Raw genomic sequence first — 72089 nt, forward strand, 5'->3', positions numbered from 1 at the left:
CACAATTCGGTGGCTGTTTGTCCCAAAGTTTCTGGCGACACCCTGAGATATAAATTGCTCTAGTCTGATCCCATCACGTTCAGGTCCTTCGCAGGGGTCAATCTGTGGGCCAGTCTTTGAGGTTTGTTTTGACAAAAGGAGGTCTAAGTCTCTCTGATAAACTAGCTGGCCTACGAGTTAGCTGCTGTTCTCATGTACCTATAGCCTATTAATTGCTGACCACCAAAATAGCCACAAATATCCATTGTTATGGGAAGTACTGTTAGGCTTGAACTTCCCCATGATGTTTTGATTCAATTCATTATTTCGGGCAAAGCTTTGAAGCTTGTTCTTATGATAGGCCTCTCCCACTGAACAGAATCTCTGAGCCACTGCTCAGGGGCAGGAAGCAAGAACAGCTGTCACCAGCAAGAGCCCCCTAAACTCAGGAAACTCTTAGAAGCTTCTGCTTAACTATCAATTTTATCTTTCAGAAACTTACTAATGAGTTGCTGGAACAAAAGAAACATTTTGAGGATGACCCCAGGAGGATGCCTACACAGATGAATTACCTCAGCCTCCTCATAATGTTAAAATATCCACCCTGGCAGGAGTATCAGCTTCATTAGCATAACATACATGTACATACAGGCATGTTTTTTGAGTGTACTTGTGCAACTTTATGCCTGCCCATTATATGTGATGATGAGGCCTCCCCCTCTCAGTATTCATCCCAAACCCTAATAGAAAGAGCCTACCTAGTCCTGTTGGGGGACTCACAGCTTTTGAAATTATTCCCCATGGTCTCCTTATATGCTGCAGATAAAGGTGACTCTGTGAGGCAACTCCACCTAGTGTAGTCTATGTTTGTAACTCACCAAGGAGCTGACCACCACTCTCAGAGTAGCACCCTTGGTTTGTGATTGGAGGGCTGTGTGGGGGAAGTAACTTCTGGTGCTTTCAGATTATCTTACCCAATATGGTACCTCCACCCTATGAGTGAGCTGTGGTAAGGGCAATCAAAACCATAGTATTTTTGACCTTCCACACCTGTGGTAAGCCTCTGGTTTATGAGTCAGGTCTGGGTGGAGAAAAGGAGCTCCTGGCCCATTGGCCTCATTCACTTGGAATTTAGCTTCTACAACATGTAGCTGGGGGAATGAAAAATGCTGGCTCACCACCCATCCCAGAGAAATACCATAGCCCTTAACTGGGAGCTGGATGGAAAGGGAGTCCCATTTTCTTGGCCACATCGTCTCCAAGTGGAGTTTCCATTAGTCTGAGCTATATGTGTGTGGGTGGGAGATGAATTGTGACTCAAGTACTACTGGATGCTCTTACCAGGGTTGAGTAGATTTTCCTGAATCAATGTTTCTTCATTTGTTGTATATGCTTTGAACAATTTCCAGAAAATAAATTTGCACTGTTAAGAAAAATCAACAAGTAATGATTATTTTTTAGGGGAACTGGTCCACAGAGCTCATGCTATAATTCTGGGGTACTGGAATTATATCAGATCTCTTTACCTTAAATATCTGTCTTTGTAATTATTTAGTTTTTCAATATATTCATGCAGTCCTTCAGCAGCTACTTGGTGACAATCTTTGAGCATGGCTTCGAATGAAGGAACAAATGTGGCAGAACAAATGCTGATATCTGAATCTAAGCATATATAATGTTTCCATAAAATAACAAATAAATGGTCTTTATGAAACTAAATGTTGTCTTATTAATATATTTCCACAGGGCGCCTGGGTGGCTCAGTCGGTTAAGCAGCTGCCTTCGGCTCAGGTCATGATCCCAGAGTCCTGGGATCGAGTCCCGCATCGGGCTCCCTGCTCTGCGGGGAGCCTGCTTCTCCCTCTCCCTCTGCCTACTTGTGTTCTCTATCTCTCTGTCAAATAAATAAATAAAATCTTAAAAATATATATATATATATATTTCCACAGGAATCACTGCCAAAATAAAGAAAAAATAAATGCATAGGAAGCATAGCATAGAGGTTAAGAATAGAAGGATTGAAACAAGAGTCTTTGCTTTTGAATCCTAAGTCTGGCCCTTAATGGCAACTTAGTTAACCTCCCTTTGTCTCTGTTACCATATCAATACAACAAAAACAGTAACAGTACCTACCTTACAGGGCTTTTGTGAATTAATATAGAAAACACAGAATAGTCACTGGCATAGAGTAATTTCTATATAAATATTTGCAATTTATTTTTAATAATAATGAAGACTACATGATGGAATTCAATCTGTGTGTACAAAATTACTCTATAAGTATTTCTTTTCAGTACCAATTCATTACAGTAAATCTACCGTGGCTGTTAAGGCAATTAAAAATGTGATTGTTAAAGACAAGAGTTCTTTGTAAGCTCAAAAAGCAAGTAATTGCAAAGAAAAGCTAACTTGAGACATTGCTACTGAAGTCGAATATCTTCTATGGTCTATGAAAAGACATTAAATTAACCTAAGTTTTTCTAAATCTTAGATATTACATTTTAACTTTAAAAAATCAGTTATATTTTCCAAAATGCATTTAGCATCTACAATATCCATTCTATCATATTGTACTTTATTAAACAACTTTTCATCCAAGAAACAATTTAATTGAAAAAAATCAAGCCATGCCTATTCCTATCATGTGAATCTGTATAGTTCCTAATCATCACAATGGAGATTAATTATGTGTCTACAGAGGGGAAATCCCATCCTACCAGATTCTTTGGGAAGAATAAATCTGACATCAACTTACTATTAGAAGGATTTTAGAAATGCAATCTGGAAACTGCTGTGTTTTAGGCTTATGTCACAAATTGCACATCCAGAGTAGGTGAGATCTCTCCTTTAGGTGTCACATAAAAATCTGGGGATGTAATGAAGCTAAATAAAGCAAAGAACAACAGTCTTGTCGAATGCATCTGCTTCTAGACTGATTTGAAAGGTTTGACAATAAGGTATAGAGGTATTGTCTTTTTGCAGTATTAGCCTCCCTCTGTTGATTATACTTTCTTCCCTTTGTGAGTTCTCTCAAATGAATCTACCGTTCTAATTAGGGGTAGGTGAACCACTGTTCCACTGTCCTTTGCTTTATTAAACTTTACAACTTCAAATGCCTTCTTTTGAGACTATTCATTAGATTAATATATTTTCCTCTTTCATAACGAAATTAAAGACATCATAAGGAAGTGGAAGGATAAGTGGATTTTGGACTAAGTATATATGTTGTTTAAAATATTTACTGTGGGGGTGCATGGGTGGCTCAGTCGTTAAGCGTCTGCCTTCAGCTCAGGTCATGATCCCAGGGTTCTGGGATCGAGCCCCACGACGGGCTCCCTGCTCAGCGGGAAGCCTGTTTCTCCCTCTCCCACTCCCCCTGCTTCTCTTCCTGCTCTCGCTACCTCTCTCTTTGTCAAATAAATACGTAAAATCTTTAGAAAAAAAATCTTTACTGTGTCCTGACAGTTTTTGGTTGATAATACGTGTGCCTTCATTAAGAGCTAACCAGGAAAGATAAGATCATATTAGAATAAAAATCACTTCAGAAAGAAAATCTTGATGTGATGAGCACTTGGTGTTATATGTAGGTGAAGAATCTAATCTAAATTCTACTTCTGAAACCAGTATTACTCTATATGTTAACTAACTAGAGATAAAATAAAAAATTGAAAAAAAAAAAGGGAAGAAGGTTTTGAGTTGAACATAAAATCTTCTGACAACCAAAAAGTATAAGGCGTTTGAAATCAGAATTTGCCATTCACCAACTCAGTGCAAGTGAAAACAGGTTTAAATGGAACACGGGCCCTATATCGTGAAAAGGAACCTAGAGACAAAGGGCCAAGGATTACCCACAAAATACATGATAGACTGTTTCTGATGTTTTGGTCCTTGTTTTACCTGGTAGTTTTCTTTTCTCTATTAATGCTTACAGTTTAAATTAACTAACTTCTTTTATCAAGGATTAAGTAAATATTTGATGTAATGGTCTAAATATAAGCATAATTAAAAAAAAAAAAACAGTATTCTTGATTTCTGCTCCTAAAGCTGATCCTGTCTAAATATCTTGCCACTCTTACTTCTCAGAAAAAGGCATGTGAAGTGGATACATGTTTTTCAAGAGGCTTAATATGGAGGAAGAAGAACTAGCCTCTATAGAGAAACTTCAAATGGTGATGAAAAGTCCCCCAACAAAGTAGAAAACGGACTTGTAAAATATGTAAAGAATTTTCACTGTGTGGGGCATCTGGATGGCTCAGTCGGTTAAGCGTCTGAGTCTTGATTTCGGCTCAGGTCATGATCTCAGGTTCCTGAGATCAGGCCCTGCATCCGGGCTCTGCACTCAGCAGGGAGTCTGCATGGGATTCTCTCTCCTCCTGTTCACCATGCCTTCTCTAAAATAATACAAAAAAATCTTTAAAAAAAGAATTTTCCCTGTGTGGATAAATAGGTGAGTGATTTATAGCATCCATTGCTCTCTTAGGACAGAAGAGTTTGGCCTAAGAATCAATCTGGGTTATTGGTGCCCGACTGTCTGCCAGTGCCATGGAATCACATTAGTTCGAGACGACACCGAAGAGTTATCCTGATTTTATACCTGAAAAGATGTAGAAAGAAATATTTACTGTGTGTTTAGATGATTTTTCTAGTTCTCTTTTTGAGTTCTGTTGTACCTCCTTTTATTAAGAAACATTTGATTTCTCCCATAACAATGTTTACTGTGAAAAAGATCTTAGAAATCTTACCTTTCCATAGATTTCTTTCTTGTCTCTTAGCTTTATCAATGGTAATAACAACTGTTTTTCCTAAAACATACACACACACAGCAAAAGCTGTTCTGGCTCTGTGAAACCATTTAAATTTTACCATTTGCAATTTTAAAAGCATTATTTTTACAAAATATGTCCAGGAAATTGACAGATGCCAGAGAAACTTTTGTATGTTCTCTGCATGGAAATAGAATATGAAATTCCTTCAACTAACTAAATATTTATTTTTTACCCTAAATAAAAAAGTAGTTTGAAATTGCATTCAGCTTCCCTGTAATTAGGGCCTATCTGTTTATTCAGAAATCAATTTTTTCCTCTCCTTCTCCAACATAACATGTCTTGTTTGCAGCCAACACAATTAGATTTCACTAAAAAGTGGCTATCATGGAATTCTCTAGGCTGTTCATCAGCACAGACAGATTTCATTATATAACCCAGTGTTTTGTAAAAATCAATATCCTACTTGAAATTTGCCTGAATATCATGTTATTATGACATCGCCAACTGAATTTTATAGCCTAAAATACTGTTACACATAGCAAATCTAAAAAAAAATAATGTATGGTCCTTTTCGTCTTCTGTGTGTGTGCACGTATGAGTGTGTGTGTGCCTGTATTCTTTCCTTCTCTAGGTTTCTGTACTAGTACATTCATAAAATTATGCAACGTATGGACAAAGAAAGTGTTTCCCAAAACTAAAATATTTTCCCCATAGGAAGGGAGGCAAAGAAGGTGTCTTTGACAGATGTTCCACCCACATACTGTACGGTACTTCCCTTATCATTCTTTTCATCATGAATCCTATCACATGAAAGCCATCATTACAGCTCTGGACATTTAATTTTGAGAACCGGTAAACTGTTGTAAATATTAGTAACTTGTGAAATAAGCTTAACATAATGAGGCAATTAATTTTCTTTTTTGCAAGTTCATTACATGCTGGTAAATTGTCTTCAAATCTATTTATGGAAGAGTAACCAGGCATCTCTCTGAAACAAAATCATTGGGCACAATAGATGTAGGCTTGATTTAAAAATATCCCTACATGAAAAAAAACAAACAAACTTGGTTTTACAGCTTTCCATGACTTCATGTGAATCATCCGACCATTTGTGCATGGAACTTCTCTGTCTCTATGAGTGTTTCTTAAATTCTCTATGGTGTTTCAACCAAATGTGTATTTAGGGCCTCTTGGAGCAAATTACGTGGGAGGAAGTTACACTTTTATGTGGACTTATCAACAGTTTTCAGTACCTTCCTCACCTCTAAGGGACAAAATAAACAACCGACTCATATGAGAACCTATGGCATTGCCCATGCTCTCTCAAGTGGGGAGGTATATGAGAGACTGTTAGAAATTCCAAGGAGGGGAAAAAAATGTCTAGAAAATGAAAACTACATCATAGGCTTCCTTTGGTAAAGGGGCAGAAGTAACACACTATACAGTTTCTCTGCCACCCATCACCACCATCAAAAACACACACACACACATTTGGGATGTACTATTTTAGATCACCTAGTCCAGTACTTTCTAAAATGATAGGGAAGAATCAAAGTCCTAGAGAGGCAACGATGACTTGTCAAAGGGCATCAACTTAATTAATGTTCCAGAAAACTTTTATCCCCAAATTATTTAGCCTATTATATTTGAACTAGAAGTAATATTTAAATTCACGTTGAAGCTAGCATCTTTGCCGGTTCAACTGATGTGTTTTTTTGGTTTCCGTTTCTTCCTATCTCCTAGTCATGATATTTTATTTAGAGCGAATGCTGAAAACAATGTCATACTGAGATGAAAACTTGTTTTAATTTAACCTTAAACTAATTTCTGAGGAATAAAAGAAATAATCAGTAAATAACTAGTCAATGAAATGGTTAATTTAATTACCTACCGCTATTTTTAACATTTATTGTGAAAAAGTATATTTTTAAAGGGATTGCTTCTCTTTAGCCTTCTGGTTTCCTTGGACTGGGAACTTCTCTAAATATACTCTTGGCTAGATTCTGCTCTTTCACTCAGTCTTTCTCTGGAGAGATCAGGCAAGAGCTAGCATTTATAGCTCTGCTTTGCTCTTTTTCTTTTGGAAACAAGCCTGCCTCAGAAGACAAATATATTCTTCCCTTCCATGTTCTAAGTCTTATTGGCAGGTCCTTCCTTGTGGGGACTCTTGTTATTGATAAATCTGTGGGCAGTGTTGGCAAATGTGTGTGTTCTGGTAGCTGGCTTCATTGACTTTTACTCTGGACTATGTTCTTCCATCTGGCTATTCTAAAAAAGGGGGGTATGGGGGGCAGATGTTACTTTGACTCTCATCCGCTTTAATTTTTTGGTATTATCTTTCAATATACACAAGAAAGTAGTTGTCTTTGAAGCTTCTCTGAGGACTCAGCAGAAATATGAAGAGACATTTCAGAGTTAAGATAAACATATTCTGAAATTGAGCATTATGGAAGACATAAACCAAGGCATACAGGCAAGAGTTACAGCATTTGACTGTTTAGCCTTAGGTACATTATTTATCCTTTGAACCCCAGTTGTGTCAATAATAAAATAGAAATAACACTACTTACTTCACAGAGTCAGGAGAATGGGATTTGATAACCTTCTATGGCCGGGGCATAGTAGGCACACAACAAATGCTAGGTCTTACTAATGACATGCAAAAGCACATCTGAATTCTCTGGCATTGAAAATTAACTTATTTACCAGACAAAAGTCCACATGAATGTTATCTCAAATTCCTAATCTACAGGTGTAGTATATAGAATTAGCAAAGTTCGGGCTCTCTGGCCAATTCATCTAAGTATAGAAACACTATCTTGAAGGAACATGGCATTCTTTGGGAGTCCATCAGTATAAGAGAGAATCTTAAAATTTGCAGAAACAAAACAGATTGGAACATCTGGTCCATGGAACTTCACAAGACATCTGGAAGGATAAAATTTCATTCCAGATGTGTAAACATGCAGATACATGTTTTATCCTCTTACTTTGTTTTTACTATCTTTTCCTAAGAAATTATACAGGAAAAATATGTGGTGTATGCCATCATCAGTGTGCAGCTTGATGACTTCTTGTTAGAACTCCATATATGTGATGAAACTTACCACTGGAGGAAACCTCTTCAGCTTTCTATCCATTAAAAACAAAGTCCGTATAGTAGTTTTATTTTTTAGTAGTTTTAGTAGGTTTTTTTAAAGATTTTATTTATTCATTTGACAGAGAGAAAGATAGTGAGCGAGAGAGAGAGAGCACAAGCAGAGGGAGCGGCAGAGGGAGAGGGAGAAGCAGACTCCCCGCAGAGCAGGGAACCCTACCCGGGGCTCGATCCCAGGACCCCAGGATCATGACCTGAGCCGAAGGCAGATGCTTAACTGACTGAACCACCCAGGTACCCCTAGTTTTAGTAGTTTTTTGAGGAACGGCGATACTATTTTCCATAGTTGCTGCAGCAACTGACATTCCTACCAACAGTATGTAAGAGGCTTTTCTTCTTCTCCACATCTCTCCAATATTTTTCATCCTTTGTTGTTGTTGTTGTCTGATAAGAGCTAATCTAATAGGTGTGAGGCAATATTTCATTGTGGTTTTGGTTTGCATTTCCCTGATAATTAGTGACATTGATTATCCTTTCATATACCTCTTGACCATTTGTATGTCTTCTGTGGAAAAATATCTATTCAGTTCCTTTGTCCACTTTTCAATTGAGTTATTTGGTTTTATGCTATTGAATTGTAGGAATTCCTTATATATTTTGAATATCAATTCTTTAACAGATTTACGGCTTGTAAATACTTTCTTCCATTACATAGGTTGTCTTTTCCTTTCGTTTCTCTTTTTCTCTGCCGTATAGAGGAAAATAGCTTAACTTAATTTTTTAGCTTAACTTAATTCCATTCATCTGTCTTTGCTTTTGTTGCCTATACTTTTGGTGTAATAGCCAAGAAATCATTGCCAAGGCCAATGTCAAGAAGCTTTTTCCCTAAGAGCTTTCTTCTAGGAGTTTTATGGTTTTGGGTCTCACATCTAAGTCTTTAATCCATTTTATTTATTTATTTATTTATTTATTTATTTATTTATTTATTTATTCATTCATTTATTTTAAAGATTTTATTTATTTATTTGAAAGAGAGACAGAGATAGCAAGAGAGAGAGCATGAACAGAGAGGAGAGGGAGAAGCAGGTGGGAGCCAGACGTGGGGCTTGATCCCAGGATCCCAGGGTCATGACCTGAGCCGAAGGCAGATGCTTAACTGGCTGAGCCATCCAGGCACCTGTCTTTAATCCATTTAAATTGTTTTTTCTGTATGATGTAAGATAAATGACAAATTTTATTTATTTATTTATTGCATATGGATAACCAGTTTCCCCAACACCATTTATTGAAAAGACATTCCTTTCCCCATTGTGTAGTCTTGGAACCCTTGTCGAAGATCAGTTGACCATATGCGTGTGGGTTTATTTCTAGACTCTCTATTCTGTTCCATTGGTTTATGTGTGTTTTTATGTCAGAACCATATTATATTTAAAGAAATTGAAATCCAGTTCTTAAAGAGTTATCTGCACTCCCATGTTCATTGCATCATTATTCACAATAGCCAAGACATGGAAGCCATCTAAATGTCCTTCAAGGGATGAATGGATAAAGAACATGTAGTATTTACATCAATAAGATATTATCCAGCCTTAAAAAAGAAAAACAAATCATGGCATTATGCAACAACCTGGATGAACCTGGAGAATATTATATATGCTAACTGAAATAAGCCAGTCCCCAAAAAACAAACACTGTATAATTCCACTTGTATTATGAAACTAAAAGAGTCAAACTCATAGAAGCAGAGTGTAGAATGGTAGTTGCTGGAGTTTGGGGGTGGAGAAATGGGGAGGTATAGCCAAATGGTACAAAGTTTCAGTTATATAAGACAAGTAAGTGTTAGAGATCTACTGTGCAACATAATGCCTATAGTTAACAATACTGTAATGTATACTTAAACATTTGTGAAGAAAGTAATCTCTTGTTACTATTACAAAAATAAATAATAATAATGATAATAATAAATAAGAGGGTGAGAAAAAACTTTTAGAAGTGATAGGTTTATGGCATAGACTGTGGTGATGATTTCATGGGTATGCAACTATCTTCAAATTCTAAGTTATCATTAATTATATACAGTTTTTTATATGTGATAAATACATACACTTTTGTATTAAGAGTCCTCCAGATCTACAAATAATGGAAACATACTTCTGTCTAGTTGTTAGCTTTGCTTGTATCTATATCATTCTTTCTTGAAACAGTTTTTTTTAACAAATTTTTTAGTTATAATTCAAATACCATATATTGGACCCATTTGTAGTGTACAATTCAATGGTTTTGAGCATATTCAAATATGTCATTTCAGGCAATATTTTGCATACATTAATTATGTAGACATGTAAAGCATATACTTACTTGGCATCTGGTTATTGGTAACATCAGTCATCCTATGGAAGACCCAATTTTGTTTATGATTTTTGTGTATGCACGCTATACTAATGATTTGTGAAACAATATACCAAGGCTTGCCCAAAAATGTGTTGTTGCTTTCATGAAGAAAATATAAAGGACAAGTTGTATAGTTAAGTTCAAATAGCCAAACCTAAATCAGTTCTTATATACATAGTTAACTAAATAGTCATTCAATGAAATGTTTAAATGTTCTTTCACTGTTCTTAGAGATTTTCTTCATAAGGTAACAGTGAGTACTAGAATGGTCAGAAGAAAAACAGTTTTTACTGAGGCTACATTTATCACCATATAATAGATCAAACTGAGAAGTTTATACTGTCAGGTTGTTAGTACAAAAGGCTCATAACATTTTGAGGAAATGAACAACAGAAATGAAAAGAAAATATAAAGTCAGGAAAGTGATCTATCATTTAAAGCCTGTAACAAATGGAACTCAAAGTTGCCTAGAATGCATGCAAAGGAGTTTGAACCCATTCAGTCATAAAATATCAAGTAAAAAGTATGGCCCACTCTTTACAACTTTATGCAGTATTCAAAGGATGTATTTTTTTCTTAGAACTTCTTGGGTTAATAGTTAAATGAAAGAGAAGGTATGTAACTGAGAAAGTGAAAGAAGACAGGAATTAAAAAGAAAATATATCAAAAGAAGATTTAGTAAAATTAACAAAATAAATTGTTTATATTTATATATTTATTTATAAATTATTTATTTTGAATGTTCAGTATTCAAAATGAAGTTTTCATAAAATTAAGAGATGAGTTTCAGGGCTCCCCCCCCCCTTTCTTCAATGCTAGATCAGTTTTTAAAGATAATATAATAATGAGATATTTTAAATGTTTCAATATTTTAATAGCAATACAAAGATAACAAAATAGATAATTTGGATTATTAGTAAGATACAAAATCACCAAAAGAATATCTACTCCTTACAGCATTTAAAATTTCTACTTAAACATAATTATATTGGAAATTATTTAGAAGAATAGACAGATAGATAGATATAGATATAGATATAGGAATATCTATAATTTTTCTTTTAACTTTCTTAAAAGTTAAATAATTTTCTTTTCCCAAAACACATTTGTAATAGTTTTCTGAAGTAACTTATCCAATTTCTATGAGTAGTAATAGGAGTTTCAGTCTACTATTCCATACATTCAAAATCAAATTCTGTTCTTACAAGTCCATCTAAAATACATAAAAACACTAAATAACTTCAATCAGTACAGTGTCCTTCTGCCCTTGACAGATCATCGCAGCTTATACAATTGGATTTTCTCATTCAAGGTATCTAATGAATGTGCATATTTTACTCCTGGCTATTAAAAAGCCATGTGTCCATAATTGGAGAAAAAAATTTAAATACATTGTAACGTATTTTTTAGAAATTTAAATTATTTTCTAACTTTTGAGTATAAGTTATTTCCTTCTAGTCTGCTCTTTGTACATATTCCATATATGTACATTAGTTACCATTATGAATTTACAAATAACCAATATTTATAACAGAAACATAGGTACAACATTAAATTTCTATCCAGCAGTTCTGTTCTTACAAGAATATCTCTTCTTGTGGGGTTTTACCCCTTTCTTCATCTTATATACGTATACATTTCTTCACTTTATACACCTTAAAACAACCTATTTGTGCTAAGAACCAAAGCCAATACCTTGGTGACAAAGACCACCTTATTAGGGAAATGAGCAGGTTTTATCTATGTATAAAATATATTTTAAATATATTAATATATAAATAAACTATATTAATAATAAATTAGGCAAGATACCACTTACATAGTTTGAATTAAGCATTTTCTTCGAATAAAATATTGAATTATTTTAGTTACTTAGCTAAAATGCAAACCAGGGAAGATAAACTTTGCACAAGAACATTTGTCAGTATATTTCAACAGTATTCACACGTTGTTTTTAGAATGGGGAGAATTGAAGGAAATCAGAAATATCAGCCCGGAGATTTTTACAGTAAATCAGGTGAACTTCAAATTAAGCTATTTCTGTAGGGCTTGAAAAAGATATGAAGAGAAAGATTGCAAGGATAAAATTAATGGAGCTTGTTCAGTGCTTTTATGTGAGTAATGGGTCTTAGGTGATAGATTGGGTCCCAGTTTAAACAGTGTCAAATACCTCTAGTGATTGATTGGTATACAAAACAGGTCATTAAATTTGACCATCCTAAATCATTAGTGACTAATGTAAGAGCAGTTTCAGTTCAATGAGAGATGAAAAGCAAAATACTTAGAAGAAATTAGATGAAATGAGTTGGAATATTCTTTTTTTTTTTTTTAAGATTTATTTATTTATTTGGGAGAGCAAGAATGAGAGAGTACATGAGAGGGGGGAGGGTTAGAGGTAGAAGCAGGCTCCTCGCTGAGCAGGGAGCCGGATGCGGGACTTGATCCAGGGACTCCAGGATCATGACCTGAGCCAAAGGCAGTCGCTTAACCAACTGAGCCACCCAGGCGCCCAAGGAATATTCTTTATAAATAACTGATTTTAAAAAATATGAAGGTAAAACATATTTTTTTAAAGATTTTTGATTTATTTATTTTTGTGAGAGAGAGAGAACGAGTGTGCACAAGTGGGGGGAGGGGCAGAGGGAGAAGCAGACTCCCTGCTGAGCAGAGAGCCCAACGTGGGACTCCATCTCAGGACCCTGGGATCATGACCTGAGCCAAAGGCAGACATTTAACCAACTAAGCCACCCAGGCGCTCAAAGATAGAGCATATTTGAAGGAAAGTAAAGAAAGATAGGTATAACGTTAAATTTCTATCCAGCAATTCCCATTTGGGAGAAATAAGATTTCTTGAGGGGTATGGGAGGCTGCTTCCTATTTTACATATTTCTTATTAATAAGTATTGGTTATCATGCATTCTTAGTAGTATTCAAAATTAATATTGTTATAAGACAATGCTTGTAACTTTAAAACATATGAAAAGAACCACTACTCACTTTCTATTTTATTTTTGTCCTCCTAATTATCTGTGTTTTACCAATTTGGCAGACTTTCAGTAAGGGGAAAAACTCTAACTTGTTACCTAAAGCTATTTGACTATCCAGGCATTTGCCTGTCATTTTGTTATGTGAGGGCAGGGGGAAATTATAATAAGAAATAAATATGGATGGTTATTTTATCTATCACCCTGTATGCAATCAAAATATTGTGCCAGATTGGTTTTTAATAGTAAAAAGAAATGCTCAAAAATGAAATGATCTCATTGTTTACCTTCACTCATTTTGGGCAATGTTCATATAAGTTAATTTTTTTTTTTGACATTTGAAATTTTTATTTCCAGCCCAGAAATATTAAGGCTTACAGCTTGAGAAAGGAAACACATGCTTTAAAATATGATGAAATATAAGGCTATTCCAGGGAATATGCTTGAGTAACTTAATATAACTCTAACAAGACTTAAGAGTAGAGATAACCCAAAGGATTCATCTTAAATTCTTAAGTGGAGATCCTAAAAAGAGAGCCAGGATTTGGATATCTGATTGAGTTTGGGGAAGAGATCAATTATTCTTATACCTTAATTCTGAATATACTCTAAACAAGCATATTTTCCATAAAAACTTTATAAAGTTATTTTTTCTACATATACATGTAGGTACTTTACAGAGTGTTATTTACATAGACATGGAATTTAGTGGAGATATAATTCCAAAGTGATTTTCAAACTGTATAGTCATGGAATTTAGTGGAAATATAAGTCCAGAGTGATTTTCAAACTATGAGATTAAGTATATTATCAATATAATTGACCACAATTTAAAAACAGTAGGATTATTGGCCCTAACAAGGCCTAATATTTCATTTAAAGCTTAATCAATATTTTCTTTTTTTTAATTTTCTCTTATCTACACTTATTTTTATAGCTATAAAGGAAAAACTGGAAAATGCATCAATTACACATTTTTTAATTGAAAAGCATGCTCTATCTTACTCTAGGGGCAATAAACATATTTTATCTGCCTCATATCTGTTTTGTATCTTAACATAACAAGAAAGAAGGATACCCTGAAAGAAGCAGGTGTTTACATAGTGAGTTTTACCTGATCTCTTATTTTTCTTAAGTTTAAAATGATAGATTTTCATTAATGTTATCCACTCTCCTTCTATTTTCAATATGAAGGCAGAAACCTGTTGGTATAATGAAACAAGGCAAGTATTTGGTATATAAGGCTTAAGAATATTTAATATAATTTTTTATCCATTTTATATTTTAGGTATAAACATATATTTATTAAGTAAAAATGCATAGGTTAAAGTTAAGAACCCTTCGAAAACAAAAATGTAACCTAAAAATTGTCACTGATAATAAAAAAAATGATGATGAAAGATTTTATTTCCAAAAAAACCAGTTGATTTAATTATTTACCATGAAGAAGTAGTTAATAAAAACAGGCAAACATCTTTTTTTCTTTTTACCAAAAACATGTCAATACATCCTTATGTCTTTGTGAAATGCTGATCCGTTTTTCCCCAGAGTAGATGTGACCATTTCCTTCAAACATTTTCTAAAATGCTTGTGCAAATGTAATTTTGTCCAGCCTGGTATTTGGATTTGTATTTTTCTTGATATGATTTACCATGAACTTATTCCTCCCAAACCTCATCCTGTTTGTATTGTTCCCATCTCTACCTTGAACCTATGTAGAATAGAAAGACACAGGCAATATAACTCCTGTGATCTGTCCCCCAGAAATAGCTGTACTAGGATCCAAAGACACACAAATGTTTCATCAAACATGCTCAGGGACAATTCAGGCAAATATGAAGACAACAAAAGGATGAATTTTATAGAAATAAAAAGGGTCTCAGATAGAAATTTTATGATATAGTTTCAAACATGAAGAATGTTTCATATCAGAGTAGATGGTTTCCATTCTAACCATAATTTGTACTGATAATGTTTTAAAAATCAAAGATTATAGTAAAGCATGTTATATATGCTCTTTTCAACATTGGAATTTCAATGGAGATAGCATTTCAAAAATCAAAGAAACCGAAAAGCTAGTAATATATAGAAAAATCTAGAAAACAAAAAATATTACATATTATTTGCCAAAATATCAAGTGCTTCCTGGGTGTACTTATCAAGTGCAAAGTGAGCATTCCACAACCAGCATTAAACTCTGATCTTATTACTTAAAGAGTAATAAAAGGACTCCTCTCCATATTTTCCTCTCGATATTAATGTGACAGTCTTCTGAATGTGGCTATAATGGCAAGATCTTCAGATCTTCAGAGTCCACAATTCTAATGTACTATTTTTTAAAGCACAGGAAGGGGCTCAACAATAGGTCAGAGCTATTGAAGTCTGCTAACGTGGAGAGTGGAGGAGTTCTTGTACCAAAGTCCAATCACATCCACAAAATTACAATTTTGCTTTTAGCAGGACATTTGTATGTGACACAACAAAAATCTCCTAAAGGTTATATAGAAAAATAAATGCTCCTGAGTCACTAAGTCACTTGTTGAAAAAAGTTCAAAGAAAGGACACTTGCCATGATAGAGAACACAACTTGCTACAGAGCCATATTTAATACAAATTAAAAACAAAGAAGCAAAAAATACAATGTGCTACTGATGTAAGGTGAAACACGTAGGTTAATATAACGCAGTAGAGGGGTCAGAAACAGATCAGAGTACAAATGGAAGCTTGACATAAAATCAAACCAAAATCTCTGAGCGAAAATTTTAATGGATGGTTTAGGAAATTATGTCACTTCATGGAGAAAAATAAATGTTATCCCTGTCTTCCTTCCTATGTTAGGGTGACCCCCAGATGGTTGAAAGATATAAGCAATACATATAAAATTCTAAACCTAAAGAAATCTAATGAAAAGTATATAAGAAAATACCTTTGTGATATTGGGACAAGGAAAAACCTTTTGGAAGATAAAAATGTCATAAGAAATATTGACCTAAACATTAAAAAAGAACACCAGGGATAAAGTTTACAAATAGGCAATGAGGAAGCAGAAGGACGTGGATTCACACCTCTAGATGGAAAATGACCTCAATAAGACCAAGTGTCTCAAATATTGAATAAAGCTTAAATTCTACCTATTCATTCATTATTTTTACAATTGTAATTGAGGCATAATTGATATATTTCAAGAACTGCACATATTTAATGTGAACAATTTGATGGACTTGGGCATATGCAAATACCTGTGATATCATCACCATAATCAAAGTAATGAACATATACAACACCTTTCAAAGTTTTTTAGTATCCCTTTGTTTTGTGTGTTAGTAACACTTAATATGTGATATACCCTCTTGAGTTTTAAGTGCACGATACAGTATTAACTATAAGAACTTTGTTGTACAACGCACCTCTAGAAATTATTCATCTACGTAACTGAAACTTCATGCCCACTAAACAACAATTCTTCATTTCTCAGACCTCCCAGCCCCTGGCAGTCACTATTCCATTTTCTTCCCCTATGAGTTTGACAATTTTAGATATATCATGTACGTAGAATTATGCAGCATGCATAATTCTCAGCATGCAGTCTCAGAAATGAGCCATTCTGAGACTGGCTCATTTCACGTAGTATAATGTTCGCAGCTTCGTCTGTATTGTCACATATGGCAGAATTTCTCTTTTTTAAGGCTGAATAATATTCCAATATATACCATATGTTTCCCATCCACTCATCTATCAACGGACACTTGGTCCATATTATGGCTATTTTGAATAACACTGTAATGGACATGGAGGGCAGATATTTCTTTGAGATACTGATTTATTTTTGGTATATAACCAGAAGTTGGATTTTTGGAACAAATGATTGTTCTATTTTTAATTTTTTGAGCAACTTCCTTACTGTTTACCATAGCTCCTGCCACCTAAAGAATGTAAACAATAGTAATGAAAATAATGAGGCAAAAAGATTACACTCACCCAAAATAAATAACCCTTACTTAAAAACATCCATTCACATAAAGTTGTCAGTTGCTTACATCACTTTGTCATTCAAAATAAAATAGCTGAGAGTATTGCCCATGATATGAGAGGCTCAAAAGCAAGATGGCAAGGGGCGCCTGAGTGGCTCAGTCCATTAAGCATCCAACTCTTGGTTTCAGCTCAGGTTATGATCTCAAGGTCATGAGATGAGCCCTGCATTGGGCGTAGAGCCTGCTTAAGATTCTCTTTTTCTCCCCCTGACCCTCGCACCACTCCTCCCCCTGCTCTAAAAAAAAAAAAAAAAAAAAAAAAGCAAGATGGCAAAATGTCTGTCTCTCTTTTTTAAGGGGAAATCATGACGTATATCATATATGTGGTTTTATATGGTTACCTAGGCACCTTCTTTTGCTGCTGGTAAGGCATTAGTATCAAGAGGGTTATCTGTCTTAAAAGCTAATTATGTTTTACCTGGAGGTTTTATAATCGTTATGCTTCTAGACATTACTTTTGTTGAAATTAGTATTTAAAGGGGCGCCTGGGTGGCTCAGATCGTTAAGCGTCTGCCTTCGGCTCAGGTCATGATCCCAGGGTCCTGGGATCGAGCCCCACATCGGGCTCCCCGCTCTGTGGGAAGTCTGCTTCTCCCTCTGTGCCTCTCTCTCTCTCTCTCATGAATAAATAAATAACATCTTTAAAAAAAAAGAAATTAGTATTTAAAAATCTGGAACAACACGATTCTACTGCACCATTGTTCTTGCTTAAGTTAAATAAACTAAGTCACAGAAAGTTTTAAAATATGATTTACTCATATATTCACAGTTCATTTCACATGAGAATCAGTTTTCTTAAACCTTTCACAGAAAAAAAATCAAATCAAATAATCTTTAAAACGGAAGACCATCTGGACTCAAAGTCTATAATATAGAAGCCATGTGCAAATAATGAATTTTTGCTTAATTACCATATGTGGGATATTCAAAAGTAATGCATGAGTGTATTAGTTTCCAGAAGCTGCCACTATGCTTTCTGTACCAAAATTTAATATATTCTCCTTGAACATCAAAATACCCAGCCAATTGGTTATATGCAGTCAAGGCAAGTTCTCCAACAGAGTTCTGTTGCCTTTAGACAGCTGTTTAATCGAGTGTGAAGCAATGATAAGTCCCTGCCCACGGTGTTACAAAATTCTCTGTCCATAAAAATAAAAATCCACTTGCCCAGAAGCATCCACTTTCATTCAAGTTATACACAATTTCTTTATCAAAGTGTGCAGTTCTTCATAAAACATCTTCATTTTTCTCAATAATTTGTCAGGTTTTTTTGTTTTGTTTTTTGTTTGTTTTGTTTTGTTCATTTTGTCCTTCCAACAGTGGTTCTCCTTTTTGGGATCATTTCTGGGTCATTCTCAAACTTATCAACATAGAGCAGAGTTGCTACACTGAGGAAGGGATCATGTTTTGAGGTATGTGAAAACATGAGAGAATTTTGGTTCTTGGAGAATGTTACTTTGTTTCTTTATCTCCTCTCTTCTGCATTAGCAATCTTTCCTCTCTGCTTCATCATCCCTCTGAGCTCTACTCATTTCTCCCTTTGGTTCACTGAATACTTTTGTGTCTTACTCTTCACCACCAGTTGAATCATCCCTGACAATTTCACATACACTTGATAAATCTACCCAAAGCCAGGATGCTTGCTGTTTACTCACCTAATTTTTGCCAGTGACCTTAACCTTCACTATGCTTGAGCTGTTTATTCCACGTATCTTGTCAATATTGAGCACTGTGAGCCTTCTGAAATACTAACTTCGAAGTTATTATATCCTGACCATATATGCCTGTCACTCAGGAATACCCACAATATTTAATATTTGATCTCATAGGGACCTTTCAGCTGTGATCTTTCTGCTTTTTTTTTTCTCCTCTTTTCTGCATTCACTTCATTATCTTTCACCCTCGATTTCACTGTATACTATTTTTTCTCTTGATACTATTCTCAAATTCGTTTTTATTCTAACTTACCATTGAATTGACTAGGAAAATTCCAATTTTGGGTGATCAAATTATCTGATTTATCTACATCTATTTTTGATAGCGCAACTATAACTTCATGGTTTCCAACTGGCTTTCAACAATGAGATCCACTGATACTCCTATTGGACTTAGTCAATTCTCTCTATAGTTTTCTATGGTAACAGCTGTGAATTTCCTCTACTTTCCCCAAAACTTTTAAAGGCAAGTAAGTATATTTTTACGTGCATTCATCCTTTTTTTTTTCTTTTAAAGATTTTATCTATTTATTTGTCAAAGAAAGAGAATACAGAAGCAGGGGTGCAGCAGAGGGAGAGGGAGAAGCAGGCTCTCTGCTGAGGCCGGGAGCCTAATGTGGGGCTTGATCCCAGGACCCTGGGATCACCACCTGAGCCAAAGGCAGATGTTTAACCAAGTGAGCCACCCAGGCATCCCTGCATTCATCCTTTGTTTCCCCGAGGCTACAATGGAATGAAAGGTCCTTCTTTTTTCCCTAAGGCTAAATCTCTTAATTGTGTTCTGGAATTCATCCTTTCATGCCTACTCAGAAACATCACTCTATTAATTACTGCCTTTCAAATTTGAGACTTCTCTGACCCTAAATATATCTTCAGAGTAATGATTCCTGCTACTAACTTCACAAATGCATCTTTTTATTTTTCTGATATAATTAATAAATTATTTTTTAAATTTCAAAGTACTTCACTAATTAACTCATGAGGGACATTTAAATTCTAACAACAGAAGGTCTATAAAAAAACTTAACCTATCAATTTAAAATATATTCTTGTTTTCTCTTTCCAACGTCTTAAGAGTCTTTTTTTCTGATTTTATGTCTACAAAACAATAAACATATTTTAAAACTGAAAAGTCTAAAGAGGATTCTAAACAAAACTGTTTTCATGATGATGGAAATTAATGATGCTATATGCTTAAGGATCTATTTTCCTCTCTGAATACTTTTCCAAGGCCCAACGCCTATTCAAGGAAAAATTGCTTTCTGAAGTATCCTTTAATGGTATTGCAACAGCCTGTCATGTAGTGACTTGAACACATTTTAAAAGAAACAGAAAACAAAACTATGTGAGATATGTTTGTTTGAACAGCTTGCCACCTAAAATTTGTCATACCATCTCTTTTTATGGGTGACACATCTAAGATTCCTTTAATAAATACAATAATTTGCTTCTTTTCTACGTACTAGTTTATTGAGAAATGCTTCTTTCCTTTAAAAGGCCAGAGAGTTTCAGTTCTATTTTCTTTTTTTTTTTTAATTTTATTTATTTATTTGACAGAGAGAGAGAGATAGTGAGAGCAGGAACACAAGCAGGGGGAGTGGGAGAGGGAGAAGCAGGCTTCCCGCTGAGCAGGGAGCCAGATGCGAGGCTCGATCCCAGGACTCTGGGATCATGACCTGAGCCGAAGGCAGACGTTTAACGACTGAGCCACCCAGGTGCCCCTCTATTTTCTTTTTTTTAAGAAAAAGATGAGCAATGCTGTTGAAATCAATCTTTAGCAATGTGTGGTGTTACAGATGCAGCATAAAAACTGCCCTCTGGCTGGCTTATCTTTGTCATACTTTGAAAATTCCTTCTTAAGTTTAAATGAAATACTTTGTGAGAGAAGAGGAATGGTTTATCAATTGATAAAACAAATACGAAGGATTTTCTCTAGGAATCTGAATAAAACATGAGTTCACTGAAAAGTAAACCTAAAGCATTTAATAGCTTAGACACTTTTAGTGGATTATGACTTGATTTATTGATAACTTGAACAAATAAGTGAACGGGGAAGCACAACTTTTAAGTTACATTTTTAAATGACTCAATTATGTTTACACTAAGGACAAAAGTTTCTGTTTGTTCCTTCTGGTGGGGCAAGCAGGGAGACACTGAGAGAAGGAAAGGATGAACAGGTGGCCACATCATGCTTTCGGTTGTTGCTTTGTTCTTTGAACATGCTTTGTACCCCTGAGGATTTACAATGTCCGTTTTCCATGCACAAACCTCCAAGAGAGAATGAGCATGTGCTAGATGAAGATCTTCTTTCCTTTTCAGCAGAAAGATATAAAACACACACACATAAGAAAGCGTGAAAATATTAGATAATAAAGACCCAGGCTGTGGCTTTTACCAAGGAGGTGTGATAATCCAATGCAGGAATAAATCATGAAGGGAGGTTTTCTTCTGCAGTGGAGGCTCTTTGACATTCTAATTATCTCAGCAGTAATTTCTTCATGTTAAATTTAGGATAATCAATCTATTCTTGTGCTACAGAAACTAGGACATTCCCAGCAACTCATGGGCAATTGTAAGTATTTTGGTAGAGGTCCTATGTATTTCTTTCTATCCACACAAAGTAATGATATATTACATAGCCATAGCCACTTGGAACTGAAACAGTTTATGAATTTGTGTTTTGGTGAGTGGAATCACTCAAACATGTCTATTGAGACTCTTGTGTTCATTGGGATTCAACCAATAATTCTCTGTATTTTTTTTTTTTTATCAGCACTGATAGAAGTGGATGGTCTGTCATGGAATGATTTACAAGATGAAGTAGTTGGGTAAAGAAGATTGGATGTAGAAATTGATAATGATGACAGATATGTTATATGGAAAAAAACAATTCGAAAATATATCATTGGAGCAAAAAGCTGAAAATGTTATCATTACTTCAATAAGAAATACTACTAATAAGAATTATATAATAATAAATATAATAATATAGCATAGTAAGCCTAGATACTGAGGAAAATCAACTAGAGTGCAGAAAGACATAAGCCTTGATTTAGAAGGCTGAGGTTTGAGAACAACCCTGAAAGAGTGTGCTCACTTGGGAGAAGGAGGGCAGGGATTTCATAGAGAATTAGCAGAAGGAGTCAGCTGAACTTCAGCTGCTTTGGAAATTTTTGCTCAAAAATGGTCTCTTAAAATACTCTTAAGACTTAACAACCCTTGGTTTGCAATTTGAATTTAGCAAGAAGTCAGGGGAGGAACACCCTTGAGGGAGATGAGATCATATGAGTGAAACAGTAGAAAATTTTCAGTTGTCCAGGTTCTCTTATGTTATTAAACATTTTAATAACATATGCTTATGTGTTTAGAAGTGTCGTATCTATAACAATGTTTACATTTCTGTTGGCTTTGCCCTGTATCCCTATCTCCATTTCGACCTGTACCTGGCCTCAAATTCTATTCCTTCTCTACATCTCCTTCCTCCCCTATATCCATCCTCATCTCCTTCTACATCTCAACTTCTCTCTAAAATAAGAAGTATAACAATCCAGGGCACCTGGGTGGCTCAGTCGTTAAGCGTCTGCCTTTGGCTCAGGTCATGATCCCGGGGTCCTGGGATCGAGGCCCGTATCGGGTTCCCTGCTCCACGGGAAGCCTGCTTCTCCCTCTCCCACTCCCCCGGCTTGTGTTCCCTCTCTCACTATCTCTCTGTCAAATAAATAAATTAAAAAAAAAAAAGAAGTATAACAATCCAATTACTATTTGAAATCAAGATTAGGTACTATGTTGAATGAAGAATGGGAAACCACTTGAAAAGTCCCTTAAGTAAGACCTTTTTCTTTGTGAACATGACACACTGCTTAACTTGGAACAATGGTAGGATTTTATTAATTTTGATCATATAAAATATGCAGTTCCTTTTAGTTATAAAATAAGTAAGTCCTGGAAATGTTATGTACAACATGCTATCATGAATAGTACTGTATTGTTTATTTGAAACTTTTTTTGTGCTGAGAGAGCACATCTTCAAAGTTCTTATCACAAAAAAAAAGTTTGTAACTTTGTATGGTGATGGATGTTAACTAGACTTAATGTGGTGAACATTTCACAATATATACAAATGTCTAATCATTATCTTGGGGCACCTGAAACTAATGTGTTACAAGTCAATTATATCTCAATTAAAAAGAATAAAAATAAAATATGTAGTTCTTCATATAGAAAAATTAATTCTACATAATTCAGTTTTCCTTGACATCTCAAAGTTCTAAAAATATTTAACGGTCATGATCTCCCTTCATATAATTTTTTTTTAATTTCTAAAACTTTTTTTTAAAAATTACAAATGTAAGCCTTAAAAACATTTTTTGTAAAAATTCTGATGAAACCCATTGTGCATTAGGTAAGGAAAAGGACAAGGTTCACTCAGTTTTTCATTCTTGTGAAGGGAATAACTAGTAAATCAATAAATTACTAGTTACTGAGGATAGTGAGTGTACTTTTCCTACATATGACAAGAGACCCAGCTAAGATTTATATGCCATCTCTCTGACTCCAGAGCCCCAGATATTAATTTTGCCTCCCTTCCCTCCTCCCACATAGTTAGCATTTATCTTCTTGTGCCTCATATGCAATCCGTGTCCTTTACAATTGACATTAGTTTGGTTTGGTTGGTTGGTTTGCTTGTTTCCAATGGAAAGGAACCATGCGCTAGCAGTTAAGTCTACATTAAAGTAATATGGCTGCCAGAGGCCAACTCATCTATTTTTCCATCAAGTAAACATGTTTGTGGACTCCTGGCAACTTGTAGAAAAGAGATTAAATTTACCATACAACCCCCTAATCATATATCTGCAGCTTTGGGACTGCTTTATTTTTGCTCTGACCTGTCCACAGTCCATTTTAGTGATCTATTTGTGTCAAGAAGGCAGTGCATAGGAACTTCAGTATTTTTACCGCCACCCCACATGCATGTTGGGTTGCCTAAAATACTTTATACTAGCTTAAACATGTTGACTCATCCTCTTGAGACTCGCGTAGTGTGATATATTTTTAAAAGAAGGACTCAAAGAAAAGAAGGCACGTTATTTTTTAAAGTTTTATACTTTTAAGAAAAGAGCTTTAGTTCTTAAAATATAATTATGCTGTGAACATCATTGATTTGTTTAGGAAAAAAAGATATTTGATGTTTGCTTCCTATGAAAAGATGCATTTTCAAAACATCCTACCAAATGAAATTTTGAGCTACTAAATAAAAACTCTGGATCAAGCATGTTGTCATTACTGTGAAAATTCCTGTGGTTCTCATGGCTAACCTTTGGCATCCAAAGTTATGGAAACTCTGAAGTCCTTCTAATTTTGGAAAATATGGGTGGGATATTTTCGTCTAGTTGTGCCAAGCAAGATTCTTGTCTTTATCAAAGCTAAAGCCTCAAAATATGTTGCTGCCATTTTGAAAGAAGCAGCAGAGACAAGAACTTACAACCCAGTGCAAGTAATGTTATGTTAGATTTACTATTTATAAGGGAAGAAATAGTTTATTATTTTAGCTACTTAATTAAGTTGAAAACCCAAATATTAAGAGCTAATCCTCCATACAGTAGTTCATACATCATCTGCCAAGGAGTTGAGGTTAAGAAACTTTCTCAGTCACATCTCGTATTTGATCCGGGGACCAACTTAAGTGATAGTCTGTAGCAAATGTAATTATCATACCTTACCTTTTAATGAGATTAAGACCTATTGGAATAGGACTGGGGTATACGGTGGAGTCTGAAAATGACCACCAATTATTCCAATCCTTGCATGCAGCCCTCCTTGGAATATGACTTTGCTCTTCCCTCATGAAGAGATAAAGTTTTTTTTTACCCCTTGAATCTGGGCTTGGCCAAGTGACTTCCTTTAGTTAATGGGACAGGAAAAAAAATGTGATACAGCGACTTGAAAAGTGATTGCATATTACACCTTTCACTCCTTTCAGGAGCCTGAAAGCCAGACACCATGTGAATAAACCCAAGTTAGCCGGTTGGAGACCAAGCAACTGAGTAGAGAAAGCCTGAAGAGTACCAGCTGGTGGCCAACTCCCTGCTGACTTGGCAACTTGATGGTATTCTTTCCATTGTGAAGGAGAGATATACTGTGTCCCTATAAATAGATTTCTGCTTTTAAAGTCTATGTGTCAAGATTATCTAATTATTTTCACCTCACATGTATGAAGAAGAAAGTCAGAATTCATTCAAAGCACCTAGAAGAACTAACTACATTTTGTCATGAGAAGACAGGGGCAGACTCCTGCATATACACAGTACAGATCAAGCAGAAGCTTTCAAGGAGTGCCTGAGGAATACCTGACTGTTTGCAATTGATAGGACCTCATTTGTCCTGGGATTATTCGCATTCTTTTTTAAATAACTCATCATGCTTTTTAAAAGGCTTATTATTATATATTCCAAGAATATTGTGCATTATATTTATATTAAAATTTATATATCGGTTACATGTTTCATAAAGCCAACAGAGATTGGATATCCAAATGTTTTATTATTCTGTGAACACAAAAGAAGACAGGAGGCTACTAATATTTTTACAGGCTACCTTTATGCAAATCTGTGTTTTGGGAAGTACCAAAATGGCTATACTCAGTTGCTTCTCATCCTAGTAAAGTTGTATTTAGAAAACATAATGGTATTTAAAGAAATGAATATGTTATAAAGATGAAAGATGAGCAATATAATTTTTAAAGAAGTTTAAAAATAACTGAGATAAAAATGTATTTCAAAAGTGTTTGGTCATCACTGATATGAGGAATTCTTAATCTCAGGAAACAAACTGAGGGTTGGTGGAGTGGTGGGGGGTGGGACGGATGGGGTGGCTGAGTGATGGACATTGGGGAGGGTATGTGCTGTGGTGAGCGCTGTGAATCATGTAAGACTGTTGGAATCACAGACCTGTACCTCTGAAACAAATAATGCATTATATGTTAAAAAAAAAAAAAAAGAAGGTAGCAGGAGGGGAAGAATGAAGGGGGGAAAATCGGAGGGGTAGACGAACCATGAGAGACGATGGACTCTGAAAAACAAACTGAGGGTTCTAGAGGGGAGGGGGGTGGGAGGATGGGTTAGCCTGGTGATGGGTATTAAAAGGGCACGTACTGCATGGAGCACTGGGTGTTATACGCAAACAATGAATCATGGAACACTACATCAAAAACTAATGATGTAATGTATGGTGATTAACATAACATAATTTAAAAAAATAAAGAAAGAGAACTTGGTGCTCAACTAAAAAAAAAGTGTTTGGTCATATACAAAATAATGCTATATGAATGAAATTTTCTGTAGACCCTGTGATTTTCTTCTTGTATGTATAATTTTCTTTTTTTAATTATTAAGGATTAATAGTAAAGGAAGACAAAGTTTTTTTTTAATTTTTTAAAGATTTTAATTTATTTGACAGAGAGAGAGATAGCGAGAGCAGGAACACAAGCAGGGGGAGTGGGAGAGGGAGAAGCAGGCTTCCTGCCGAGCAGGGAGCCCGATGTGGGACTCGATCCCAGGACCCTGGGATTATGACCTGAGCCGAAGGCAGACACTTAACGACTGAGCCACCCAGGCACCTGGAAGGCAAAGTTTTTAGATCAAGAAAACATGGTTATAACTCTACTCGACCTTTAAGTCTCCTTATTTTTCCTTTCTTAAATATGGATTATACTAGATTTTAATATTAATATAAAAATTTGACTTTTATGCAGTAATCTCAACAAATAGCCTATAATGTATCATGAGTACTAAATCTAAGCTAATTCACTGTACTTCTTAAATATAAACTGTCTCAACTATTAAGGTTGAATAATATGTTAAATGATTGATAATAAAAATATACTTTTTACTTATAAAATATAATTGGTAATCAGTCATATGTACATTAGTAGAAATGTGGTAAAGAAGTGAAGAAGAGTATTCAGAATAACTCAGATAACGACCCTTATATTTTAGAAACAGGAGCTATTTAGACTCAGGTTCTGGTTGGGAATGAGAATTGCTCATCCTGTGCATCAGGATCATAGCCTGTCTTGGTTCATCTCCCAAAGTACTTGAGACATTTCACCTTCTATCCAGCAGTCACCATAAAATTGCCCACTTTAGAGAGACCAAGAAAAACTATGATCCTTCATTGATTTTTGGCAAATTTATTGAGCCTATAGTAATTATTACATTAGTTGATATATTTCCGGGAAAAATCCAGACAAAAGGCAATTAATCAAGACATTGTCTACCTGAATCTCTAGTTATCATCTGATAACATTTTTTAATTTAAGATGAGGAGAATTACAGTTATATAATGATGAAGATGATAATGAGGAGGAGGATATTATAGATAAGTTGAATACTTTAATATAGAATACATCATAATTTGAACAGGTTTTGACTCATTACTTAGTGTTTGCTGTTTGTGCAGAGCTTCTTTACTAAGAGAATTACCAGAAAAAAAGATTATAGGAGAAATATTTAATCTAGTTACTATAATGAGCTCTTTAAACCGCTTTGGTAGTACATTATTCTGGACAATATCATACAATTTAATTTTTGTCTTTTTTGTTATATAAAAAAAATCTCTAAAAATAATTCTATTAAGTAAAACTTTGTTAAAAATCTGGATTGTGTACCAGGATTAAAACTGACTTTCTGTATTATGCACTTCAAGGCCATCCTTATAATATTGATACTTAATTAAACCAGACAGGAAATATTTTCAATGAGACCATTTTGGGGGGAATTTTTATTTAAACATTTTAAGGCATATACTCCTAAGATGATGCGATGAGGTCATTTCATCTCTGTGGCATTCTTCCCAAAGTTCATAGCCCAATCTTATTTTTAGAGAAAAACAAATTGATGGACATTCTGCAAAATACCTGACCAGCACTCCTCCAATTGTCCAGGTCATAAGAAACAAGGAAAGACTGAGCAACTGTCACAGACCAGAGGAGACTAAGAAGATATGACACTAAATGAAATGTGATATCCTGGATTAGATCCTGGAATATATATATATATATATATACACACACATAGGAAGACATCAGTGGAAAAATTAGTGAAATCCAAATAAAGTATGCACTTATTTAATAATAATATATCAATGCGAATTTTTAATTGTGACCAATGTGCCATGTACTGTAAGATGACAACATGTAGGGGAAACAACGTGAGGGGGAGACGGGGAACTTTGTACACTTTGTTTGAAAACTTTCTCTAAATCTGAAATTCCAAAATAAAAAAGTTTCCTAAAAAATTCTATAGGCCATTGTTTTTGACGCACATATAAAAGTTTTCTGTTTAAGTGTGCATTTGGCTGTCCAACATGGAAGTTAAAACATCTGTTGCAATACAAAATAGGATGATGGTGGAGAATCCTAATTTTGCTCATGAAGCAGGAAATGGCTACACTTTCAACTTGTGACTTCAGGGCCATTTAGAATGTGTGTCAAAGGCTGCAGGTTGTACTCAAGCAGGCATTCTTCCTTGTATATAATAGTTGGCCTGGTATTTAGCTGGGATCATGGCTTCTCAGAATAAGGAAATGCATACTTCAGGTTCCCTTGCAATAGGAATTGTTAGGAATGTAAGTGGTATTGGTGTATATGATTTCCAACATGTCCTTAAAAGTAAGGGTACGTTCTCTTTTGTCGTCCTCTCTTTTCTGTTGGCTGGATTGTAGACTGGAGAACGAGAGCTCAGGAAGTTACATTGGACCATGATGTGGAAGCTACATGTTAAAAATGGCTGGTAAAAAAAAAAAAAAAAAGGTCTTCAGCTCCTTGAGACTGTCAGAAACCATCCCGGTCCTAATCTTCCAAACTGCAGATTTGATTTTTGTATGAGTGAAATAAATTTCTGTCTTGTGTAAGTATTGTAATTTGGATTTTCTGCTTCTCACAACTGAAATTAATTACAAATAATATGAACTGCACTTTATTTTCTTTAAATATAATATTTTGGGAATATTTAATATTTACAAATCTTAACGCTTTCTGGAAAATGCGACTGCGTGACTTCTAACATGTTCTTAAAATATTTTAATCATAAGCATTAAAAATACTTTTCTCATTTGGTTTTATGAAAATCTCTTACTAATATTTTATTCTAATGCAAACTTGAAATACATTTTGTTTAGACTTTTCTAACCACATTCTATACCATCTGTCTCTTGCATGTACAAACACACATACATTACATACCAAATGTCCAAATCTATTTGCCTAACCTCCTGCTGTACTTTCTTTTGTATAAATAAGAATAACATTTTCTTGAATATAAAGTACTAATCAAAAGATTCATAAGCTTGGCAAATTAGGGCTGGCCCTAGTTGATTTCCACTCATTGCTTGAGATATTTATCTTTATAACAACATCTTGAGCAGCATCTTATTTGTTCTACACATGATTTTATATGAAAATCTTAAGCTGATGTTGGAAATAATTTCAAAAGTGAATTTCTGTCTTTTCATTTCAGGCCCGAATGAAGTTATGGAAATCTTCTGAGGACTCTGGCCAATTAATGTTCCATTGGCCACTTTTCCCCACATTTTTCATTTCTGTTCTACATCATATGCTCCGGGAGTCATATAGAACTCCTATTTTGTCCTCTCTGGAAGAGTGCATACAGGGAGAAACATCAGTACTTCTCTCTTTCTATTTCCACAACTACATACATGAAGGGACTTCATGTGTACAAGGATCCCTCATGGATGAACCCAGGGTTATGTATGGTGCTTCTCCACTCCTTTCTCTCTGGAAAATATATCAGCACATGAATGAGAATGGTACATGTTAGAGAGAGAGAATTTTTAATCTGCTCTAATTTATTTTTTAAGTAATTTTTTTGTATGCTTAGGTATTGTAAATATTAATGACAGCAAATTTCTTGTGACATAACTATGATTTGTAATACCTTGGGTGAAAATTGCTGGTATGTGGTACCTGACTGTCCTCTCTATAAATGAAGGTGCGCTTTAAAGGTGATCATTGACTCCAGGAGCACAGGGGTCTTAGGGCAGGTGGGGGAAAAATAAAGGTGATCATTGACAAGATCTCTTTATTTCAGGCAGATGTTAAAACCATCTAATTAAATTTTATCAATTCATACCACTGCACAGATATATGCATGGCACTGGGCAAGACCGTTCCTTCTTTCCTCTCTTCCTCTCTTCCTTCCTTCCTTCCTCTCTTCCTTCCTTCCTTCCTCTTCCTTCCTTCCTTCTTCTTCCTTCCTTCCTTCTTTTCTTTCTTGCTTCCTTCCTTCTTTTCTTTCTTCCTTCCTTCCTTCCTTCCTTCCTTCCTTCCTTCCTTCCTTCCTTCCTTTCTTTCTTTCTTTCTTTCTTTCTTTCTTTCTTTCTTTCTTTCTTTCTTTCTTTCTTTCTTTCTTTCCTCTTTCTTTCCCTCCTCCCTCCTTCCTTCCTTCCTTCCTTCCTTCCTTCTTTCCTTCCTTCCTTCCTTTCTTCCTTCTTTCCTTCTTATATTCTTTTGTCTATAGTCCTTCTTTCCTTCCTATATTCTTTACTTTAAAAATAAATATTGAAAGCCCACTGGGCTCCCTATTCTGTTCCATTGATCTATTTGTCTTTTCTTTTACCAATACCATACTTTTTTGATTACTGTGGCTTTATACCAACTTTGTTCTTCTTCAATATTGTGTTGGCTGTTCTAGATCTTTTGCCTCTACATAAGCTTTAGAATCAATGTGTCAACGGCAATAACATAACTTGCTGGGATATTGATTGAAATTACATTGAAGTATAATTAAGTTAGGAAGAAGTGACATCTTGAAACTATTGAGTCTTCTTATCAAAGAACATGAAATATCTCTTCATCTACTTATTTGTTCTTTGATTCTGTTCATCAGAGTTTGTAGCTTCCTTCATATAGATCTTTTATTTATTTTGTTAAATTTATAACTAAGTGTCATTTTGAAGGATGTTAATGTAAATAGTATTCTGTTTTTCTAATCTCAAATTCCACTTGTTCATTGCTGGTATATAGGAAAGTGATTGATTTTTGTTTAACTTTGTTTCCTAAAAACTTGCTATAATCATTCATTAGTTCTAAGATGTTCCTGTAGATTCTTTCAGATTTTCTACATAGATGATCATGTCTTCTGCAAACAAAGACAGTTTGTTTCTTCATATCCAATCTGGGTAACCTGTATTTCCTTTTCTTGTTTTACTGCATTAGCTAGAACTTCCCACACGGTGTTGAAAGTGAGTGGTGAGAAGGGATATCTTTGCTTTGTTCCTGAAACTCGAAGGGATAGCTTTGAGTTTCTCACCAATAAGTATCATAATACCGAGCCTCAAACTTTCAGGTGTAAAGAATGATTTCAATTACAAATCAATTATCCTCGCATTTGCAGAATCATATTTAGGTGAAAAACTCCATATCAACAGTGACATGTTTAAAAAGAAAAAAAAATAATATCAACAAATCACAGAAAGTTAAATTTGGGTCACAGCCAGTAACTGCTGATACTAAAATTGAGTCTAAAACACAAAGTAGTGGGGCACCTGGGTAGCTCAGTCAGTTAAGCATCTTCCTTCAGGTCAGGTCATGATCCCAGGGTCCAGGGATCAAGTCCTGCATCATGCTCCCTGCTCAGTGGGGAGCCTGCTTCTCCCTCTCCCGCTCCCCCTGCTTGTGCTCTCCCTCTCTCTGTCAAATAAATAAATAAAATCTTTAAAAATAAATAAATAAAACAAAACACAGAGTAGAGATGCTACAAAAGGGAGACTCAGACTGAGTTCCACGAAGAAAAGAATCATCACTTGTATTCACTGATATAAAGCCTAGAATGTATCATGTACCATACAGCCTAGAATAAATACTCACTGAATGTGTTAATGAACAAATAAGTGTTTAGGAAGGTAAAATAACAATTCTGCTTTCTTTTTCACTTTTAGAGCAACTCTTCACAAGAAAGAACTCCTTCCCAGAGAAGCACAGTCATGTTGACTAAAGTGGTGTGGGACAGAATCACTCCTGAAGGCCATGCTACTTAGTTTCTTAGGAAAATTAATGTGTAAAAAGACAATGGTGAGCAATTTTCCAAAATTCCATTAATGCACAAAAGTTAATTACCCAGAATTAAAATTCTGAAGACTGTGTTCACATATCATATTTTGGATATTGTAGAAAGATAATTTCTGACTGAGCCAAAGGGACCTGGGAAAGGGACAGAGGCTTTGTGACAGAAATAGTTATGAGGGAATGTTGGATATTCCAGACCTGCAGTAGAAGCTCAGGCTATTGCTGCCTACCTTCACTAGTATCATTTCTGAAGAGCGAAGTTACTACCGCTGTCCAGAAACAGGATTATGTTCCTATCATATTATGTTTCCATGTGAAACGCTATTTCCACTATACATGGGAAGGAACATGTTAAAAGAGAATCATTTGCATATATAATTAAACATTAATCATTTACACAATAATTAACTTTGTAAAATTAACTGAAATTATTGAAACCAAATTATATTTGCTTTGTTTACACCAGAAAATAAATATTAACAAGGAGACAACATATATTACATTACATAAGTGACAAAACATAAGAATCAATATAATTATACTTAGTATAGCTTAGTAGATCTTCAAGATTAGAGTTGATTTCCACTTATTTTTTCTCTGTGAGATTGCATATCAGTTCAAATTTCCAAAGTTCACAAAGTCAGGATATTCATCCCCTTCTGTGGGGCTTCATACTGAAACTATAAAACAGTAACAAATAGTACATTAACTAAAGAATATTTTAATAAAGATTTAAAAAAGAAAAAAAAATTTAACCAGAGGGAAGGGGAGTGGGGGTTTGGGTTAAACAGGTGATGGAGACTAAGGAGTGCGCTTCTCCTGATGAGCACTAAGTGATATATGGAATTGTTGAATCACTTTATTATACATCTGAAACTAATGTAACACTATAAAAAACAAAATAATGAAAAAAGATTTAAGTTATGCATTTCAAGTTAACAGTATTACTGGAATTGAGAAAATGGGGAATCAAAATGGACAAGAATTCTCAACAAAGTTTTATAGACTTCTTATTATCAATAAAAACTGACAGAATTTCCACTTACGAACATTTTATAGCATTGATATATTTTTATTTAAGACCTGTATTTAACTTCTATCAACCAAATGTGGACTTCAAACTCTTTATTTTTTTATAAGTGAACTTTTGACTGAAATTAATTTTCATGATTCTTTAATTATAAAGATCTGATAGAATCTCACATGTGTTATTACAGTGGGGCTTGCAAATATGCAAATATTAAGAATGTATATGTACTCTGTGATCAATCCCTTGATTCAATACCATTAATTTAGCGCTTCTATGGAAGTAGTTTGAGCATGATATCAGTAAACTCATCTGGAATACTACACAGTAGGTGTCAAGCCTCTGGACTGGGTACTCTCATTGTTAATTTTCAGATTGTATGTTTCACGTAAAAGAATACTAAAGGTTTTTAAAATGCATACTATGCTTTAAAATACACTTATTTTTTATTACTAACCCTCAAAACTTATTACAGTTAGAGGAATCTTCATTAAATAAACATCATTTTTTCCAGAAGATTGACATTGCACTTAAACATTCTCATGCTTTCTGAAATATCTCTTAAAATTTTTGCTATTCTAATAACTTAGAGGCTTTTAGCTATTTATAAATGTTGGCTGATCATCCAAATAAGAAGCAATAGGTAAACAAAGAACTTCAGAGGAGATTTAGAGCAGAAGCTGAAAATATGTTAGGAAGCAAAATATCAATACATGTAGTCCCAAAATTTAGGGTCACTAGATAAAAAATGGGGACAGGTTACATTTTGATCCAATAAAATGGAGAAATGGATTCAACATGTGAATTGACTAAATTCACAGATCATGTTGATTTCAAATAATTATTTTTAAGATCTTTGGGTATGAAATAAATAGCCTTTGAGATTTGTGTTTATCTATTTTTATTGCTTTTTAAACAATGGTTTGAGCATTTGTCAAAGAAATGCAGTTGAGGTCTTTTAGACAAAAAGTAAATTGGCTGCTCCATTATATTCACATGTATTGTTCATCCACCCAACTGCACCTTTAAACATGTGTTAGGAAGTTGGCTTCCTGCATTGCCTTAACACTAAATAAAGTGAGGTCCTATACAAGTAGTAAGGAAAGTTTTGTTCCATATAGACAATTTTACCTAATACTTAATGCATCAGTAAATTTAATTCAAGATATCCTTCCATGCAAAATAAAGTGGATGCCTGATATTTTGGAGACGTTTATAGATCTCAGTGATTTATTTTGTGCTGACAGAAGATATTCAATGCATAAATTCATGAGAATGAAACATGTGCTGTGAATATAATGCTCCGAAATTTCAAGGATTTTAGAGTACAGAAAAACAGTCTCTTCATTAGCCCAAGGTCTCATATTAGGGCCAGCGAAACTGTTTCCAAGCCAGGGTTTTAAATCCTGGCTATATGCTAGACTCTTAGAATTTTAAAGTACCTAATACCTCTTACCAGGCTGCAACACAGAAGAATTACATGTAAATCTATAGAGATAGATTTTTAAGCATGATTATATATGTATTTTAAGTACTTCAGGTGCAAACCGGATGGCGAAGTGCTCATCTAAACAATGGGCTGAAGCCACAGCCTTCTCTAAGACTTGCCTTCACATGAAGCAGTGATTTCCCATGCAGGACGATTTTGCCCCTCAGAAGACATTTGGCAGAATCTGAAAACATTTTTGGTTGTCACCGTTTAGGGGTATTGTTGAGAAATCCTGAGATAGGAGTCACTAGTGACTCATGTGCTGGGAGACCAAAACCCAAATTCATGTATCTAAAATCATTTTTAAAGTACCTTCTATTTATCTTCTAATTCTAAAACCTCTAAGCAACAATAGGACAAAGGGACTTTTCTCTTTCTTTTCAACTTCAGTTATCTGTTTCTTCTGCTGTTTATCTTCCCTACAGCCAGCCAGTCTGAAAGTGGACAGATAGCATAAAAAGTTCAGGCAATTCCTTCTTCCCTCTCTCCCTCTCTCCCTTTCTCCCTCTCTCACAGGCACCTTCCTTCCTTCCTTCCTTCCTTCCTTCCTTCCTTCCTTCGTTTTTGCATATTTAACCCTTTCATATGTTGCCAAAGCAATTGTATTATTATGTTAAATAATAACTATAGTTTAAAGAAAGAAACCTATCGAACCAAGGACCATGGCAGGAACAGCTGAATTCATACTGTACAATTGATCACCTGACCCATATATCTTTATGGTAAATGTTGCATAGGTGGTCAAGGAAAAAATAACCTTTCATAGGAAGGCCCATTTTTTTTTAAAGATTTTATTTATTTATTTGAGAGAGAGCATGAGAAGGGGGAGGGTTAGAGGGAGAAGCAGACTCCCCGCCGAGCGGGGAGCCCGATGTGGGACTTGATCCCAGGACTCCAGGATCATGACCTGAGCCGAAGGCAGTGGCTTAACCAACTGAGCCACCCAGGCACCCGGGGGGAAGGCCCATTTTTGATACCACAATAAAAAGTCACCTAAATTATGAAAAATGTACTAATGTGCTTTTATTTACATAATAAATTTGTCAGAAAGAGATAAATTATAAGCTGCTTTTTCGAGGCAGCTTGAGGTGGGAGATGACAGAAGCTGGTTAGAGATAACGTATTGGAGCTTGAAAGAGGATGAGGTTAGAGAGAGGTAGGCATCCTTTACTTGGTGGGAAAGAATTGTGCTCTCTGAATGTTTTGAATGAAGACAGTATAAGGAAGGGCAGAAAGGTTGAGAATATAACTTTGGTGAGGGGACAATTTTTATGTTAAAAAACTGAACAGTAGGTCTATACACAAAGGACAAAATGCAAATCAAAAGTTTTACAATTATGTGATGTTTTGATTAATACACAGAAGTCAAGCCAAATGAATGTATTTCTTCCGTCATTAGAGATTTTTTTTGGCAGGGAAGATTAAGGTAGCTTAAGTTATTTAGATATTATTTTATTCCTATCATAGGATAGCTGAATTTTTAAACCTGAGACTTTTTTCTTCTTCAGGAGGAATTGTTCCATAAATAGGTGTGGATTTGGTGTGTCCGTGAAGGAGGGGAGTTCAGGATCTTCCTATGTCACCATCTGGAACCAGAGCTCTCTAAAGCCCCAGTGTTTTTTTGCTTAAAATAACATGACTCCAGCTTCCTTTAATAAAGGGGATTGTAGATTTGACAACCACAGTATTCACTGGAAACTCTAGATAATCTGTGATTCCAGAAATGTTATGAGGACCTGTAGTTGGACAGGAACTAAGCAAAGTCCAGAACTGGAACCAGGATTTGCAGGCATTCAGCTATCCGTAGGCTTACACCTCTTCAGGGAACACATTTTCATTGGTCTACATTGCTCATATACTTGGGCTACAATTTTTTCTTTAATATCTTCATTTCTGCATAATAATTGCTCGATTCTCATGACTATGCTTTTGCCTTGGTGTTCTGGTTCAAAAGCTTTCCCGAGGCTGGAGATCTGTCCTGACCTCCAACCCCCAAATAGCCCTTGCCAGTCCCTTGTTCCAATACGACAGTTCTGGTCCTCAAAACTACCAGCTGAGTAGAGCAAGGTACATGCAATGATTGATAGGAATGAATTCAAGCTCTCCAAGTGAGTAAGTGAGTTAGTGAGTGAGTGAGTGAGTAAGTGAGTAAGGGAAAACACAACATGAAGAAAACATTTGGTAAAGTTGTCAGTGAGTTTTGACCCAAAACTAAGTCTTTTCTAGATCATAAGAGAACAAGTCAGCTTTCATCATTTTGATCCTGCATGCAAAAAACAGAAATGAAATATTTGCAGTGATGTGAGCTGGCTTTGAAATCAGCAGACCTTGGCTCACATCATTCACCAAATTGGCACATTCATTGGAAATGATGTTCAAAGCAGCTTACAGTAGGAATGGGAAAAGCAGCTTTTGCTTCTCTGCAAAAAAAAATATACAACAGCATCTCCTTTGGAATTCACATCCATGCTTGACATTCTAAGCATGTAAATGTGCAGAAAGATGAAAGCATTCTATATTCAAATTAAATTAATTAATTCATTTTTAGGCAACTAAGCTATCTGTACAAGTGTACTTACCTCATGTTTACCCGTGGAGTGCCCAGTTTCACTGTGAAGTACTTCTGTGTAGAGACTCAAATTAAATTAAATCCAGGTATTTTAGGGTTTGGGGGTGGTTTACTAATAAGATGCTGGTAGAGTCTATATAGACCTGCAAAGATGAGGTTGATCTTTGGTGCAGGGGCTCTCCCATTCAGCCTTTTATTCTCTCCAGCTGTCACTAGTCCAGATCTTGCAGAGACCCCTATAGTGCTGACAAAGTTAAAAAACATTGTCTTGAGCTCCTTTCCATCTTGCAAGATGGTGGGTGAAAAAGCCAATATTAACCTGAAGCCAAGAAAGCTGATGCTGGTGGCAAGGTTGAGAAGGCTAAAACGCAGAAGAGGGGGAAAACCTATGGCAGCCGAAGCCCTGTCCTAGTCAGAAGGAAGTGGCAGGTATTCCTGATCAGCTCTGGATTCCAGAAAGGCTGTGTACAAGAGGAAATATTGAGCAGCTAAAACCAAGGTTGAAAAGCAAAAGGAGAAGGTTCTTGGCTACTGTCAGGAAACCAGTTGTTGGTGACAAGAATGGTGGTGCCCAAGTAGTTAAAATTTGCAAAATGCCTGGGTATTATCCTACTGAAGGCATGCCTCAGGAAGCTCTTGAGCCACAGCAAAAAACCTGTCAGTCAGCATGTGAGCAAACTGTGAGCTAGCATCACTCCTGGCGCCATTTTGATCATCCTCACTGGGTGCCAAAGAGGCAAGAGGGTGGTTTTCCTGAAGAAACTGAGCAGTGGCTTGCTACTTGTAACCAGATCTCTGGCCCTCAACTGAATTCCTCTGTGTGGAACACACCAGAAATTTGTGATTGCCACTTGCACCAAAATCGATATCATTGTGAATGTGAAATGTGAAAAATCCCAAAACGTCTCACTGATGCTTACTTCAAGAAGAAGCTGCATACACCCAGACACCAGGAAGGTGAGGTCTTTGTCACAGGGAAAGAGAAATAGGAGATTACAGAGCAGTGCAAAGTTAATCTGAAAATTGTGGACTAGAAAATTCTTCCAGCAATCAAAGCTGTTCCTCAGCTTCAGGGCTACCTCCGCTCTGTGTTTTCTCTCACAAATAGAGTTTATTCTTCACAAGTTGGTGTTCTAAATAACGATTCCTTTAAAAAAAAAAAATAACGGTTCCTTAAAAACAAACAAAAAAAAGTCTCAAAAAAAAAGAAAAGAAAAGAAAGGAAAGGAAAGGGATGAAAAGAAAAAAAAAAGAAAGGAAAAGAGAAAAGAAAAGAAAAAAGGAAAAGAAAAGAAAAACACATATGGACATTAGAACAGCAAAATTCTTGAGATACTCCTTCTATAGTCATTCTCAAAAAAAAAAATGCATATTTAAAGATGAGAATTCCAAGTTAATAATATGGGGACAAACTTCAGGGGAAAAAATAGAGGCAGTTCACAATACCACCACATTCCTTGTGTATTTAGTGTTCAATGTTGGAAAGAGAATTTCGTATACTTTATTGTAGTCTTTAACCTAAAATTAACAGAACAATTAAGTAGTATAGAAACTATGCTTGCAGGACACATCCATCATATTTAAAACGGTTATATATAGTTTCATAATTTGATACATTTCTCTTGGGATCCTAACATTTGACAAAAATATAATTTACCAGATAATCTCTTGCATAATATTTATTGTCCCTAAAGATGTTGGTAAATAAGTGGGTTATATTTAAAGACTATTTGACCTCACACTTCTGTGGGTAAACTGTAAGAGCTATCATGGCTTACGCCTAACATTTTTCCATGAGTAAATGTTAGAGATGGGGACAAGCACAAACAGGGTTAAGTTCAGAAGAAATAAGCACAAAGGAAATCATGTAGAAGAAAAACAAAGACCACAAATACCACAAATGCACTCACCTTTGTGCAAATATTTTTGGACAAATTTAGAAATGGTCATACTTGACCACAGGATAAGGGTGAATCAGGACAGTGGGCAACAACTAATAAAAACAAGTGTGAAACAATGACTTGTGAATGGGGAAAAAACTGAGCTGTTACCCTTTTTGATTAGTCCACTCTTCACCAAAAGTAATAAATTCCATTGGTCTGGGGAAGGAAGTTTAATACAACCAGTACTTTTAAATGCCAGGGTCAATTTCTGTTTTCTGCAACTAAGAAATACAGAAATAAATTAATGAAAATAAAAATTGTACCAAATCATTCTTCATATCTATTAACTCAAGCTTAATAATTGCATATTCCAACCTTCTATTCCTATTTTAATTACATTAATGGCTTTTGGTGTTCTCTTTTTTTCTTACGTTGATTTTCATTTTATATTCTTTTTGAAGTGTATCTATTTATGCTTTTTTCAACTGTGTAACTGATCAATTTTGTATATTATTTTTGCTTTAATCTCTGCTGTGTCTTTGGAATTATATATGCCTACATACTTATGAAAATATATTTGACATATATATTTCTACATGAATACGTATTAGAGAAAGAAGCAAGTAGAAACAAGATTAAGTTCATATTGTAATTCTAAATAATTTAATTTTCCTCTCCCTACTCTGTTTCTTGTCAATGTCAGGTTTTTAAGCTGCAAGATAGTTTCTCTATTTTTAATTTATGTGTTTTTAATGCATTTATTCATTTATGTCTAAATTTTTAAAAATTATCTTCTGTTTTATTCCAATAGGATCATTCAGTTCTTTGTGTCACTTGTTCTTATTTTAACACATGTATTTACAATTATAAATTTCCCTGTAAGTACTGTTTTGGTTGTATCTGTCAAATTTTGACATGTAGTAGGTTTGTTTTCATTAAAGTCTAAAGTGTTTCATAAATTTCTCTTTACACAAATTACATTTGATAGTTTTTTATCGTACAGACCATAAGCCATTTTACAGCTATACTTGGTGATTAACTTTTAAATATTTTTGCTTAGCTTTTACTCACTCCATCTATCATTATATGAAAGAAATATTTTTGTACAGATCATTTTCTTTACCCAAGTTCTATAAAGCTTTGCTTAATAATTTTGAAATAACATTGCAAGATTAATATTTTTTCATATTATGAAAAATAATGATAATATATTTTTCATTTTTTTATCATTTTATTTTCTGGATCTGTTGTTTAGATTTTGTTTTTGTTTTTTGACCTATGTGTCAGTCAGATTTTAGTCATGAAAAGACATTGCATTTGATGTATTTCAAGATAGAATAATGTTGGAAACTAGACACCTGGCATATCTTACATATCCATTTATCTTGAAGAATTCTGGACTTATTTTTCATGCTGGACTACCTCATCCAAGATTATTTTCCAAGAAAGGTTTTATACGAGTTTAAAATTTCTGAAATTCTGTATGCTGAAATTCTTTTTTTGTCTTCACTTTTAAATGGCAGTTGCGTGGGATTAAAAAAATATCTTGACTTGAGTTTCTTTTCCTTCAGCCCTGTGAGAATATTACTTATTCTCCTACTCACTCAACTATTGCTAATGAGAAAATTGAAATAAATCTGTATCTTGTTTCTTTATGGATGGTTGGCTTTTTCTTTCAGAAAGCTTCTATCTTTTAAATCTTTAGTTAATATAATGTGTCTATATGTAGAAATTTTAAAATCTGTTTTGTATGACAGCATTGGAAGACTTTCAATCTGAATTCACTTTTCTTTAACTAGGAGAAACTCTGAGTCGATGTTCAGTGAGTCCATTTCCTTAAATATTTTATTTTCTGCTACTCTTTTTTTTTTTTTTTAGGATTTTTATGTATTTATTTGAGAGAGAGAGAGAGTGAGCATGAGCAGGGGGGAGGGGTAGAGGGAGAGGGAGAAGCAGGATTCCCACTGAGCTGGGAACCCGGTGCTGGCTAGCTCCATCCCAGGACCCTGAGACCATGACTTGAGTGAGCTCAAGGCAGATGCTTAACCGACTGAACCACCTAGGCATCCCTCTTTCCTGCCACTCTTACTTTTGTGTGGGGTCTCTTAATTTAGAGATCACAACACTTCTGTTTTATCTTATCACCCACACTTTTTTTACTTTCTTTTAATATTTCTCTTTGTGGCTTTCCAATGGTCTCTGAAAGATATTAATCCAATATATTTTTTTAAATTTTATTTTATTACGTTATGTTAATCACCACACATTACATCACTAGTTTTTGATGTAGTGTTCCATGATTCATTGTTTGTGTATAACACCCAGTGCTCCATGTAGTATGTGCCCTCTTTAATACCCATCACCAGGCTAACCCATCCCCCCACCCCCCTCCCCTCTAGAACTCTCAGTTGGTTTCTCACAGTCCATAGTCTCTCATTAACCCAATATTCTCATGCATAAATTTATTTTGTGCCCTTTGCAGACTATTCTTCAATCCATCCACTAAATTTGTATTTCAGCCGCAGTATTTCTCAGAGACTATATTTAGAGTTGGCCTTTCTTCATGACTGCTTCTTTCTTAGTTTTACACATATGCTCCTTCACCTCTTTGACAATATTTTTTAGGCTAATTCTAAATTTTTGCTCTCCCTCTATTAACTTTGCTTTGTCTGGGATAGTCTACCCAGTTTTTCCTTCTCTAAAATTGTGTGGTACTCAAAGTTTGATTATTACATTATGTGAGAAAATATTGTCTCAAATATTCCATCAGGTACCTTGGCTCTTAATTTAGACCTGATGGAGGAAATGATGACTAAGAATATTTTGATTATGTAATGCATCATCCAAGTCAGGACATTTTTGAATGCGAAAGAGTGTGCTAAAATAATTAAAATCAGGGGCTCTGGGTGGCTCAGTTGGTTAAGTGGCTGCTTTCAGCTCAGGTCATGATCACAGTGTCCTGGGATCGAGCCCCCAATCAGGCTTCCCTGCTCAGCAAGGGGTCTACTTCTCCCTCTCTCTCATTCATTCTCTTTCTCTCTCAAATAAGTTAATAGAATCTTTTAAAAATAATTAAAATCATACAATATTTTTAAATAGTTCTTTATTGATGACATGTTTTATTTTACTGTGGATCTTCAAAGTTGTTTTTTTTTTTTAAGATTTTATTTATTTGACAGAGAGAGACACAGTGAGAGAGGGAATACAAGCAGGGGGAGTGGGGGAGGGAGAAGCAGGCTTCCCACCGAGCAGAGAGCCCGATGCGGGGCTTGATCCCAGGACCCTAGGACCATGACCTGAGCTGAAGGCAGATACTTAATGACTGAGCCACCCAGGCGCCCCTCAAACAGTTTTTTCACAAATTATTTTCAAAGATAAGATTCTTTCGAAACTAAAACTGATTACATTCAATTTTGAAAATTGGTTCATTTTTATTGCTATTTGAACATTAATTTAAAAATACCATAAGCAGAATTGCAGAATCATTATTCTTGATGTGTGTGTTTATAATATATATAATATATAATATTTATATATATAAATTACTTATATATATAAATCAAATGTCTTTAATACAATGGAACTGATATTTATCTGGGAATATATTTTTAAAATATGCCTCATTTATTTTTATATTTTTATAAAACTCATGTAATCTTCTTCAAACTTTTATGTTATTTAAAAAATTCAAAATAATTGCCTTCAATTGATCTTTCTTCTGCAGGTCATAATAGTTTTTATGACAAAATTATTGATTATATTCCCTATGCTGTACTTTTTATATGACTGTCTATTCAGGTCATAATATTGTTAATTGAATAAAGTCTCCCAACAGATGTTGAAGCACCCAATAAGCTCAGAGAAAATAATATTAAATGGAGAAGGTGGGTGAGGGGGTGGGGTAACTGGGTGATGGATATTAAGGAAGGCATAGGATGTGATGAGCACTGGGTGTTATATTCAATGATAAATTATTGAATACTAAAAAAGGAAAAATTTAAAAAAACATTAAATGAAGAAGATTCTTAATTCTAATTTTTTATATTAAAATGTATAAATATTTGTCCCATCATTTTTGCCTCCATTTTGAGCATATTTCTTCAACAAATATTTTTATGAGTCAAAATTTATAAAATAAGTTTTTGAAGTTTATTACTGTTTGGAATGTTTTGGCAAGTATAGATGCTGGAAATCAGAATCCCATTCAAATGCATTCTATTTACCAGTATAGAATATAAACTTAGCTGATAAACATAGGAAATCCAAGAGATTCTTCCCACAATATGAAGTATTCCAAATCACAATAGTAATATTTCAAACTTATACTTGTAAACTGCTCAACCTCTCATAGATTAATTTGTTCATCTTTTTTCTTATTTTTTTAAAGGAATACATTTTATTTATTTATTTTTTTTTAAAGATTTTATTTATTTATTTGACAGAGAAAGACACAGCGAGAGAGGGAACACAAGCAGGGGGAGTGGGAGAGGGAGAAGCAGACTCCCTGCCGAGCAGGGAGCCCGATGCGGGACTCGATCCCGGGACTCCAGGATCATGACCTGAGCCGAAGGCAGTCGCTTAACCAACTGAGCCACCCAGGCACCCAAAGGAATACATTTTAATATCTTTTGTTTTGAAAGCTTTCTTTTCAATAATTATGAGACAAAACCACTTCCAATATTTAATTGATAATAAGTAGCAAAGACAGCATCGACTGCTGTGGCACAGGGATTTTTGTATTAAATACAGCTTCATCACCTAATTTTTGTAGTTTATTTGCTGTGCATATATAGAAATGTTTGCAAATTTTAACAACCTGCTTATATTTAGATTGATAGAGTACTGCGGTTTGTATGGCAAAATTATGAGCTTTGTGTGCATCACTGCCAATTCCAAGTACATTCCTATTCCAATGTTTTCTTAATTCAGCAAGTATAATGCTTGCGTCATGATGTTGTGCTCTCAGGAAATTAGTATTCTTATCGCTGCAAATAAAAATTTAATTTTCAAGGTGGAAGCCCTGACTCAACTTAATATACCATTCAAATTTTCAAAGATTCGATTTAGTAGCTTGGATTAAAACATCAAACAATTATCGTAAATAACTGTTTTTCTCTATTTGGGGCATCATATGATAATATAAAATTGGAATCTTTTAAGTGTTTAAAACTCTTCTTTTGCTAATGAAGCCAACTCATTGCCCACTACCCCTGCACTTTTTACAAATGCATAAAATACTTGGAATAAAATCTGGGTAGAATTTAGAACAGCCAATTGTTTTAAGTGAAGCCATGTTTTACAGACTGATATGCAAATAAAGATGTCTCACCTTCTATCATGGTATTAATGTAACTACTAAAGTTTGAAGTAAGTGCTGATGTTTTTTCAGCAGTTTTTTTTGTTCGTTTGTTTGTTTTTGGTTTTGCATGTGGCTAGTGACTTAATCCTGATGAGAGATATTAAATATCAACAAATATTTTTGCAAGTTACATAGACACCCTCAACTTCCTTGAGAATTGCAAATGTAGTACATAAATTGCTCTTAAGCTTGCAATTTTGCTTTTTGAGCTCATTACTGTGAAAATCCTGCTGCCACTGGAATTGATCTGTTGGACTCAGAGAATGAACACACAAGATGACTAAACATGGGGGATCAAAGGGACACATTCTAGATAAACTATGACTTCCTAGAGGAAATCCAGTCCCCTTGTGATCTTCATTATTTTTATTTTCAACACGTAAGAGAAGAAAATGATTACCTCATCCAATATTCTCAAACTTTGTTTTGTTGCCATTCTTTTTAAACATGTCTTCAAAAAATAAAGCAAGAAAGAAAAGAAAATGAAAATCTTCCAGGAAATATGCCCAGGAACTACTGCAAAGTCTCAAAGTGAAAAACAGAAGAGAGTAAGTACCCTTTATTGGTACTCTGGAATCTCAAAAGATATGTCAAAATGCCTTCGTTCTGCAAGCAAGATATTTGTATTTTCTTATAAAATTTGATGTTGCCCCTTTTGAACTGCCTAGTAAGTGCTGGGGTCAGGGCCTTGTGTAATTCCTATTCCTGTTACTATAACGAACCATATTTTAAATATAATAGTTGAGGGGCGCCTGGGTGGCTCATTTGGTTAAGCGTCCAACTCTTGATTTCAGCTCAGATCATGATCTCAGTGTTGTGAGATTGAGCCCTGATAGACCAAGCCCTGTGTCAGGCTGGGTGTGGAGCCCGTTTAAGGTTCTCTCTCTCCCTCTCCCTTTCTCCCTCCCCCCTCCCACTCTTTTAAAAAAAATGATAGTTGAAATCATAGAAATGGTTGAATTACACTTTAATTTCTATAACGTCACTCTATCTTTCTTTAATATCATATTCCTGAATTGTGCATATGGGGCTTTGCACTACGAAAACCTCCCTATGACATCCACAATATCATGAATTTCCCCTGATGATCAAAAGAAACATAGACAACAATGCTTAGAAACTTGGATCCACTCCAGCCTTCTCTTTATTATAATTAAATCATATTGCCACTATATTTTCTTTTTAAAAGTATGTAGTTACTTTAGGAGTAAGATATTTATTTTTTTAATGGAAGTTGCATTTAGAAAGAAATCATTAAAAATAGTCTAGTCCATGTAAAGCAGGTTGAATCACTTTTCATTGAACTGATTACTAATTCCTTAGTCAAGCTTAATAAATCTTTCAAAGATGAATTTTTATTGACCAGAACTATATTTAAAGATAGTGTTCATAAGGCATTCATAATTAATAACAAAATTTATAGCCTCCCATTAGTTATCAACATACATCTGGTACAGAAATTAAAGATTGAGGAAATAAACCATTTTTTAGGCTTCAGAAAATTAAAAAAAAAAAACTAGCATAATACTTCAAAACCTTGGGAGTTATTTTAATTTTAACCTTAGTTATTTGGCTAAATAACTGTTTTCAGCCCCCCATAAATTAGAGAACTTCTAATATCCAAAATATATTTTTTAAGCTATAGCATACTAGTCTTTATAATATTATTAAAGACCCACACAAATTCCTCACACAAGATTTGCAAGAATATAGAGAGTTTAGGAGAATGGCTCACACAAATGCAACAAAAAATCATTTGACAGAGATAGAAATTTCAAGACAACTAGCTTTTAACCTTTGAAACATTTCTTGTACTCTAATTCACATGTTCACTTATTGATTTATTGTTTAAAAATGAACAAAACCAGTACTTGTAGAATGCTGTGCCTTAAGAAAGGTGCAGCCAGAGCAGTTTTTGACATTGACACAAAATTTCAAAAAAGATTGAAACTAGGGTGCCTGGTTAAGCCTCCTACTCTTGATTTCGGCTCGGGTCATGATCTCAGGGTTGTGAGATCGAGCCCCCAGTCAGGCTTTGCTCTGGGCGTGGAGCCTGCTTTAAGATTCTCTCTCTCTCCCTCTGCCCCTCCCCCTACATTCCCCCCGACTCCTCAAAAAAAAAAAAAAAAAAAGATTGAAACTGAAGCAAACCAAATACGACTAAGCTTCACATACAAAAATCATTTGAACAGTGAGGTAATAGCTAAATTATATGTAATTAACTGTTTTAGAGAGCCCTTATTGAAGTATATGTTTCAAATTATCTTCTACCTTTCAGTGCCCTATCAGTGTATAAATGGAATGGATAGATGTACAGAGTTTAAGTATCTTTTAATGCTTATAGCATCCATGAAGGCGCTGTTTATGCCCTATCAAGCATTCTACATAAACCGGGTTTGTTCATTTTTAACAATGGCAATACTGTTACAAGCGGAAGTATTATTGACGAATGAAGATTACTGACCTGCCCCTAGAAGAGTGCATGTTTTGTTTTTTCCAATTGAGTTGATGAATTTGGAAATGTGCATCTATACTCTGCATCTTGTTTGTCCTCCTGCGAGCTGACCTGTGTGTAAGAGTTCCTTATGAAAGTTAGAAGTGAAATATGCGGCGATGGCAAAAAGCCAACCTGGCCAGCCCACAGGGAGATCAAACCTGGGATCTGGGCCTCATTAGCACCATGCTCAAAGCAAGTGAGTTAATCATCCACAGACTAATTGGGTCCAGACTGCATTAGTTAACTTGTTTTTAAGTTTTTCCTAGTTTAATATCATATACAGATAAGCAATTAATAAATGCTTTCCTATTACAAAGTGTTTAAATCTAATATTTAATATTAAATATTTATAATTTTGATTATTCTCAAACTTGTGTGTTTTTAATTTTCCATGTTAATAATCTAAAAACTATTTTAAATATTTAAATATAGATGTTTTCATTGCTTGCAAACTCCTTGACATAAATAAAGAAGTTTACTATTAGTTTCATAAACAGAAGAAGGGATAAATGACCATTACTATGAAAAAATTGACAAAACGATGTCCCTCACCCCCTGTTACACCATTTCCCATTGAAAGTATTTTTAGGACACACACAGTCATAAAATCCTACACAATCACTAGGAAGATAGCAACACTATCACTAGGTAGATGATCTAATTTTATGATGAGGAAAACTAACACAATTTAGCAAAGAAGAAAGTTCATTTGAGGGAAGAAAATGACTTTATGTATTTAAATATGTATGTATGTATTTATTTTTAGGAATATTATAAGAAAATCCATAAGGTGAGAAATGAAAAGCCTTAAAAGGAAAGAATTAGAATAAGGCTCAAAGTTTTTAATAAGTGTACAGGATTTCTTGGTAGGGAGGGGAATCTAGCAAGTAGGGAGGATTATAGAGTAAGGAATGGAAAAATTGAGGACTTTTTAACAGCAGGGTAGTATAATAGGAAATTTTCAACCAATGGTTTTCTGGTGTAATAACGCAAGTTCCAGTGGACCGAGCTTCGGCAAAGAAAATGCTCTAGCCCAGGACACTGAAACCTCAGCAAGCAATGCATAGATACAGGGACTGCTCAAGATTTCTTCCTGGTTGCATGGCAACAGGGCCATCCATTAACCAGCAGCTCTGATTTCTGTTACTTTACTTCTTTTTCTTGGTTCTCGGATCTCGCGATTACCCTTAGATCCATAGATTCTGTAAACTAATGGCCACCTAATAAATTCATGTTTTGCTTTGGTTATTTGACTAATACAGCTTTGGCAGAAGTAAACGAAAAACCACAAAAGAGTATAGAGAGCAGTCATTGTGCAAAAGCAGAAAATCGGAGCTGACTATTGAAAAGTGTGCCCTTGGGAACTCATAGACACCTCAAGAGGACCAGGATTGACACACCACCGGGTATGGTGTAACCCTGGTATGGTCCAGCTGGTCATTTGCAGCCAGGACCACTGTGATAGCCTGTGCCACACTGTGATTGTTCAGTGCCACTTGTTGGTCCTTTACATGTCACTGCTGAATAGGACGTTAGATTTCCTTAGTATGTGGGATAGAACTATCCAAAATGACAGAGCGTTTTGAACTACTATATAGATTACCTGCATAAGGTAAGAAATTGGACTCATTTCATTCCATTCACCTAAGAAGAAAATATTTCATACATTTATATTTAAAATGAAAATAATGCAACAGTACAGATGAACGTGGCCTCATGCCAGTGACTGTTACTAACTACAATTCGTATCTTCATATCTTCAATTATGTATGGGTATGTTTACATCAACTTGATGACCTCTTAAGGGCTTTATACACCTTCATTACTGGCTCTTGTATATTTGCTTTGAGTCAGACTGAAGAAGCAGAAAGCTTTGGGGAATAGTAACCATCCTCAATCATTCTACCCAAATCCTTGAAGAGATGAATGTCTTATATCACTAAAAACAATCATATCTGATTCTTGGTAGCAATAATGAGAATGCCTGGCTGGCAGTGGCTGGGAAAAGTCTTCACAAATGTGGAACTAAGAATTCCTCTATTTACTCCCCATTTGCAAAGGGGCCCTTCCAGGTGGAAAGCTGCATCTAAAACTAGAGTCAACTATGCTTGTCTTCACTCAGCTACTGGTTCAGGAGTTCCTTGAGGCACTCTTTCTCCTTGGTACAACTGTTTGATTGACAACTACAGAAAATAGTATGATTTTGCCATATATCTGTCTGCAAACATTGCATTCTTATCGTTGCAAACAGTTCTGTAAAATGAAAACATTTTCTTTCATTCAGAGCTGTTTTTGTGTGCGGAGATCTATTAATATCCCTTTCAAAACCTTTCATCAGTTTGAGACCATTTTTTGGGAGTGAAACACTTTTTTTTTTCTTCTTCATTTTGAACTGGAAGTTTTGTTCTCTGATGATACTTGCTGGCTCCCAAAACCTAAAGAAAATCATAGGGAATAAAATAAAACCCTCTTCCTTTGATGTCTATCCAAGAGCATGGAAAAACTATCACTTCTTTCACCTACAATTCCTTTAATTTTGTCCCTCGACTGCTAAGAGATGACAATTAAAGCATTCAGGGTCTAAAATAGAACTAAAAGTATAATAAAAAAACAAAAGAAGCATTCAGAGAAATCGTTTTTAAGATTTCATCACGGTAACGAAAATAAGAATAATTTTGTGTCTCAGAAAAAATAGTGCAATAAAGAACAGATATAGTTGGGTTTTTTTTTAATAATTCAGGCCACAATACTTTAGCCTATCACATATTTTAAGTTTTCCTGATAATTCCTGATTATAGTTTTAATTTTGTGTCATAAAATCAGAAATATATATAAGTTCCAACTTGCTTCAGTATATACATTCCATTTCTCCTGTAAAGACAGAACATTCTTAATTCTGCCAAGGTTAGAATACCTTAATTTAAATAATAATCAGGGGCTCCTGGGTGGCTTAGCTGGTTGAACATCCCACTCTTGGTTTCGGTTCACCTCATGATCTCAGGGTCTTAAGATCAAGCCCTGGGTCGGGCTCCCACTCAGTGCGGCGTCTACTTGAGATTCTCTCTTTCCCTCTTCCTCTGCCCCTCCCCACACTCAGGTGCATGCCCTCTCTCTCTTAAATAAATAAATAAATAAATAAATAAATAAATAAATAATCAAAATGGCATTATAATAATACATGTTTGTCTATGTGGAGAAAGATTATATAATCTGTAATGCCAGAAATGAAGTGTGCCAAATGATAACACCACTCCCTATAAATCCCATTTCTCCTTTTTCTTTTGCAACAAGCCATTTTGCTTACGAATAAAAATAATATTTGCAGAATATTATTTATGGTAATCTGTGGGTCTCTTATTGATCATCAGATCATTTAAATACAATGTTTTTTTGAAACATTTTAGAGGAACCATGTTAAATTTGTAAAATATAGAGAAATGTATTAATCTGTTGTGTGGAATTATAAAACATGTGTTCTCTGGTAGCCTCACCACTGCTGTGTTCTACTTCTGTGCTTTTTGCACCTCAGATTCCAGAATTTTTGAATAGGAAATCTTTTTTTTTTCCCATCCAAAATGGTTATTGCAAAGGACAAATAAACCAATGGATGTAAAATTTTGACTAAGACATATTTCTCATACATAGTGCTATATTTTGTTTTTTTACTATCCTTTTTATTAGTAAAATATAGATGTTATTGAACACAAATGAATTTTAAGATTAATATTAAATAACATATGTCTGTGGACATTTTCCTTGCCCTCATTGTAGGATGTTTGGGGAGCGCCATAACTACTCTAGCATCTGTCTCAATATTTCTCAAACTGTGATCCTTAAAACACCCCTATCTGACATACACAGGCTTTCTCATACATCAACATACATTATTACACTTTAGTTTATGGATACCTAAACTAGAGCAAGGTCTAGAGCTCCACTCGAGAATCAGACAATGTGCGAAACATAGAATGCATATTTTTAGAAAACCCTTTTGTGAACATCTATCCTTTAATCTTATTCCACTTAACAAATCCCTTTTTCAAAAATACGTTTTACTTAATAACAACCAGAAATGGAATGGTTAAAAGTGCCTGGAAAGCAATGTCTAATGTAGGCCTTTTATATAGTCCAAGGAAATTTTTATTTTGTTACACATGCATATATTATTCACATTTTTGTTAATAACCAAATCAAAACATTTATATGAAATAAAACTATTTTGATATTAAACTTTGAATATATGTTATAAAATATGTATTGTAAGGAAAAATAGTCTTTCAGTATAATAACACTTAATGCATAAACATATTTACAATAATCTTGGTTATTTAGGCCTTTGAAAATAAAAAAAAATTAGATTTTGTTGTTGTTGTTGTTTATGAGTCAGTGATGAATAGAGTAAGTCTGTTATATATAATATTCCTGCTTTGATTTGAATAAAGCTCATGCTGTCGAGTTTCCAGTTGCAGTTAAGACAGAGTGATCATTGGGGCGCCTGGGTGGCTCAGCTGGTTAAGCGACTGCCTTCAGCTCAGGTCATGATCCTGGAGTCCCTGGATCGAGTCCCGCATCGGGCTCCCTGCTCGGCAGGGAGTCTGCTTCTCCCTCTGACCCTCCCCCCTCTCATGTGCTCTCTCTCTCATTCTCTCTCCATCAAATAAATAAATAAAATCTTTAAAAAAAAAAAAAGACAGAGTGATCATATGCCAGCATATCCTTCTTACTGATTTCAATTAGCAATAATCGCGCCTCTGAAAACACTGGACAACAGAATACAGAAAGCAACTATCGTAAGACACTGAAAAGTAATTACGATAGAACCCCTCATAGGAAAATCAAAACTCAAAGAATGAGAACGGGATCCTCTGTAAATCTGCTACTCAACAAAAACAATCAAAATGTTGACAATATTTCAAAATCTACTTTTTCAGAACTCTGAGTATTAAATGAGTTTTGGGGAAAAACAAAAAACAAAACACCAACAACAGAGGAGCATTTACTCAAGAGAAACTGCTGAACCTCAGGGCAAACAGCAGGATTTATAGCTTTTCTTTTCTTTTTTTTTTTTTTTAAGGATTTATTTATTTATTTTAAAGAGAGAGAGGACACGCCTGCACGTGAGCATGGGGAAGGGAGGGGCCGAGGGAGAGGGAGAGAGAAAATCCTCAAGCCGACTCCCCGCTGAGTGCAGAGCCTGATGCAGGGCTCGGAGCAGGGCTCGATCCCAGGACCCTGAGATCATGACCTGAGCTGAAATCAGGAGTCAGCCGCTTAACTGACTGAATTACCCAGGTGCCCCGAATTTGTAGCATTTTAACTTAGCTTATTCCCATCTCTCTTTCCCCAGCTGTAGTCTTCGAAGCCAGCAGTCTCGTCAGCATGGTAACTGTTAACATAGCCTGGCCACCACCAGAGGGGAGAGAATGAGACTGGAGACCTTAAAAATTCCCAATCTCAGAACAGTCTCACTATTCAGTAGGCCTTTCAGATCTCTGGAAAAGGTGGTCTTGCTGAACAGAAGAAGCCCTATCCCAAGGATTTGTTCCCCCAAATCAGCAGCACTTGTTTAACACAGCATTTTCTTGAAGTATAGGCTAGTCGGGGCAAACAAGCATCTGGCAAACCTGTAGAAAGTTCTCGGGAATGAGATATCCATAGAGAACTTTGAAAGCTCTGATGTATACCTGGAAAACTAGAAAGTCACATGCATGTGCGGGACTGTGGATATGCCCACAAAATGCCTAAGATGACTCCAGTCTCTCATCCCTGGGTGACCTTGAGGCCCTGCATAAGTAAGAAGTTAAGGCTAAGATGGAGTTGTAAACTTCTTGAGCACTGAGCTTTATATCCAACACACACACACACACACACACACACCCCACAGGCCCTCAGGTAAGTTTGGAAGACTTAACAGTTTTTAAGGCATTTGAGGAAATCTCTGTACACTTATTAACTGACCAGAGTGAACCATGAAAAATAATTCAGTGGATGCTGAGTCATTCTTTATGTGCAACGTATGGGCAGTTATCTCTACAATTGAAGTCATCCAATGGGAGAATAAGTACTATAAAATTTCACCTAACTTTAGTTGTAGTGATCAGTGACACTACCTTGGCCCCCAAAGGAATCTTAACTCCCTGACTAGGTTGTTGTGAGAAAATGGTCCTAGCCTTCCTCCTTATGGTTCCAGGCAGAGGCCGTGTAATCACCGGTACACCTTGCTGTACTTGAAATAACGCTTCAGACCAAGTGAAAGTGCATAAGGAAACTTAAGAAAAAAGGCCTGACCATTCGCTTAACTAGTTGGGTCCAGGACATTGGAGGGCAGAGTTGAGGTCTTTACTATAGGTGAGCTTCATGGTGCTCTTTGGATTCCTGTTGATATGAACCTTAATTAAATGCTGTATGAGAAAAATTGAACAAATCTGGTCCCAGACACTGTGAGTAAAATTAATCAGAGTGGTTGACAGGGAGGTAATCACGGGAAAATGCAGCTGAAGCCAAGAAGATATGGAAATCATGAATGAATACTGTTGTTAAATGATGCATCATGGGTCTCTCATGTTCTGTATATCACACAAGAAGAAACACTAGTTACTTTTATTCCAGATTATCTTTTCAAAGATGTTTTATAACAAATGGCTTTACAAGATGGAGCTAGTATCTCCCGCTAGAGCAAATAGAAAGTTTATATATTGCTCAAGATAGTAAGGATAATGTTTCCATTTGGGACAAAGGATAGTTAGGTTCACCCCACAACATAAAAGATTTGGGTCCCTCAGCTAGTATTAGCTGTGTCATCTGCCTGGGCCCCTCTCCATCACATGTCTGGGGAAAAAGGAAACCAACACAAGAGAATTCTCATGGGACTTGCTGGACCACAAGTGATAAAAATCCTTTGTTTCTTACTCAGAAATCTATCTTTTTTCAGCACCCAGGAAATATATCAAGTAATTTTTTAGTTTGTAAATAAAGTAAAATATGACTTTAAAGATTCTTGTCAAACAGATGAAACCTATGAAAATAGTAAATTATTTTGATCAAATATTTAGCATATTTTCAAGAAAGATATATGTTCATAATAAATTCAAACCGGGGCGCCTGGGTGGCTCAGTTGGTTAAGCGACTGCCTTCGGCTCAGGTCATGATCCTGGAGTCCTGGGATCGAGTCCCGCATCGGGCTCCCTGCTCAGCAGGGAGTCTGCTTCTCCCTCTGGCCCTCCTCCCTCTCATGCTCTCTGTCTCTCATTCTCTCTCTCTCAAATAAATAAATAAAATCTTAAATAAATAAATAAATAAATAAATAAATTCAAACCAAAATCATCTAATTTAAACAAAACAGAAAACCAAGGCAGCCTTTCATTTGCTAATAAGAAAATACCTGTGACAAAATGTGCATCTTATCAAAAATAAAGTATTTGTGTTCCTGTGGCACCTAACTTTCTAATAATGAATATTAAACTACATTTTCAGAGCGAATTTACAAATATTATTTATCTGATCTAGAACTTTAGAAGTAATATGTACAATTACTTTATGAAAAATAAATTTTCATCTAAAGTTTCAAAATAGGGGCACCTGAGTGGCTCAGTCAGTTAAGCATCCAACTCTTGATTTCAGCTCAGGTGGTGATTTCAGGGTTGTGAGATCGAGCCCCATGTAAGGCTCCTCACTGGGCATGGAGACTGCTTAAGACTTTCTCTCCCTCTCCCTCTGCCCCTTCTCTCGCTCTCTAAAATAAATAAATAAATCTTTTAAAAAATAAAGTTTGGAAATAAATATACAAAATAAATTACTAAATGGGTAAAATCTACAAAGGAGATAAGTAAGTAATCAATATCTTTACACAATATAAATTGTATTCTAATTCTCTTGAACAAAAGCAGTTTATCAAAACCTTTTTTTTTTTTTTCTTTTAAAAAGATGCTAGAGCATTTTGGTTCACAGCAAAATTGAGAAGAATGTAGGAGGATTTTCTTTATGCCCTTTATCCCCACATATATACAGCTTCCTTCATTATCAACATTCTCCCATATACTGGTACATTTGTACAATTGATGAACTTACATTGACACATCATAACCACCGAAGTCCCTAGCTTACATTAAGGTTTACTTTTGCTGTTGTACATTCTTTGGGTTTGGACAAATGCATAATGACATGTATCCGCCATTATTTCAATTCCTTTAGGTAAATACTAAGAGGTGTGATTGCTGGCTCATACGGTTAGGGTACATTTAATTTTATAAGAAACTGTTGAACTACCTTCCCAACTGACTACAGCTTTGCACTCCCATCAAAAATTAGGCTTCCACTCACTCCACATCCTTAGCAGCATTTGGTGTTGTCAGTGTTCTGGATCTTACCTATTCTAGTAGGTGTGTAGTACTACAAAATCTTACTTTTTAAAAACCTCATGTTTTTCATTCCTAATAGGTACTTTCATTTGCCAACAAGGAATTAGAATAACTGTCCCCATACCTTCTTAAATACTTTGCATTGTCAATTTTTTTTTATACTTTCCATTTTAATTGATGAAATAACAGTCCTAATTTTATAACTTTATTATTGGGAAATACAGTATACATTTTAAAAACGCACCAAGGAAAATGTAACTGTATAACCACAGCCAAGGTCAACATACAAGTATTTTGCCAGAACCCAAGATGCCTTCCTGCTATTCTGTTCCATTCTCCTTTTTTTTCTCCTCCAAATAGATAATAATTACTTCCTTACTTTTCTTTACATGTTTGTCAACTAATTATATATCCAGAAGCATTATAGTTTACTAGGGTCCTTTAAAAATATTACATAAATAAGATCATAAAGTGTGCATTCTTAGAGTTACCTTACAGTTTTATTGAGGTATAACTGATGAATAAATTGTAAGATATTTAAAGTGTCCAACATGAGTATTTGATAGATATAGCAAAACATTCTTAGGTTTTTGAGGTTCATTCATGTTTTAGTTCTGAGTTAGTTTCAGCTGATCAATTATTCTCCTCATTATTGTAATAATTTTCTGGTTCTTTGCATGCCTTATAATTTTTTGCTGGGTTCCAGACACTGTGATTTTACCTTGTTGGATGCTCACTATTCCCTTAAATATTCTTGCAGTTTGCTCTGGGACAGTGTTAAGTTACTTGGAAACAGCTTGCTCATTTTAGGGGTTCCTTTTTTCCCTACTACTAAAGTACTATAAAGTACTATAAGAAGTTTCTGAACCTGATGCAGTTTCAGTGTTTTCTACTGCGGCTGCTTGGAACGTATAGTTGACGCTAGATGAGCCTGAGGAGTGGTTGTGTCTGATCCTTTCAGGTGGTCCTTTTGCCAGGCTCAGGTAGGTTTCTCACATGTATGTGCACCTCAGAAATCAATGGGAAAATTCTAGAGGTCTCTGAAGTTTGGTCAGTGTGTAGCTCTTTGCTCTCTAGCATTCTTCTTTGTGAATTTCAGCCTCCTTGGCCTCCCAGACGCCTAGCTCTCTCTCCCCAGTGCAAGCAAACCACCTGTTTCTGCCTGGGTTCACCTCCCCTTCACTGTGGCTTTGATATACACCTCATATGTTAATTTAAAAATTAACTCAAACAATCAAAGAATTTATTATTGAACTATAAAACTCATGTAAGAAAACACAGAAAATCTGGATGACTTTAATTTTGTGATGAGTTTTTAAATATGACACTGAAAACATGATTCATGAAAAACCATTGATGAATTGGACTTTCTGAAAATTAAAAAAAAAAACACATTTGTTCTATATATGCAGGGCACTATTAAGAAAATCAAAGAAAACAATGGAATGGTAGAAAATATTCGCAAATCACATATCAGATAAAGAACACATATACAGAATATATTAAAACATCATTTAAAACACATCACTTATAAACACTTAAATCACATAAAACACTTAATTTTTTAAAAAAATAAAGAACTCAAAAAGGGCAAAAGATATAAACAGACTTCCTCAAAAATAAGATATGGAAGACAAATGAGAATATGAAAAAGAGACACAACATCATTAGTCATTGTAAAATGCAATTAAAATCTCAGTGAGATAACACTTCATACGTGGCTAAAAATGCAAACAACAACAACAAATAAACGAACAATATCAAATTCTAGGGAGGATAAGAGCAAGAGGACATTTAATTAATTTGGGGTGGGAATACAAAATGCAGGTTCTCCTTTTTTATAAAGTAAGACATACACTTACCCTGCAGCCCAACAAGCCTATAACTAACTATTAACCAAGTGAATTAAAAATATATCACAATAAAAATACGTGAGTACATAAAACCTATACATGAGTGTTTACAGCAGTTTTATTCATAATTACCAAAAATGAAGCAATCAAGAAGTAACTCAACAGATGAATGGATAAATAAACTGTGATATGTCCATGTAATGGAATACTATTCAGCAATAAAAAGTAAACTAGTATTCACCTAATGACATGGATTAATATTAATTGCAATTTGCTAAGTAAAAGAAATCAGACACAAAAAGCTGCATATTGTATGATCCCATTTAAATGGCATCTTGAAAAACATAACACTATAGGGATGGAGAAAAGATCTGTGTTTTGTGGCTTGGAGGCTTGACAATGAATAGGGCTACAGAAGCAGTTTTTTAGGATGATACAATTGTTTTGTATGGTATTGCTGATAATGATTCACGACTTTGTCAAAACCCATAGAATTATATAACAAAAAGATTAAACTATTGTATGCAAATTAAATAGTAAGTACCTGGAATGTTATGGGATACCTGGATGGGATGGAAACAAATGAATACGACTGTATTATTAATGTTTGGCATAATCTCATGAACAGGGATTAGAATAAAAAGCTCTGACCTCAAGTCACCAATGTTTTGACAGCATATTCTAAGGCTAGAAGACAAAAGGAACAGTGCATAAACAGTAATTCTATTTGGTGAATTTATTTCTTACAGCGATATGGGTTGACAATTCTGAAACTACATATATCTAGAGTTAAACAAATTCTTAAATAAATTATAAGTAATGGGATCCATGTTTCTAATTGTCACAGTATGAAGTCACACATAAGAAAGTAAGTGTGTGTGTGTGTGTGTGTGTGTGTAAGAGAAGATCAAAAATCTTGTGGAACTGAATTAGTCAAAGATACCAGTATGAATCTATGTTAATTATAATATATAAAGGGAAAAATATACATGAAATAAATATAGATATATGTGCATGTACAGTTTAATATACATACATGTATTTCCTAGTTCTGTCCAGTGAGAATGTCTACAGGAAAGACTGTACAGGAGCAATGAGCATACCACACACCCAGATGTTGTTTTTGACATACTATTATCTAATAACAGAAATCAGTCTCCTTCAAAAAATATCTAATTTTAGAGTTGATGCAAGGAAAAGAGAAAATGAGTCTGGATCACCTTGTAGTGCCAGAAAGCACAGAAATGACCCCATTCCCTCTGACACACACTCACCAATAAGAAGGGAATATGTCAGAAAAACACTGGAGCCAACCAGAAAGAGCTCCAAATGACTGAAGTTGGCCCCATTTGTGCAATGAAATAAATAATTATTGTACTGGTTTATAATCCAAAGAATAAAACATAGATCTACGAATCCATATTGATATAAATGATAACATATGTAAGTAAATGGGAAAGAGACAGATGTTCCCTAGAGAAGACATTTAAGTAATAAATATAGAAGAGAATGAGGAAATTAGAAAATTATCATTAAAACAACACAGTAATAACTGCTACTAGCAAAATCCATTGATGAGTGTTAAAATTAATGGGTAAAATATAGGGACGCCTGGGTGGCTCAGTCCTTAAGCATCTGCCATTCGGCTCAGGTCATGATCTCAGGGTCCTGGGATCGAGCCCCACATCGGGCTCCCTGCTCCGCAGGAAGCCTGCTTCTCCCTCTCCCACTCCCCCTGCTTGTGTTCCCTCTCTCGCTGTCTCTCTCTCTATCAAATAAATAAATAAAATCTTTAAAAAAATAAAATTAAATTAATGGGGAAAATATTGATAGAATATTTGCCTAACTTTACAGTAAGTCCCTCCAAATTTTTGTTAATCACTGTGGTGGTTTTTAATCCAAGTTCACACATTTTTTGATAATCCTACCTCTAGGAAGTGGAACTTGAGCTGCCCCCCAAGAGTGACTTGCTTCTGAAGAACAGAGTATAAAAGGGGAAAAATGGTAACTACCGGAGAAAGATGGCAGGCACCACTTAGCCGCTTAATCAAGATTAACACAGCCAGTAATAAGTTTTGTTGATTTCTTATCCCTCCTGATATGATGCAATAGAAAAAACACTTCGCCTCTTAAGTATTATTCCCCAAAATCCATAGCCCTACTCTAATCCTCAGAAAACAGTCAAGTTGAGGACCATTCTACAAAACACATGTCCATTGCTCCTCAAAATTTTCAATCATGATTGAAAAGACCAAGAAACTTTCACAGATTGGAGGAGAGTAGCACATGGCAGCTAAATGCAACATGGCATTCTGGATAGAATCCTGTAACAGAAAAAGGACTTGAGAGTTAAAACTGGTGAAATCTGCATAAAGCCCCCAGTTTAGTTAACAGTGTATACCAATGTTAATTTCTTAGTTTAGACGAATATACCATAGCTTTGTTATAAGATATTCCCAGTAGGGAAACTGGGTAAAGTTGAGCAATGTCTAGAGATACTTTGGGTTGTCACCACTGACAAGGGTTGCTACTGTTCGAGGCCAGAGAAGCTGCTAAAATCCTACAGTGCACAGAACAGACCCACAAGAAAGAATTATCTGAACTAAAATGTCGATATTGCCAAGTTTGATAAACTCTCATCCAGTGAATGTTTTATTTATTCTGTACCTCTTAATAAAGACCATTGGAAATGGTTCTCTTTCAGCTGCCAGGGCCAGTGACGTATCTTCATTCTCTTGCCTTAAGGCTTCCACAATTCGGGGCGCCTGGCTGGCTCAGTTGTTAAGCGTCTGCCTTCAGCTCATGTCATGATCCCAGGGTCCTGGGATTGAGCCCCGCATTGGGCTCCCTGCTCAGCGGGAAGCCTGCTTCTCCCTCTGCCTGCAGCTCCCCATGCTTGTGCTCTCTCTCTCTGACAAATAAATAAAATCTTAAAAAAAAAAAAAAAAGACTTCCACATTTCTACAGTCCTTTGTCATTGTCTACTTCTCCAGAATATTTCCTCTCCATTCCATAGAACAACATGTTGGATTATTACACTGGCAATAACGTGATAATTGGACCTGATGATGAGAAAGTAGCAGATGCTTTTGACATGTTGTTAAGACACATGCAAATCAAAGGATGGGAAACAAATGCCACAAGACTTCAGGAAGCTGTTACCTTAATGAACCATTAGGAGATATCCTCTGAAAATGAAGGATCACATCTTTCCTATCATGAAAAAAGAACAATATCTAGTAGGCTTGCTTGGATTTTGAGGGAGACATAGACCTCATTTGAACATTCACTCCAATCCATTTACTAAGTGACTCCAAAATCCACCAAGAGAAAGATATAAGGCATATCCAGGCTGCCATGCAGTTTGCTCAGACATTTGGGCCATATGAATCACAGGTCCAATGATGCTTCAGGTATATGTGGTAGATGGCGATGTGTGGAGTCATTAGCACGCTCCTTCAGGTGAATCATAGCAAAGAATCTGAAGATTTCTGAATAATGCTCTGCCATCTTTTATAAATAACTTTTCTCATTTTGAAAAATAGCTCAGGGTTGCTACTAGGCCTTAGTAAAGACTGAACACTTGACTGTGAGGCACCAAGTTCCCATGTGATCTGAGTTACCCATAAGGAACTGAGTGATAGCTGATTACAGAGCTGAACCACCTCTACCTTGGAAGGGATTGCGTTTTGTTCTCACTGGAATAGGTATTTATTCTGTGTATGGAATTGCCTTCTCTGCCCACAATGAGTCGCATTGATTTACAAATGCTTTATACACCATCATGTTATTCCACACAGCATTGCTCCTGAATAAGGAATGCACCAAATAACAAATTAAAGTGAGGCTTTTTAAAAATTAATAATGCAAATTGCAATTAGCCCTATATTTATGCAATTTCTAAAACTTTTTAAAAATATAAATTAAAATGAATCTATTTGTAAGCTCCCAAATCAGCTTTAACATTATAACACAGAAGGCTATTTTTATTGAGCAATGACTATTTTTCTAATTTATCGAGGATCCAGAAATGTAGATAAACCATAACCCCTGCCATAAAGGAACTAATAAAAAATTTATACAAATTCCAGGAATTAATAAAAAATAAATGCAAAGTACTGAAAATAATAGGTTTCGTGAAATATTTTACAGTTAATACTCTTCCATTATATGAATATGCCTTAAAGGCCAAACAGTATTTTAGGCACTTTAATGTGTATTAGCTGGAAGAAAAAACCTTCTGTCAGTAAAACAACTTCAGACTGCCACATGAAACTAATTGCTTGATCTCTGGATCTAATTTTATTATTTGATTTATAAACACATATGGCTTGCTATTTGCCAAGCACTGACTTCAACTCATTACAAATATTTACATTGATTTGATGCAATTGTTAATTTGAATTATATCAAATTATCCTGATGATTCAGCTCATTGAAAAACGTAGGGACAACAGCACTGTAGGAGGGTGAGAAGAATGTATACTAATTTAGGCTTCCCAGAGGGTCTCTGGTACATCATCAAATCATCCATCTTAGAGGCCGCCTCATACCCGTGTCCTGTTAACTTCATTCACATCTTCCATTCCCTCTGCATTCCTTTGAAACACAAGCATCAGAGACATAAGTTAGTCTTTCCATTTTGAAAACTGACTCCTGAGATTTCTGAAGAAAATTTTATATATCAAACTCTACTCTCTTGCTTTCCAACAGCATGGTTTAACACAGGAGAAAGATATAGTTTGAAAATTCATATTCAATACCCATTTTTTAAAAATTCCATTTATTTGAGAGAGCAGAGCGAGCAAGAGCGAACACGAGTGGGGGAGGGGCAGAGGGAGCGGAGGAACCGACTCCCCGCTGAGCAGAGAGCCCTGCACGATGCTGGGCTCCATCCCAGGACCCCAGGTCATAACCTGAGCCGAAGGCAGACGCTTAACCGACTCAGCCACCCAGGCGCCCCTCAATACACGTATTTGTGGTTGATCTGTAAGATTTCCCTAGATGGTCAGAATACACAGTAGGTACAGTGAGAACATATACAAAATACGTTGAGAATTATTATATTTAAAATGTCCCACTTTCCTGGTGGTTTATCCATCAAAATACAAGTCAGAAGTGCGTGTGCGTGTGCACCTGTGTACAAATTTTGCTCCGGGTCACTCTGCATTATCCTATCGCTTTAGTGTACCGAGGCTTTCTCTAAGGCTTTTAAGATGTTTTCTACTTACACTTCGAAACTCCTCTTGGGAATAGGACTTCAAAAGAACCCATGAACATGCAGGAAATTTTTCTTATATGCTGTATTCTTTTAAGTTAGGATTTTATTGTTCCTGTTTAAAAATCAGGACACTTACGGGCTTCACAAGGAAGTGAAAACTGACGGTGGAGGAGCGATATGGATCTTGAATGAGACAGTGCGGCGGAGCGGACCCTGAGACAGACTGGAGTTACTTCCCTTCTCTCTTCACCATCTGTTCTACAACCTGCACCAAACTTGCAGAAGAAATGAAAGTAAAATTGCAATATTCAAAGAATCTCAAGAACGCTAAACTAAAAATCAAATGAGTAGGATCCTAAAAGTTTCCTTTTTTTCTTCTGTATCTTTAAGATGAAGCAAAACCCATATTTCCATCTAGTTCCCTTCCCCTGGGTGGCTTCTCCCTTTTTCATAGGGGGGTTCATATCTATTATTGCCAGGTGCTGATAAAGTTTTGAATTTTCAAAAATTAATTGAGAGCTTTCATTCAGCAAATGGCATTGAACCTTAAGAAGAGCCTAGTAATAACTCCACTGTTGCTGCATTTTTTTTTTTTTCCTTCCAGGTAAATCTGGAACAAAAGAACAAATGTTTGATGTAAGAATTGAATTCAATGTAAGCAGACACAAAGCAATTATATTACTGAAGAAGGTAAGTATGGAAAAGTAAAAGCAGCATAGACATAAAGCCGAAGGGATTTTACAAGGTAAATTAAATATGAATTTGCATCTCATTGACCCACACCAGCACTCCCCACAATCTGAAAGTCTAGTTTTTCAGTCAGGTGATATGGAAACAAATGACAAATGTTTTCCTGTCTTCAAAGCCATCTAAATATTACACTGAAACTCCATAATCGCCATTCAGTTTTTCAAAAACACTAACGGTAAGAAGGTAAAAGACCATTCCATAAAAATGACAGGAAAATTGAGTTGATCCTATGTAATCAAGCAATCAGAAGATATAATTTTCTGAACAAGCAATTCACAATCATTATAGTAATTCACTGATGGCTCTTCTTCCCCTTTTCTCATTCTTAGATTTTGGGTGATTAGGAAATCTAAACTAAGACAAGGTAAAATGATATTTTGAATATTCCACAGAAACCAGGTTTAAAGTTTTTATTCCAGGTACTAAATTTCTTTAGCTTTGTCCTGAATTAGATTATTCATTTCTGTCAAATTCAATATTAGAAGACAGAAATCCTGAAATCACGATTCCTACCTATTCTCTCTGTTTCTAAAACCTCCAAAATAAAATTTAGAATCCCCGGGGCTGGAGGAAATGACAGGCTTCACTGAGTATTAAATGCATATAGTGTGTGGCACACTTACACAAGAGTGTTGTTAGAGTTTGAAATAGTCACAGATCTAAAATCTAAATATTGGTGATAAAATGAAATAATATAATTTAGGATATTTGTGCAGGGAAATACTAGAGAGCAGTGAAAATTTATAAATTTACCAACGACAGGCATCTATGACTAAACTCCAAAATGTGATGTTAGAAAAATAAAGGTTAGGGTGCCTGCGTGACTCAATTGGTTAAGCGTCTGCCTTGGGCTCAGGTCAGGATCCTGGCGTCCTGGGATGGAGCCACACTGGGCTCCTTGCTCCTCTGCCCCTCCCCACCGCGTGTGCTCTATCACTTTCGCTCTCCTGCAAATAAATAAATAAAATCTTTTTTAAAAATAAAAAATAAAATAAAGATTTTTTTTATTTATTTGAGTGAGTGATAGAGAGAGAGAGCACGAGCAGGGGGGGAGGGTACAGAGGGAAAGCAGAATCTCCACTGAGCAGGGAGCCAAATGCGGGGCTTGTTCCCAGGACCCCAGGATCATGACCTGAGCAGAGCGCAGATGCTTAACTGACTGAGCCACCCAGGTTCCCCTTAAATAAATAAATAAAATCTCAAAAAAAAAAAAAAAGAAAAAGAAAAGTTTCAGGAATATACATACAGCATGACAATATTTTTATGAAATTTAAAGCTATGGAAATCAAAACTATATGCCTATTAATAATAATGCATACAGAATAAAGCTAGCCTATGTAAGTAACCCAAATTCACAATAGTGATCACTGGGAAAAAATGCAATGGGATCGGAGAGAAGTATACAAAATGTTTCAGTTGCATTTGTGATTATTATTTCTTTGGTTAGGTTGGTTATATTATCGTTTGTTATATTATCCTATGCTTTTGATATAATAAAATAATTAACATTTTAAAATAGAAAATACAACCACAATTAGATAGATTAAATGTCTAAGAACTGGCGAACATATGCTAGGACATATGCAACTAACTTCTGGATCTTGACTAATGATGGAGATGGACAAGTGAAGGACTCTTTTATATGATAATTGAATATGAGAATCTTGAGACCCGGCCAATATGACATTTTAAACTTGTTACCGTTCTTTGAACTACATCATTGCCTTTTCTATTGTCTTACTTTGTTTAATTACCTGCTGCATTGGTTAGTTTCAGCTTCATTTATCAAAAATTATAAAGTAATATACAATATAATATGTGTTCTTTCCTCATGGAAAATAAGTTCACTAGCTGCTTGAAATCACAGTGTTTCACTATCCTTACAGCACTAAACCTTAACACCTTGAGGGTAAAGTCCTCCTCTTCAGGGTCCAAGGTGATGGTTGTAACATGATAGTCAGATCATATACTAGTCCAAGGAAGGAAGAAGGGGAGATGGTTTAAGGATATTTTGTAGAGTGTGGAAGCAGTGTTTCTATTTGTAGCTCTGAGGAATTTGTCACTTGACCACATAGATCTTCAAGGGATCCTGGAAATTACAGTCCTTATACCAGGCATATTGGCACAATACATCTGGGATCCATATTTGAAAGATGGGGTGAGAATGGGACATATAGCTGCAGTCTCAGGCACGAAAACAACATCCTCACATCCGTGTCTTCTGGTTCTTTATTGTGATATAATAGACCATCCCCAAATTAATAGTTTAAGCAATACTTCCTTCACTATATTCAAGATCTATGGGGCAAGAGTTTGGGTAGGGATCATCTGAGTGAATTTTCTGCTCCAGGAATCAACTGGGGTCACTTGGTGGTATTCAGCTGGCCCCAGGGCTAGTCTGGAGGGTCCAAGAAGGCTTTATTCATGTCTGACACTTGGTGGGCGTGATTTGAAGGCTGGGCTGAGTTGGTCCACTTTCCTTTCTCGTGCAATCTCATGATTTCTTTACACTATCTCTCCAGTGGGTAGTTGCTGTCTAACACGGTAGCTTAGACGTCAAGAGTGAGTATTCTAGCAAAAAGGAAGTGGAGGGGCGCCTGGGTGGCTCAGTTGGTTAAGCGACTGCCTTCGGCTCAGGTCATGATCCTGGAGTCCTGGGATCGAGTCCCACATCGGGCTCCCTGCTCGGTGGGGAGCCTGCTTCTCCCTCTGACCCTCCCCCCTCTCATGTGCTCTCTGTCTCTCTCATTCTCTCTGTCTCAAATAAATAAATAAAATCTTAAAAAATAAAAAATAAAATAAATAAAAAATAAAAAAAAATAAAAGTTAAGATAATTCTGGCGCCTGGGTGGCTCAGTTGGTTAGGTGACTGCCTTCGGCTCAGGTCATGATCCTGGAGTCCCGGGATCGAGTCCCGCGTCGGGCTCCCTGCTCGGCGGGGAGTCTGCTTCTCCCTCTGGCCCTCCCCCCTCTCATGTGCTCTCTCTCATTCTCTCTCTCTCAAATAAATAAATAAAATCTTAAAAAAAAAAAAGATAATTGTTCTAATATTTTTTAAGTATTATGGTAGTTTTTGTACCTTTAACGTGTATTAGACTTGAAAGCTAGATTTTCATCTCTGTGGTTATTTATAAAATAAGAAGGAAAACACTAAAAATAAGTCATGAAAAATGAACTGTCAAATTTTGATTAAATGGGGGCGCCTGGGTGGTTCAGTCAGTTAAGCTCCCTGCTCGGCCGGGAGTCTGCTTCTCCCTCTCCCGCTCCCCCCTCTGTGCTCTTTCTCTCTCTCACTCTCTCTCTCAAATAAATCAATAAAATCTTAAAAAACAAAAACAAAAACAAAAAACAAAAAGGAAGTGGAAGCTGCCAGGCTTTTAATAATTAGGCCTTGAAACTGGCACAACATCCCTTCAGATGCAAGAGAGGGGCTATGGGATGTCAATGCTCCCTTACAATAGAGGGATTGTCAAAGAATGAGTGACGATCCAAAAATCTGCCACTTCAGGCAATACAGTTTTCAGGTTTCAGGTTCATTGTACTTCCCTTAAAATCTGCATCACTTTGGTCAAATTAGAAACAAAAAAATCATGTTTAAGAAATACCCTGGAAGGTTTTGCTAGATATAGATTACTTATGAAGAACCGAGGTATGGTTGTAACTACACTATAGAATTTTTTACAATTTAAATTTAAGTTCTGGAAACAATGACCAAGTTTTAATACTATATTTAGAGTGTTAGAAGGGTTTTTTGAGTAATAATAATTTAGTATCTTCCTTTGAGTCCTTCGGAGTGAAACATTCTAGCTTCATGCCTTTCACAATGTGGTCTGAACACCAAGGAACTGCATGTTTGGGGTATGTGTGTCTGTGTTTTCTATTTTAGGAAAAGATTAGGGTAAAGGGACAGGTAAGTGGGCCCACATTGGTTTGTTGTTAATTAGAAGGAAGTCGATATTTTCTATTCTTCTGGAATGAAAATGAAATTTTTAATTTCTAATTTGGTGTTACGCAGAAAACAAAATAAACACAGAAGACTTACCAAGTGTCATCCAAGACCATTATAGCTCCATGGACACTTCATAAACTATACAATCTTCTTTAGTGAAATACACACCAAAAGAGTTCATTCTTTGCTGACTGAACCTCTATTTTATTACCTTAAGTAATAAAATAAAAAACGGGCCCTTTCTAAAAGTTTTATTTGGATATCTTGAATTTATCTTTAAACTTCCAAATTTTTACTGGAGATCACATGTTCTTATAAAAGCTGCCTCTCCATTAGTCCTTTCTTAAAAAAACTTCATTTTGAAATAATTTCAAACTTAGAAAAAAGTTAAAAATATTACAAATAATTTCCATATATCCTTTACCCAGTTTCACCAAATACTAATGTTTTCATAAAACCATATTACAGTTATCAAGACCCAGGAAATTAACAATAATAAGACATTAACTAATCTATATGCCTTATCCGATTTATTATTTATCCCATTAATGTCCTTTCTCTGGTCCAGGAGTCAATCAGGATCACACATTTTATTTAGTTGTCTGCTCTCCTTAAAGTCCTTCAAATCTGTGACAGTTCCCAGCCTCCTTGTCTTTCATGACCTTGACACTTTGGAAGAATATTGGCCAGCCATTTTGTGTATTGTCCTCATTTGGGCTTTTCTGATATCTTCTCATGTGTCTATTTAAGTTTCATTTTTTGCAAAAATGCCACAGAAGTGGTTCTGTGCCCTCCTCCCTGCATGATATTAAGCGGTACATGGTATTTATATGTCTCATTATAATATACTAATTACTATTAATTTATTATAGTTATTTTCTCTTTATAATTATAAACCATTTTGTGGGGAAACATTTTGATAGTATGCAGATATCCTGGTTCTCATACTTTTGCTCACAAATGTTGGCATTCATCAGTGGTTCTTTCTGTAAAAGCTATCCTGTGGTATATGCCAAAACATGACTTTTATTTCCATCATTCTTTATATACACCTTAATTGGAATTACTATTAATTAAAGTAATTCTGAATTTTATTTTCCACTCTCCTGTGGCTTTGTGAAAGCAATTATTAACATTATTTTGAAAATAATCCTAAAGTTTCGGTTTTTGTTTCCACTCTGCTTGGGTGTAGCTATTGTTAGCAACTTTGATCTACTTGTTAGTAAGGCCACTTTGTAGGGAAGTTTTGTTTTTTGGGTTTTTTTGGGGGGTATGGAAGTACTGAGGATATTCCCCCTTCTCTCTACCTGCCTTTTCTTCTTCCCCTCTATAACTTTTTATTTTTCAATCATACTTTTTTATTTTCTACTTCTTGCCCGTTACTTTATCATCTCCCTTATGGTGAAGATATTAACTATAATATAAGGGCTTGGATCTGATACTATGTGAAGAAAAATAAACTAATTAACAGAACAGAAGAAAATATTATTTTACTTTGGTTTTATGGCCTGAGCCAGAAAATTGACACATTAAGGAAATGAGAGAAAGCTGATTGATACAGCAGAAGGTATCAATAAACCCTTTTCTCTGCTTCGACAGCTCCCAGAAAGTCAGGTTGGAAGCAAAAATTCAAACAAACGGGACTTGTAGGAAAGGAATTATGTAAACAAGTTCCAGAGAGTAACTGTTCCCTAAAGGGTTTTTAAAACAGAAGAATTTTAACTGGATCTTGAAATAAATGTTTTTGACTTTCCGAGGAGACTGGGATGTGTCACCCTGGAATGCCACAGACAAGCAAAGTGAGGCTGGGAAGGTTGTAAAGACGAATGGCTGGGTGATTACTGAGGATCAAAGGATAGGGGTAGTTGAAGAATGATTTCAATTCGAAAATTTAAAAAGACCTGTAAATTAAATAAACCTTTTCATCTGAAGGACGGTGACGAAGTATATTACACGATATAATTGCCTGAGTCAAGCTCATCTCAAGAGAGAAAACAAAATATTTTTAGAACTAATCTTTCTGTGTCTTCTGGTCCCATGGATAGCTGATAGGAACAATTTATTTTGTAATCTCTGTGATAAAGCTAAGGAGCCCAATAAACTGAGTCACGACTAAACCTTGGCCCTGTCCTTAACCTTTACATACCTCTAGTCTTCATCTGCACAATCTAAATCACAAAGGACTTGCACATTAACTAGTCTGCGTCTGCAAAGTGCTCCAGGCTCCCCAAATAAAGCTTCAGTCCAGTCCCAGAGATGGTGACATGTGGGAAGTCACAGCAGATGTCCTCTATTGCTCAAGTGCCTCTGATCTTGTGTAACCCAGGGCACCAGCTCTATCCCATCCTATGAAGGAGACCAGGGAGGAAGAAAGGGAGTTTGTTACGCTCTTAAACCATTGTGCACTCTAAATCAATTTCTCAGAGCTTTGTATCCCCCTTCTGAAGTATTTCATCATACACTCCTTTAAAGTAATTCTCAAATTGTTCCTCCTTGAACATGTTGAGATGTCTTATCCAAAAAAAACAAAAAAACAAAAAACAAAAAACAAACTGTTTTGTGATTAAGAGGACTAATAAGCTCTGAGCAAACCAGTTTACATTTCTGAAAAGACTTTTGGTCTTTTTTGGTCAGACTTTTGGTCATCAAACCTAACAATAACTATCTCACATATTCTTTTTGTTTGTTTGTTTTAATCCTCCATTTGGTAGGTATAACTGTGATTCCATTTTCATGGAAAATAAAAGTTGAGGCACAAAAGTTAAGCAACTTGCCCTGGGTCAAGTATATAGATAGTGAGTATAGAAGCCAGGATCTGGATCCACAGGTATAATAGAACCTAATTAGCCCAATTAAGTTATAGCAGTTTTGCAGTTTTTTGATATTTTTCATTTATAAGTTAGATACTTTTCTCTGCCATTTATGAGCCTCGTTTATGAAAGAAAAACACATATTTGCTTAATTCATTTTCCTTAAATACTTGTCATTTGATCAGACTTGAATTCATAGTAAAGTAACTTTGTAAAATCCAGACTAATATTGTTTCTGAATGGAAAAAGTAAAATGCCACTTGATAAGTGGCTAAGCCTGAGAAATCTGGGTGGGGCGGGGACTGAGTGGGAAAAGGGGACAAAGGAGACAGGTGGGGACACACCTCACCCAGAGGGAGCATAGTGAAAAGACATGGTTTGGGAGAGGATAGCTACAATGATAATGAGCTGGAGTGATAAATGGCTATACTTGCAATATGGTGTCCTCTTCACTTTTGACTTGTGAATTATCCTGTATCAGGGTATTATTCTAAAATGCTTTTTCTCTAATTCTATTGAAACTATATGTTCAATGGAAAAAATTAGACACGTGAAATCACACACATCCACACATAAGCAAAGTATGTCAACTATCATCTCATCACATAGAGGTAACCTCTATTAATAGTTTTGCTAACAAGCAATAAGAAGGGTTAAGATACTAACTGGTGTCGGGCGCCTGGGTAGCTCAGTTGGTTAAGCCACTGCCTTTGGCTCAGGTCATGATCCTGGAGTCCCGGGATCGAGTCCCGCATCGGGCTCCCTGCTCGGCGGGGAGTCTGCTTCTCCCTCTGACCCTCCCCCCTCTCATGTGCTTTCTCTCTCTCATTCTCTCTCTCTCTCAAATAAATAAATAAAATCTTTAAAAAAAAAAAAGATACTAACTGGTGTCTACAACCCAGGAAATTCTCTAGGGCACATAATAATACTTGCAAATGTCATGGTAAAATGTAGTGGTAAAATACAGAAAGCCAAAGAAGCAAGACCAATATTGACACAGGAACTTGAGGATTGAAAGTTTGGATCACCTAATAGTCTTTTATCAATGATACATTTACTAATTTTGATAATTGTGCCAAGAGAATGTCCTTGTTCTTAGTATCTGCTAAAATATTTAGTAATAAAGGAGCATAAAGTCTCCAGCTGAACTCTTGAATGGTTCACAAAAATGTTATATGCATACGTATAAATAGAGATGATGAAAAAGTAAATGAGACAAAAATGTGAATCTGGATAAAAGATATATGGGAGTTTTTTTCTATGATTCTTGCAACTTCTCTGTAAATTTGCATTATATCAAAATAAAAAGTTAAAAAAAAATTTGGACCACCTGACCAGGTAATGAGATTTAGATGACTTCACTAGGTAAGATACTGACTGAGGCTAAAGTAAGAGCAAGATGGCTGATGGAAGAGGAATGTTCCAAATACCAACAACGCCCATGTGACTGGCTGCAGAAATGAGAACTAAGGAAGATGTATGCCCCTCCTTTACTTTGACAAGTATTTATTTTAACTATTTACCAATTTGTTCTCCCTCCTTGCCATTCTTATACTCTTTAATATAAGATGTGTAATTAATGTTAAATTCTGTAATTCAGTATTATAGTTACACAATACCAAATGGAGATTGTAACTAAAAAATATAGCATCATCACCCAGAGTAAGAAAACCAATACATGGGACTACCTATAAATTGAAAAACCTAATAAACCTATAATTGAGTGATACCTTGTAAAGAATTGTGAGGTTACTGGGGCACCTGGGTGGCTCAGATGGTTAAGCGTCTCCCTTCGGCACAGGTCATGATCCCTGGGTCCTGGGATCAATTTTAGTATATGTGCTGCCGAAGCGAGCACTGGGTCCTGGGATCAAGCCCTACGTCAGACTCCTGGCTCAGCAGGGAGTCTGCTTCTCCCTCTGCCTCTCCCCGCTGCTCTTGCTCACTCTCTCTCTCTCTCTCTGTGTGTCTCTCTATCTCTGTCTGAGATGAATAAATAAAATCTTAAAAACAAACAAACAAAAAAGAATTGTGAGATTATTGATACATAGAACTGACTGGAATCACATAGATAAAAATCCAACTCAGTTTTTGAGAAGGTGTCACTGTCAAAAGAACCACTTGGCTGAACCAAGAGACTGACTGTCCTGTCCAAGACTTAAAATAACCTGTGGAATGCCCTTGCTCCCAAACTTCTATAAACAGGAGGCAGGTTAAAAGATCTCTGCATTCTTCCAAAATAGCATATTCTCCAATGTCTACTCATCTGTGGTTAAGGGGA

The 72089-nt window shown here is 35.5% G+C and overlaps 1 pseudogene; it reads left to right on the top strand.

Moving 5' to 3' along the window:
• The first annotated feature begins 37447 nt into the window (after positions 1-37447).
• On the top strand, positions 37448-60256 carry LOC135363548 (large ribosomal subunit protein eL6-like; annotated as a pseudogene).
• Positions 60257-72089: the final 11833 nt, after the last annotated feature.

The sequence above is a fragment of the Mirounga angustirostris genome, unplaced genomic scaffold (genome assembly GCF_029215605.1).
Source record: "Mirounga angustirostris isolate CCGP_5_RB_7025 unplaced genomic scaffold, mMirAng1.0.hap1 SCAF_2, whole genome shotgun sequence".
In the NCBI taxonomy this organism is placed as follows: domain Eukaryota; kingdom Metazoa; phylum Chordata; class Mammalia; order Carnivora; family Phocidae; genus Mirounga; species Mirounga angustirostris.